Below are 72,089 nucleotides of genomic sequence, written 5' to 3'. Positions count from 1 at the left end.
TTAGACATGCCAGCACCTGATTGGATGCTTTCCCCAAATGTTCTTGTGCTTGGCAGTATCTCCTCCTCTTCCTTGAGTCTCTGTCCTACGTTTTCACCTTTCATAAGAGGCTGTCATCCAGTGCTCCAATGATTCCTCTAGACCTTAAGCAGTGTTCCACAAGCTTTTCTGATCAGAAGACTTAAGGACAGTGCTTGTTAAATACTGATCCATGAAATCCCAACACATTTGTCTGAAACTCTTCAGGGGAAAAAAGCAGAAATCACATTATGTTGAACTAGTCTTTGGCATATGCCAGGGCTTCCCTCATAGTTCAGTTGGTGAAGAATCCATCTGCAACGCAGGAGACCCTGGTTCGATTCCTGGGTTGGAAAGATCCACTGGAGAAGGGATAGGCTACCCACTCCAGTGTTCTTGGCTTCCCTTGTGGATCAGTTGGTAAAGAATCTGCCTGCAATGCGGGAAACCTGGGTTCAATCCCTGAGTTGGGAAGATCCCCTGGAGAAGGGAAAGGCTAACTACTCCAGTTTTCTGGCCTGAAGAATTCCATGGATTAGAGTCCACGGGGTCTCAAAGAGTCAGACATGACTGAGCAACTTTCACTTTCAGGTCCTACTCTTATGCTATAACACACACACACAGCTATATATGTTCTTTTTCAAATTCTTTTACCTTGTGGGTGATTATTGGTTATAGTTCCTGTGCTATATTGTAGATTATCTATTTTACGTAAAATAATGTGATACGTGAATCCCAAACTCCCTTTCCCCTTTGGTAACTATAAGCTTGTTTTCTATGTCTGTGGATCTATTTCTGTTTTGTAAAGAATTCCATTTGTATATTTCTTTTTAGATTTTACATATAAACAATGTCATCATATATTTATCTTTCTCTCTCTGGCTTACTTCACTTAGTATGATAACCGCTAGGTACATCAGTGTTGCTGCAAATGTCTTTATTTCATTCTTTTTCATGACTCAGTAATATTCCATTGTGTATATATACCACATCTTTATTTAGTCATCTGCTGATGGACACGTATGTTGCTTCCATGTATTGGCTATTGTAAATAATGCTACAATGAACATGCAAGTGCATGTATCTTTTTGAATTATGTTTTTTTATTTATTTATTTTTAATTGAAGGATAATTGCCTTACAGAGTTTTGTTGTTTTCTGTCAAACCTCCACATGAATCAGCCATAGGTATATATATATCCCCTCCCTTTTGAAACTCCCTCCCAACCCCACCCCTCTAGGTTGATTCAGAGCCCCTGTTTGGGTTTCTCAGCCATACAGCAAATTCCTGTTGGCTGTCTATTTTACACATGGTGATGTAAGTTTCCATGTTACTCTCTCCATACATCTCACCCTCTCCTCCCCTCTCCCCACATCCATAAGTCTGTCTCTATGTCTCTTTCTCCATTCCTGTCCTGCAAATAAATTCTTCAGTACCATTTTTCTAGATTCCTTATATATGTGTTAGTATGTGATATTTATCTTTCTCTTTCTGACTTACTTCACTCTATATAATAGGCTCTAGGTTCATCCACCTCATTAGAACTGACTCAAATGCATTCCTTTTTATGGCCTTTATATTCCATTGTGTATATGTACCACAGCTTCTCTATCTGTTCATCTGTCACTGGACATCTAGGTTGCTTCCGTGTTCTAGCTATTGTAAATAGTGCTGCAATGAACAGTGGGATACAGGTGTCTTTTTCAATTTTGGTTTCCTCAGGGTATATGCCTAGGAGTGGGATTGTTGGGTCATATGGTGGTTTTATTCCTAGTTTTTTAAGGAATCTGCATACCGTCTTCCATAGTGGCTGAATCAGTTTACATTCTCACCAACAGTGCAAGAGTGTTCCCTTTTCTCCACACCCTCTCTGGCACTTATTGTTTGTAGGTTTTTTGATGACGACCATTCTTACCGGTGTGAGGTGATATCGCATAGTAGTTTTGATTTGCATTTCTTTAATAAAGAGCCATGTTGAGCATCTATTCATGTGTTTGTTAGCCATCTGTATGTCTTCTTTGGAGAAATGTCTGTTTAGGTCTTTTTCCCACTTTTTGATTGGGTTGTTTTTCTGGTATTGAGTTATATGAGCTGCTTATATATTTTGGAAATTAATCCTTTGTCAGTTGCTTCATTTGCTATTATTTTCTCCCATTCTGAGGGTTGTCTTTTCACCTTGCTTATAGTTTCCTTTGCTGTGCAAAAGCTTTTAAGTTTAATCAGGTCCCACTTGTTTACTTTTGTTTTTATTTCCATTACTCTAGGAGGTGGGTCATAGAGGATCTTGCTTTGATTTATGTCATTGAGTGTTCTGCCTATGTTTTCCTCTAAGAGTTTTATAGTTTCAGGTCTTACATTTAGGTCTTTAATCCATTTTGATTTTATCTTTGTGTATGGTGTTAGGAAGTGTTCTAATTTCATTCTTTTACATGTAGCTGTCCAGTTTTCCCAGCACCACTTATTGAAGAGGCTGTCTTTGCCCCATTGTATATTCTTGCCTCCTTTGTAAAAAAAAAAAAAAATAAGGTACCCATAGGTGCATGGGTTTTGGGCTTTCTATCTTGTTCCATTGGTTTATATTTCTGTTTTTGTGCCAGTACCATACTGTCTTGATGACTGTAGCTTTGTAGTATAACCTGAAGTCAGGAAGGTTGATTCCTCCAGCTCCATTCTTCTTTCTCAAGACTGCTTTGGCTATTCGGGGTCTTTTGTGTTTCCATATGAATTGTGAAATTTTTTGTTCTAGTTCTATGAAAAATGCCATTGGTAATTTGATAGGGATCACACTGAATCTGTAGATTGTGTTTGGTAGTATAGTCATTTTCACAATACTGAGTCTTCCTACCCAGGAACATGGACTATCTCTCCATCTGTTTATGTCATCTTTGATTTCTTTCATCAGTATCTTATAATTTTCTGATACAGTTCTTTTGTCTCCTTAGGTAGGTTTATTCCTAGATATTTTATTATTTTTGTGGCAGTGGTGAATGGGATTGATTCCTTAATTTCTCTTTCTGATTTTTCATTGTTAGTGTACAGAAATGCAAATGAATTCTGTGTATTGTTTTTCTATCCTGCAACTTTGTGAATTATGTTTTTTTCTGGATATGTGTTTAGGAGTGCAATTGCAGGATCATATGGTGGCTCTATTTTTGGCTTTTTAAGGAACCTACATACTGTTCTCTCTAGTAGCTATACTGATTTACATTCCAAGCAACAGTGTAAAGTGTTCTTTTTCTCTATATCCTCTCCAGCATTTATTATTTATAGACTTTTTGATGATGTATGCTCCCGCTTTTCATTTTTTCCATGAAATTCCATGAAATAGCATGTGGTTTCAGCTTCCCTTGTGACTCAGATGATAAAGAGTCTGCCTGCAATGCCAGAGACCTGAATTAGATCCCGGGTCAGGAAGGTGCCCTGGAGAAGGGAATGGCTACTCAATTCAGTATTCTTGCCTGGAGATTTCCATGGATGGAGGAGCCTGGCAGGCCATTGTCCATGGGGTTGCAGAGAGTCAGGTACAACTAAGTGACTAACACTTTCCCTTTCATGTTAGTTTGTGGTTTAGGCCCATTTATGCTGCTATGTATACATTTAAGTCATTCTTGTAATCACTTCATGGTATTCCTTGGTGCACATTTCATTACCTAGTAGTAGATCCTGAGGCTACCTCCAACTCCCGACTAGTATAAATACTGCGGCGACAAACAACCTAATTCTCTTTCAAGGAGCTTAAATTATCTTTCTCATTTGGTGAGATTATTATTTATTTAGTAAAGGTTGAGTAAAGTAAACAAGTATAGATGAAAGAAGGGAAAAATCTCATGCTTTCCAAATAGCTGTTGGATACTAGACCTGAAGAAGGCCAGGAATCCCGTTATTTTCTAACCAAAGATACTAACACTACAAAACAATATTCATTTCCAAGGTACAAACTGTAGTAAAATTGATAGTCCCAACAAATCCAAGGTAATTTATAACAAAGCTTATAAAAAGGCTGAATGTTCTTAGCATTAAGCTTTCATTTATTTGGAGTTGGTTATGGGAACACCCTCGTTATACCCTTGAGACAACCCTTACTTGAAAGAAAGTTTTGCAAACAATAATGATCTCCCCAAAGCACTCCCGAAGACCCTCCAGCCTGAATAACAGTCAGGCCCAGTTTGGAGTCACCAAATGCACTCAATCAGAAGCCAGTTGCGCTGTAGTAGTGAAGATATTTTCAAAAGCTGAGCACAGCCAAGACCCCCGCCCCCACGTCAATTCTGGCTGGCCTCAGTTTGTTGCCTGGAGCTACACTGCAGAACCTCTGATGTATTGCCAGAGGGGTCACTGAAGGATTGTGTATTTGCTCAAAGATTCTCTAACCCTCTTGTCTTTACCCATAAGTCATAGCATTGAAATGCATGCATTGGCAGACGCTCCTGCAGCTGCCCGGGGCTTTTTATGACAAGCCCTTCAGATCTTCTGCCATCATATCTAACAATACATGGGAAAAGCAGAGGTACCTATATCTCTTGAAATAACAAGCGCCCCACCAAGCCTGGGCAATCTGAGGAAAATCCAAGAGATTAACAGGAAGTCATAGCAACAACTTAAGGCAACAGAGTTAAGTCATGTCGGACTCTTTTGCCACCTGATGGCCTGTAGCCCACCAGGCTCCTCTGTCCATGGGATTTCCCAGGCAAGAATACTGGAGTGGGTTGCCATTCCCTTTTCCAGGGGATCTTCCTGACTCAGGGATGGAACATACATCTCCTGCGTTGACAGTTGGGAGCTTTATGACTGAGCCACCAGGGAAGCCCACAGCTCTTGTTTACCTGGCTCAAAGAATTAGAAATACTTATTATTTTAAAAGTAAGGAGCAGAGAATAAGGAGCTGTGGTTTCCTCCTGTAGATTGTACCTCAGGAGAACAAATAGTGTCCAAATTCCACCATCCTCTCTGCTCAGCCCAGGGCTCTAGGGGAAGGGACACAGTTCCCTATTTAGTTCAACCAGAGGGACACCTTTTTCTAATTGGTCAGTCAGAAGAGGGCACATTTTTGCAAAGCCCCACCAGGAGGGATTTGGATGAGATGTCCATCTCCTCTGTTAAGAGGCACTTCATGTTCTAGGAAGAGCCCTGGGGGGAGAGACAATGTGCCTCTCATATTTTGTTGTTCAGTTGCTAAGTCATGTTTGACTCTTTGCAACCCCATAAACTGCAGCAGGCCAGGCTTCCCTTTCCTTCACTATCTCCCAGAGTTGCTCAAACTCATGTCCATTGAGTTGAGATGCCATTCAACCATCTTATCCTTGATAATCCCCTTCTCCTCCTGCCCTCAATTTTTCCCAGCATCAGGATCTTTTCCAATGAGTCAGCTCTTCACATCAGGTAGCCAAAGTACTGGAACTTCAGCATCAGTCCTTCCAGTGAAAATTCAGGGTTGATTTCCTTTGGGATTGACTGGTGTGATCCCATTGCAGTCCAAGGAACTCTTGAGTCTTCTCCATCACCACAGTTTGAAAGCATCAATTCTTTAGTGCTCAGCCTTCTTTATGACCAACTCTCACTTCTGTACATGACTACTGGAAAAACCATAGTGTTAACTGTAGGGACCAGTGAAAAGTACAGTAAGTAACATGGTGTTGGGCAATAAAATGCAAGATTGTTGAACTGAATGTTTGTCACATTGGGATGCATGGTTCTAAAATCCTGATACCTCCTCCAAGAGTACACTAACAATGAAGATGATAAACCCATTTTACCTGCCTCCCCAACTAAATGGGTGGTTTGCTTTTTTAGAGTGAGAATCATGTATCCACTTCTTTTATGATCCCCAAAGCAACATGTATAGTATTATGCCCAAAGTAGATATTCAATAAACACTGATGCGTGGCTCATCCAGATAAAATGGGGAATTTGTTTTAAAACCTGTGTCATAAGGTGTATGCAATTTCAGAACTACTGGAGCTGATTTGCCAAGATTCTCCTTTTTAATGTAACTTTTGACACAGTGCTTTGGAATATCTAAAGGTGAATCTTTATATAGGTGTTCAAAAGAGACTCCCCTGAAGGTATACAGGTGCTTCTTAATACAGGTGAGTCAAGCCTGGCAATGGGAACAACATGGTTTGTGGGTTTCTTAAAGATACAGCATTTCTCAATACAAGTGAAGAGGTAGAATTTTTCCTCTTCTCTTTCCTTATTTCCTAGTGTTCAACTAAAACATAGACTTATGGTATAAAATTATAGGGTCTAATTGATCTCTAATTCCATCTAACCTCCCTTAGAAAGAGTGAAACCAAGCATTCACAAGCAGAAACTGAAATGCCAGGCTAAATAACATGGTGACCCTGCAACTCACTTCCCAAAGGGAAATACTCACAGAAAAGGAAAGAAATGTTCTAAAAGTTTAATACTCTCTGTCTATGAATGAGGTGATACTTATATTGATTGTCTTTTTTTCTGCTTGTATAACATTTCTCCAAATAACATTTTAATGGGAAAAGTGAAAGTGAAAATCATTCGGTCATGCCCGACTCTTTACGACCCCATGGACTATACATTCCATGGAATTCTCCAGACCAGGATACTGGAGTGGGAAGCCTTTCCCTTCTCCAGGGGATCTTCCCAACCCAGGAATCACACCCAGGTCTGCGCATTACAGGCGGATTCTTTACCAACTGAGCTATAGGGAAGCCCTTTAATGGGAAAGTGCCTCCTTAAACAGTAAACACTGTATCCTGCTCTCCCTTGGCAAATGGGTGGGCATATGATCATCTGGGCTGCTTATGGTTCTTCCCAAGGATTTTTCCATTTGGAACTGGAGGAAAAGGGATCCTGTCTCTAGAGTAACATAGCTGGAAGAATGTGCAAGTGTAGCTGCTTGGAAAAATCTCCCCTGATGTATGGAGAAAGCCTGGTTCTGTTAGAAAGACTAACAGTCAAACATATACAAAGTGAGGAAATTCAGAATTCGGGGAGGCCACATCTGAATCTAATGTTCCTACAATATCTGTTCACTTTATTTTGATCATGTTAATTTTAAAAATATTTATTAAGCAGTTACTATGTGCTACAGGCCAGGAACTGTGATATATGTCTCAGTATGCAAGAATGAATAAGACATAGTTGCTGGGGTTTACATACTTATTTTAGGTACCTCTTTGTTGCTATGGAATAATAAGGTAATATACACACTTCGGTGAAGTAGCCTGTAGTCCTGCTGTAGCATTGTGCCTTTAAGACACTTGAAACTGGATTTCTGCTGTTGGCCAAAATGGAGAAAAAGAAATCATGTTTCCCTTCCACTTGAACAACCAAAAAACCATACAAAATATATGTAACTATGATTTTTCACTAGAGGTGGTCCTTGAGATCCAGAAAATAAAAAGGTGGGCCTTGTGCTTGCCTCCGTTTACTGATTTATGAGAAATTCCAGGTTGTGAGTCAGGAAGGGCAAACCTATGTGGAGCCTGGAAGACTGTGTTGAGGAGATGGAGTTGAGAGTCCAGATAGATCAAGATGGTTAGAGTTCAGAAGACAGAGAACCAGAGAAGAGAGAAAGGGGCAGAGAAAAAGACCAGAGATGGCATGAATGCATGGGAGGAAACCAATCAAATCTGGGAAAAGAATCAGCTGAAAAGATTAGAGGAAACAGTGCCTGGTGGTCCCCCAGATAATCCAGGGTAAGCTCCCCATCTCAAGGTCCTTAAGCTTAATCACATCAGCAAAGTCCTTTTTGCCATAGAAAGTAATATGTTTGTAGGTGCTGGGGATTGAGACATGGGCATCTTCGTGGGGTCTAACATCTAATAAAGACTTGTAACCAGAATATATAAATCACTGTCAAGATTTCACTCAATAGTGTCAATCTCACTCAATAGTAAGAAAACACAATCAGATTAAAAAGAGCAAAAGATTTGCACAGATTTGAAACAGATGCACTTAATATATAAGGTGAGTAAGTACATGAAATAATGTTCATCATTATTAGTCCCACACTGGTTAGAATGACAAGTCTGCCAGGCTATAGCCCATGGGGTCGCAATAGAATCAGTACAACTAAGCAACTAAAACAATAACAACAACAAAACCTAAGAGGTTTGACTGTATCGAGTACTGGCAGGGATTCAGAATAACTGAAACTCTCATACTCTGCTGATGGGAATGGAAAACTATACAACCACTTTGAAAAGCAGTTTAAAAATTAAGTAGACACCCATCAAATGATTTAGCTCTTCTACTTTCAGGTATTTATCCAAGAGGCATGAAAGCATACGTCCATTCTGAAATGAGTGGACATTCTCAATGAGAACGTCTGTCCACTTATACATGTTCATAGCAGTTTTATTTGTAGTAGCCAAAAACTGAGAAGACCACCATATCCATCAAAAGGGGAATGGATAATTTATGGTACAGTCATGCACTGGAGCACAACTCTGCAATAAAAAAGAATAAACTATTGGTATATGCAGCAAAATGAATTAAGCCTCCAAGCCCCTGCCCCCAAATAATATATACAGTATGTATATTCCATGTGTATAGAATTCTAATAGCTACAAACAAATCCATAGTGTCCCAAAGCAAACCAGTGGGTGTTTGGAGGCTAGGGGCGTATGGAGGAGGGAAGGAAGGAAGGAGGGACTAGCAACGGGGCAGTAAGAAACTTTTGATAGTGATGGATATGTTCATTAGTCTGATTGTGCTAATGGTTCCATAGATGTTTACATATATCAAAACATATCAAAATTTACACTTTAATAGATGCAGTTTGTATTTAAATTATACTTCAATAACACTGTTTAAAAAAATACAAGGCAGTAAAAAAAAATGAGGTCTATCTTATATACTATAGTTTTCACTGATATAGCAAGAGAAACTTGCTCCATTTCAGTTTCATTAACCTGTCCAGGGGCAAGGACTTCCAGAGGGATTGCTTTAATAATGAAGTTATATCTAGTTACCTATTCTAACATGATTATGATGACTTAATCTCTTTTGCTTAACAAGATAAATTTCATCCTGGGCAATCTCCCTTCTCCTCCACCTAGCTCTTTGTACAAGAAACAAAACTAAATTTCATCTCTGGTATATCATGTAGAAATGCTAAGGAGCAGCAAAAAGGGGAAAAAAATATTCCAAGTGGAAAGAGAAGAATCAAGGGACAAATGGATAATATAGCTTTGGATACCTAGGAGGTTTTCAGTCTGTTTTTGTGCCATGAGTCCAGTTCCTATATTTTCAGGAATGGTGTTAAAAAGATTCTAAGCATCCTATGAGGGACCAGCATCTTTTACTACTTTTGTGATGCCCACAAATCTAGCATGTATCAGGTAGGGGTAGAGTATGGTGATTAAACACAATAGTTTTCTTTGATTAGCCAATATAACTTGAACATGTTACTTAATTTCTCTGGCACCTAGTTTCATTATCTGTAAAATGGATATAATAAGTATTTACATAGGAAAGGGTGGGTTTTTAAAATTTTTTTTGGTAACAGTTACTAAATTTTTTTTAAAATTTCTTAAACACATTTTGGTAGTATACATTTTAAACAGAATTTTTCATTTCTGCTAAATTAAAAAATTCTTCCTATATTTGTATTAAGTCACCCTTTTAATTTTTTAAAATTGAGATATGGTTGATTTTATATTAGTCGTGTGCAATGTAGTAATTCAAAATTTTATGGATTATATTCCATTTAAAGTTATTATAAGATATTGGCTACATTCTTTGTGCTGTACAATATATCCTTGGAGTTTATTTATTTTATACATAGTAGCATATACCTCTTAATCATTTCTGTTCTGCCCACCCTTCCTTCTCCCCACTGGTAACCGCTAATCTGTTTCCTGTATCTGTTTTTGTTAATATACATTAATTTGTTTTATTTTTTGGATTCCACATAAAAGTGATAACATACAATATTTGTCTTTGTCTGCCTGACTTATTTCACTGAGCATAATCTTCCCAGGTCCATCCATGTTGTCACAAATAGCAAACTTCCATTCTTTTTTTATGGCTGCATAATCTTCCATTGCTTGTATATGTGTGTATGTATATATATCACAGATTCTTTATCTGTTCATCTGTTAATAGATACTACCTAGGTTCCTTCCTTATCTTGGCTGTTATGAATAATGGTGCTATGAACATTGGAGTGCATGTATCTTTTTTTTTAATTAATTAATTTTCAGTTCAGTTCAGTCTCTCAGTAGTATCTGACTCTTTGTGACCCCATGAACCACAGCACGCCAGGCCTCCCTGTCCATCACCAACTCCCGGAGTCCACCCAAACCCATGTCCATCAAGTCAATGATGCCATCCAACCATCTCATCCTCTGTCGTCCCCTTCTCCTCCTGCCCTCAATCCTTCCCAGCATCGGGGTCTTTTCCAGTGAGTCAGCTCCTCGCATGAGGTGGCCAAAGTATTGGAGTTTCAGCTTCAACATCAGTCCTTCCAATAAACACCCAGGACTGATCTCCATTAGGATGGGCTTGTTTGATCTCTGTTGGAGGCTAACTACTTTACAATATTGTAGTGCTTTTTGCCGTACATTGATATGAATCAGCCATGGGTGTACATGTGTTCCCTGTCCTGAACTCCCCCCTACCTCCCTCCCCATCCCATCCCTCAGGGTCATCCCAGTGCACCAGCCCTGAGCACCCTGTCTCATGCATTGAATCACATGTGTTAATGCTATTTTCTCAAGTCATTCCACCCTCGCCTTCTCCCACAGAGTCCAAAAGACTGTTCTTTACATCTGTGTCTCTTTTGCCGTATCACATATAGGGTCATCTTTAACATCTTTCTAAATTCCATATACATGTGTTAATATACTGTATTGATATTTTTCTTTCTGACTGACTTCACTCTGTATAATAGGCTCCAGTTTCACCTACCTCATTAGAACCGATTCAAATGCATTCTTTTTAATGGCTGAGTAATATTGCATTCTATATATTTACCACAGCTTTCGAAAATCCATTTGTCTGCTGATGGACATCTAGGTTGCTTCCATGTCCTGGCTATTGTAAACAGTGCTGCAGTGAACACTGGGGTACATGTGTCTCTTTCAGTTCTGGTTTCCTCGTTGTGTATGCCCAGCAGTGGGATTGCTGGGTTGTATGGCAGTTCTATTTCCAGTTTTTTAAGGAATCTCCACACTGTTCTCCATAGTGGCTGTACTAGTTTGCATTCCCACCAACAGTGTAAGAGTGTTCCCTTTGATCTGCACCCTCTCCAGCATTTATTGTTTGTAGACTTTTTGAAAGCAGCCATTCTGACTGGTGTGAGATCATACCTCAGTGTGGTTTTGATTTGCATTTCTTTGATAATGAGTGATGTTGAGCATCTTTTCATGTGTTCATTAGCCAGCTGTATGTCTTCTTGGGAGAAATGTCTGTTTAGTTCTTTGGCCTGTTTTTTGATTGGGTCATTTGTTTTCCTGAAATTGAGTTGCTGGAGCTGCTTGTATATTTTTTAGATTAATTCTTTGTCAGTTGCTTCATTTGCTATTATTTTCTCCCATCCTGAAGGCTGTCTTTTCACCGTGCTTATAGTTTCCTTCATTGTGCAAAAGCTTTTAAGTTTAGTTAGGCCCCATATGTTTATTTTTGCTTTTATTTCCATTACTCTGGGAGGTGGGTCATAGAGGATCCTGCTGTGGTTTATGTCAGAGAGTGTTTTGCCTATGTTTTCCTCTAGGAGTTTTATAGTTTCTGGTCTTACGTTTAGATCTTTAATCCATTTTGAGTTTATTTTTGTGTATGGTGTTAGAAAGTGTTCTAGTTTCATTCTTTTACAAGTGGTTGACCAGTTTTCCCAGCACCACTTGTTAAAGAGATTGTCTTTTCTCCATTGTATATTCTTGCCTCCTTGGTCAAAGATAAGGTGTCCATAGGTGTGTGGATTTATCTCTGGGCTTTCTATTTTGTTCCATTCGTCTATATTTCTGTCTTTGTGCCAGTACCATACTGTCTTGATGACTGTAGCTTTGTAGTATAGTCTGAAGTCAGACAGGTTGATTCCTCCAGTTCCATTCTTATTTCTCAAAACTGCTTTTTGCTATTCGAGGTTTTTTGTATTTCCATACAAATTTTGAAATTATTTGTTCTAGTTCTCTGAAAAATACCATTGGTAGCTTGATAGGGATTGCATTGAATCTATAGATTACTTTGATTAGTATACTCATTTTCACTATATTGATTCTTCCAATCCACGAACATGGTATATTTCTCCATCAAATATGTGTCCTCTTTGATTTCTTTCATCAGTGTTTTATAGTTTTCTATATTTAGGTCTTTGTTTCTTGAGGTAGATTTATTCCTAAGTATTTTATTCTTTTCGTTGCAATGGTGAATAGTATTGTTTCCTTAATTTCTGTTTCTGTTTTCTCATTGTTAGTGTATAGGAATGCAAGGGATTTCTGCATGTTAATTTTATATCCTGCAACTTTACTATATTCATTGATTAGCTCTAGTAATTTTCTGGTGGTATCTTTAGGGTTTTCTATGTAGAGATCATGTCATATGCAAACAGTGAGAGTTTTGCTTCTTTTCCAATCTGGATTCCTTTTATTTCTTTTTCTTCTCTGATTGCTGTGGCTAAAACTTCCAAAACTATGTTGAATAGTAGTGGTGAGAGTGGGCTCCCTTGTCTTGTTCCTGACTTTAGGGGAAATGCTTTCAATTTTTTACCATTGAGGATAATGTTTGCTTGTGGGTTTATCATATATGACTTTTATTATGTTGAGGTATGTTCCTTCTAATCCTGCTTTCTGGAGGGTTTTTATCATAAATGGATGTTGGATTTTGTCAAAGGCTTTCTCTGTATCTACTGAGATAATCATATGGTTTTTATCTTTCAATTTGTTAATGTGGTTTATCACATTGATTGATTTGTGGAGATTAAAGAATCCTTGCATCCCTGGGATAAAGCCCACTTAGTCATGATGTATGATCTTTTTAATATGTTGTTGGATTCTGTTTGCTAGAATTTCGTTAAGGATTTTTGCATCTATGTTCATCAGTGATATTGGCCTGTAGTTTTCTTTTTTTGTGGCATCTTGTCTGGTTTTGGTATTAGGGTGATGGTGGCCTCACAGAATGAGTTTGGAAGTTTACCTTCCTCTGCAATTTTCTGGAAGAGTTTGAGTAGGATAGATGTTAGCTCTTCTCTAAACTTTTGGTAGAATTCAGCTGTGAAGCTGTCTGGTCCTGGGCTTTTGTTTGCTGGAAGATTTCTGATTACAGTTTTTATTTCTGTGCTTGTGATGAGTCTGTTAAGATTTTCTATTTCTTCCTGGCTCAGTTTTGGAAAGTTATACTTTTCTAAGAATTTGTTCATTTCTTCCAAGTTGTCCATTTTATTGGCATACAGTTGCTGATAGTATCTCTTATGATCCTTTGTATTTAGGTGTTGTCTGTTATGATTTCTCCATTTTCATTTCTAATTTTGTTGATTTGATTCTTCTCCCTTTTTTCTTGATGAGTCTGGCTAATGGTTTGTCAATTTTATTTATCTTCTCAAAGAACCAGCTTTTAGCTTTGTTGATTTTTGGTATGGTCTCTTTTGTTTCTTTTGCATTTATTTCTTTCCTTCTACTAACCCTGGGGTTCTTCATTTCTTCCTTTTCTAGTTGCATTAGGTGTAGAGTTAGGTTATTTATTTGAATTTTTTCTTGTTTCTTGAGGTAAGCCTGTATTGTTATCAACCTTCCCCTTAGCACAGCTTTTACAGTGTCCCATAGGTTTTGGTTTGTTGTGTTTTCATTTTCATTCATTTCTATGCACATTTTGATTTCTTTTTTTTTATTTCTTCTGTGATTTGTTGGTTATTCAGAAGCATGTTGTTTAACCTCCATATGTTTGTATTTTTAATAATTTTTTTTCCTGTAGTTGACATCTAATCTTACCGCATTATGGTCAGAAAAGATGCTTAGAATTACTTCAATTTTTTGAATTTACCAAGGCTAGATTTATGGCCCAGGATGTGATCTATCCTGGAGAAGGTTCCATGTGCACTTGAGAAAAAGGTGAAATTCAAATTGTTTTGGGGTGAAATGTCCTATAGATATCAATTAGGTCTAACTGGTCCATTGTATCATTTAAAGTTTGTGTTTCCTTGCTAATTTTCTGTGTAGTTGATCTACCCATGGGTGTGAGTGGGGTATTAAAGTCTCCCACTATGATTGTGTTACTGTTAATTTCCCCTTTCATACTTGTTAGCATTTGCCTTACATATTGCAGTGCTCCTATGTTGGGTGCATACATATTTATAATTTTTATATCTTCTTCTTGGATTGAACCTTTGATCATTATGTAGTGTCCTTCTTTGTTTCTTTTCACAGCCTTTATGTCAAATTCTATTTTATCTGATATGAGTATTGCTACTCCTGCTTTCTTTTGGTCTCCATTTGCATGAAATATCTTTTTCCAGCCTTTCACTTTCAGTCTGTATGTGTCCCCTGTTTTAAGGTGGGTCTCTTGTAGACAGCATGTATAGGGGTCTTGTTTTTGTATCCATTCAGCCAGTCTTTGTCTTTTGGTTGGAGCATTCAGCCCATTTACATTTAAGATAATTATTGATAAGTATGGTCCCGTTGCCATTTACTTTGTTGTTTTGGGTTTGAGTTTATATACCTTTTCTGTATTTCCTATCTAGAGAAGATCCTTTAGTATTTGTTGAAGAGCTGGTTTGGTGGTGCTGAATTCTCTCAGCTTTTGCTTGTCTGTAAAGCTTTTGATTTCTCCTTCATATTTAAATAAGATTCTTGTTGGGTACAGTAATTGGGTTGTAGGCTTTTCTCTTTCATCACTTTAAGTATGTCCTGCCATTCCCTTCTGGCCTGAAGAGTTTCTCTATTGAAAGATCAGCTGTTATCCTTATGGGAATCCCCTTGTGTGTTATTTATTGTTTTTCCCTTGCTGCTTTTAATATTAGTTCTTTGTGTTTGAACTTCATTAATTTGATTAATATGTGTCTTGGGGTGTTTCATGTTGGGTTTATCCTTTGGGGACTCTCTGGGTTTCTTGGACTTGGGTGGCTATTTCCTTCCCCATTTTAGGGAAATTTTCAACTATTATCTCCTCAAGTATTTTCTCATGGCCTTTCTTTTTGTCCTCTTCTTCTGGGACTCCTATGATTCGAATGTTGGGGCGTTTGACATTGTCCCAGAGGTCTCTGAGGTTGTCCTCATTTCTTTTAATTCTTTTTTCCTCTCTGCTTCATTTATTTCCACCATCTTATCTTCCACCTCATTCATCCTATCTTCTACCTCAGTTATTCTACTGGTGGTTCCCTCCAGAATGTTTTTGATCTCAGTTATTGCATTATTCATTATTTTTTTATTTCATTATTTTATTCATTCATATTTATCTCTTTTAGGTCCTTGTTAAACATTTCTTGCATCTTCTCAATCCTTGTCTCCAGATTGTTTAACTCCATTTTGTTTTCAAGATTTTGGATCATTTTTACTATCGTTATTCTGAATTCTTTTTCAGGTAGACTCCCTATCTCCTCCTCTTTGGTTTGGTTTGGTGGGCATTTATCACATTCCTTTACCTGCTGAATATTTCTCTGCCTTTTCATCTTGTTTAGATTGCTGTGTTTGGGGTGGCCTTTCTGTATGCTAGAAGTTTGTGGTTCCTCTTTATTGTGGAGGTTCCTCCCTGTGGGTGGGGTTGGACAAGTGGCTTGTCAAGGTTTCCTGGTTAGGGAAGCTTGCATCAGCGTTCTGGTGGGTGGAGCTGGATCTCTTCTCTCTGGAGTGCAATGAAGTATCCAGTAGTGAGTTTTGAGGTGTCTATGGGTTTGGTGTGACTTTTGGCTGCCTGTATTTTAATGTTTAGGGTTATGTTCCTGCGTTGTTGGACAATTAGCTTGGTATGTCTTGCTCTGAAACTTGTTGGCTCTTGGGTAGAGCTTGGTTTCAGTGTAGGTATGGGGGCTTTTGGATGAGCTCTTGTCAATTAATGTTCCCTGGAGTCAGGAGTTTTCTGGTGTTCTCAACTTTTGAATTTAAGTCTCCTGCCTCTGGATTTCAGTCTTATTTTTACAGTAGCCTCAAGACTTCTCCATCCATACTGCACTGATGATAAAACATCTAGGTTAATGGAGAAAATATTCTCCACAGTGAGGGACACCCAGAGAGATTCGCAGAGTTATATGGAGAAGAGAAGGAGGGAGGAGGGAGATAGAGGTAACCAGGAGGAGAAGAGAGGGAATCAAAAGGGGAAGAGAGCAAGCTAGCCAGTAATCAATTCCCTATGTGCTCTCCACAGTCTGGAACACCCAGAGAGGATCACAGAGTTACATAGAGAAGAGAAGGAGGGAGGAAGGAGATAGAGGTGACCAGGAGGAGAAAAGGGGGAGTCAAAAGGAGAGAGACAGATCTAGCCAGTAATCAGTTCCCTAAGTGTTCTCCGCAGCCTGGAATACCCAAAGAGATTCACAGAGTTGGGTAGAGAAGAGAAGGGGGAGGGAGGAGATTGAGGTGACCTGGGGGAGAAAAAGGAGAGTCAAAAGGGGGAGAGGGCAATTGAGCCAGTAATCACACTCTTACGTAAAAATGGATACTGAAGATTGGATTCTTAAAGGTACAAAATTGATAACAAATACAAAAAAGCAAAGATTAAAAATCTAGAGTAGAGGTTAGATTCTAAAAAAAAAAAAAATCGCAAAAATTATAAAAAATATATATGAAATTTGCTTTAAAAATAAGGTCTTTTTTTTGCAAGGTAATAGTAGGTTATACAAATTAAAATTAAAGAAGTAATAAAGAACTTAAACATTAAAAATTTTAAAAATTAGAAAAATGATAATAGTAAAATATATCTAGGAATATCTCTGGAGCTGTTGAGGGCAGTGTGGGGTCAGTTCAGTTTCAGATAGTTCCTTGTTCCAGCTTATACTTCTTCTCAAGGTCTATAGGTCCCTTCCAGTGTAGCCAATGCTAACTATAGGGTTTTAATCTGTTGCACCTGTCACTTCCAAAGTGGTTCCCTCTTCTTTGTTTATTTTGGCTTCCTCTGTTTGCAAGTTTGTTTACTGTCTAATTTCTCCCTGACACAAGGGAGTGAAGGTGGTCACTTATTTAGGCTCACTTGTTCAGTTGTGCTGTGGGGAGGGAGGAGCACTGCAAACAAATATCACTGGCGTGTGTGGGGAGTGCTCGCAGTGTCTGGGCCACCCTGGGTTTTCCCCCGCTCATGGTGTGTGTGCATTCCCAGTCTGCACTGCTCAGGCTCCAGGTTGCTCTGCAGGCAAACTGTCTAAAGCAGGCCCTGGGTTGCTTGCACTTCCCAGGTCTAAGCCACTCAGGTTCAGGTTCTCGGGTACTCCACAAAGGCACAGACTTGGTTGGGCCTGAGTTTTGTGCCCTTCCCAGGTCCGGGCAGCTCAGGCGACCAGGTGCTTGGCAAGGGCACTCCCCCCAGGTGGGCAGTGCATCTTATCACCTCCCCAGTCCCAGCTGCTTAGTTTCCTGGGTGCACAGTGGGAACACCATCTCAGGTGTGCCGTGTGTCTCCTCTGGGGAGCTGATCTCTGGCTGCAACCCTCCTGGTGGATGTCAACTGTCCAGGAGCCCAGGAAGACTTGGTTAGCAACTGGGAGCCTGCTCACAGTTTGGTAGAGGATGCTGGCTCTGGCTCCGAGATTGCCCCTCGCCTTCTGGCTCTGGCTGCTCCCCGCCTGCCTCTCTGCCTCTGGTTGGGGATGGGCAGTCTGCAACTGGCTAGCTCTCCTCTGGTGTTCGCTCAGTCCTTTGTTCTGTGAGTGGCCTGGCAGTGCCTTAGGTTAGAGCTTTTTGCAGGAAAGCTCTCTCTCTCTCTCTTTTTTTCTCTCTCTGGCTATCCCACAGTTTGGGTTGCTATCTCACATTAGCTCCCTCAGATTGTCCTCAGGGCATTCAGGCCCAGTCCTTACCCTAAGCAATGCAGCCTGCGCCTCTCTGTTCAGCCCCTAATTGCTGGTGGCGGACATGAGCATCATGGCTACTTCTCTGCTGGGAGTTGCGGTTAGGTGTATAATCTGTGGGGTTTTTTTTTTTTTTTCTCCTCCTGGTTATGTTGCCCTCTGAGATTCCAAAACTCCCCACAGACCCGCCAGTGAGAGGGTTTCCTGGTATTTGGAAACTTATCCTCCTTCACAACTCCCTCCCTGGGATGGGTCTCTGTCCCTAACTCTTTTGTCTCTCTTGTTATCTTTTATATTTTGTCCTACCTCCTATTGAAGACAATGGGCTGCCTTTCTGGGTGCCTGGTGTCATCCACTAGTGTTCAGAAGTTGTTTTGTGGAATTTGCTCAGCCTTCAAATGATCTTTCGATAAATCTGTGGGGGAGAAAGTGGTCTCCCCATCCTATTCCTCCACCATCTTAGCACCACCCTGCATGATATCTTTTTAAGTTAGTGTTTTTGTTTACTTATATACCCAGGAATGGCATTGCTGGATCATACAGTAGTTCTATTTTTAGTTCTTTGAGGAACCTCTGTACTGTTTTTTTGTAGTGATTGTACCAATTTACATTTCCTCCAGCAGTGTACAAGCGTTCTGTTTTCTTTACCTCTTTGCCAACATTTCCTGTTTGTAGTCTTTTTGATGATAACCATTCTCATAGGTGTGAAATGATATCTCATTATGATTTTGATTTGCATGTTTCTGATGTTTAGCAGGGTTGGGCATTCTTTCCATGTGCCTTTGGCCATCTGTATGTCTTCTTTCGAAAAATGTCTATTCAGGTCTTTGGCCCATTTTTAATTGGGTTGTTTATTAGTTTGATTTGTATGGCTTGTATTTATATATTTTGAATATTAATAGTTTACCTGTCATATCATTTGCAAATATTTTCTCCTATTTAGTAGATATTCTTTTCATTTTGTTGATGGTTTCCTTTGATGTGAAAAATCTTTTAAATGTAACTAGGTCCGTTTTTTTTTTTTTTTTTTCTGCTTTTGTTTTTGACTTAGGAGACAGATCCAAAAACGTAATGGTACTATTTATGTCATAGAGTGTTCTGCCTATGTTCTCTTCTAGTATTTTTATGATTTCAGGTCTTACATTTAGGCCTCTAATCAGTTTTGAGTTTATTTTTGTATATGGTTTGAGGGTTTAGGGAAATGTTCTAATCTCATTGTTTTACATGTGGCTGTCCAATATTCACAGCACCACTGATTGAAGAGACTGTCTTTCCTCCGTGTATAATCTTGCCTTTGTCAGAGACTAATTGATCATAAGTGAATGAGTTTATTTCTGGATTCTCTATTCTATTCCATTCCATTAATCTATCTGTCAGCTTTTGTGCCAGTACCATACTGTTTGGATTACTGTGGCTTTGTAGGACAGTCTGATATATAGGAATGTGATATCTCCAGTTCTGTTCTTCTTTCTCAAGATTGCTTTGACCATTGGGGCCTTTTTTGTTTCCATACAAATTTTAGAATTATTTTCTTCTTGCTCTGTGAAAAATGCCATTGTGTTTTAATACAGATTGCATTGAATCTTTAGACTGCCTTCGATAGTATGATAGTCATTGTAACTATCAATTCTCCCAAATGATGAACATGGTATATTTTTCCATCTGTTTGTGTTGTCTTCACTTTCTTTCATCAGTGTCTTATATTTATCTGAGTACAGGTCTTTTACCTCCTTAGTTAGATTTATTCGTAGGTGTTTTTCTTCATTTTGATGCAGTGGGATTGTTTCCTTAGTATCTCTTTCTGATAGCTCATTGTTAGTGTATAGAAATACAACATATTTCTGTATATTCATTTTATATCCTGCAACTTTACTGAATTCATTGATGACCTCTAGTAGTTTTTTTGGTGTCATCTTGAGGATCTTCTATGTATACTATCATGTCATCTGCAAACAGTGACAGTTTTACTTCTTTTCCAATTTGGATGCTTTTTATTTATTTTTCTTGTCTGATTGCTATGGCTGGGACTTCCAATACTATATTGAGTAAAAATGGTGACAGTGAACATCTCTGTCTTATTCCTGACCTTAGAGGAAATGCTTTCAGCTTTTCACTATAGAGTGTGTTAGTTGTGGGCTTATATATGACCTTTATTATGTTAAAGTATATTCCCTCCATACCTGATTTGTGGAGAGTTTATCATAAATAGATGTTAAATTTTGTCAAAATTTTTCCTACATTTATGAGATGATTGTATAACTTTTATTCTTCAGTTTATTAATGTGCTATATCACATTGATATATGGATATCGAATGACCCTTTTTATCCCTAAGGTAAATTCCACTTGATCATAGTGTATGATTCTTTTAATATATTATTGGATTTGTTTTGCTAATATTCTGTTGAAGATTTTTTTTTTTTGTCTAAGTTAGTGATATTGGCATGTAATTTTCTTTTCTGTGGTATTTTTGTTTGATTTTAGTATCAGGAAAATGATGGTTTTCTAGAATGAGTTCAGAAGTATTCCTTCCACTGTAATTTTTGGGAATATTTTTTAAAAAGATAGATGTTAACTCTTCTAAATATTTGGTAGACTTCATCTTTGAAGCCATCTGGTCCTGGACTTTCATTTGTTGGAATTTTTTTTTAAATCACTGATTCAATTTTATTACAGATCTTTTCAAATTTTCTATTTCTTCCTGGTTTAATCTTGGGAGATTGATTGTTTCTAGGATTTTGCCCATTTCTTGTAGGTTGTCTATTTCTTGGTGTATTGTAATCTCCTAAAATTCTTTATATTTCTATGTTGGTTGTAACTTCTTTTTATTTCAGATTTTATTGATTTAGACCCCCTGTCATTTTTTCTTCATAAATCTGGCTAAAGGTTTATCAGTTTTGTTTATCTTTTCAAAGAATCCACTCTTAATTTCACTGATATTTTCTATTGTTTTTAACCTCCATTTCTGCTCTGATCTTTATGATTTATTTCCTTCTATTAACTTTGGGTTTTATTTTATTTATTCTTTTAGGTTTTTTAGGTGTCAGGTTAGGTTATTAATTTGAGAGTGTCCTTTTTTCCTGAGGTATGCTTGTGTTGCTATAACCTTCCCTTTTAGAACTGTTTCTGCTGCATCCCAAGAATTTTGGGTCACTGTATTTTTGTTTTAAGTTTTCTCTAGGTATTTTTCTATTTCTTCTTTGATCCATTGGTTGTTTAGTGTTATGTTATGTAGCCTCCACTTTTTTGTATATCTTGTAGCTTTTTCTTGTACTTGATTTCTAATCTCATAGCATTGTGGTAAGAATATATATGTGATATCATATCAGTTTTTAAAAATTACTGAAACTTGTTTTGTGACCTAGCATATGATTTATCCTGGAGAATGTTTCATATGTACTTGAATGTATTCTGCTGCTTTTGGACAAAATGTTCTATATATAATCTGTTAAGTCCATCTGATCCAATATGTCATTTAAGTCTAAAGTTTCCCTATTGATTTTTTGTCTGGATGATCTGTCCACTGATGGAATGTTAAATTGTATTGCTGTCAGGTTTTCCCTTTATGCCTGTTAATGTGTATGTGTTTAGGTGCTTCTATTTGAGTGCATATATATTTACTATTGTTATATCTTCTTCTTGAATTGATTCCTTGGCCATTATATAATCTATAGGAAGGCTTATTTAGAGGCTAAAATTAGCACCTTCTTAATGTAACTGATCTATAATACATTTTGAGTTCTAGATGCTTTGGGGTAATTCATCTTTATTAATATTCAGGACAACCTTGCAAAGTGGACATTATAGCTCTCATTTTACAAATTAAGAAACTGAAATTTAAAGGTTAAATAATTTATCAAGATAACAGGATAGGTGACAAGGTAGATTAATCTAACTCAAAAGGCCAGATATTTTAAACCATGCCCTATTATTCTTTTAGCATAGTTAATAAATATTTTCTGATTAATTTTTATTTAATATATGAGTTTCAAGGGCTTCCCAGGTGGTACTAGTGGTAAAGAACCTGCCTGCCAATGCAGGCGACATAAGAGATTGGGGTTTGATCCCTGAGTCGGGAAGATCCCCTGGAAAAGGAAATGGCTACCCATTCCATTATTCTTGCCTGGGAAATTCCACGGACAGAGGAGCCTGGCTGACTACAGTCCGTGGGGTTGTAAAGAGTTGGACACAACTAAAGCAATTTAGCACATATGTGCATGCGCACGCATGTGTGCACACACACACACACAAACTTAAAAGACACTACAGCAAAAGTATCTGAAATTTTAAGGGATTCTCTACACAACACATTTAATTATGATATCTATGTTCAGATTTTTTCAATAGAGATTTGTTTGGAGTCTGTAATTCATTCCTTTTTTAAAAAATTATTTATTTTGACTGTACCAGGTATTAGTTGCAGCATGTGGGATCTTTTGTTGCAACATGTGGGGTCTAGCTCCCTGACAAGGGATTGAACACAGGCCCCCTGCATTGGGAGTGCAGAGTCTTAGCCCTGGACTATGAAGGGAAGTACCTAGTTTATCCCTTTTTATGTGCTCAATGTGTTCAAATTTTAAAATGAATATGGTTGAGGAAAATAGCCACGTACAGTAAATACATGGGTGTCACTGACCTATATACTTATATTTAAGGTGAAAGTAAGATGATAATACTGCTTTTTTTGTAGTTTTAAAATATAATTTAAAAGAAGTCTTAAAAAATGCATCAATTAATGGTGGTAGAGAGTTCTGACAAAACGTGGTCCAATGGAGAAGGGAATGGCCAACCACTTTAGTATTCCTGCCTTGAGAACCCCATGAACAGTATGAAAAGGCAAAAAGATATGACACTGAAAGATGAACTCCCCAGGTCAGTAGGTGCCCAATATGCTACTGGAGAAGAGTAGAGAAATAACTTCAGAAAGAATGAAGAGATGGAGCCAAAGCAAAAACAACGCCCAGTTGTGGATGTGACTGGTGGTGGAAGTAAAGTCTGATGCTGTAAAGAACAATATTGCATAGGAACCTGGATGTTAGGTCCATGAATCAAAGTAAGTTAGAAGTGGTCAAACAGGAGATGGCAAGAGTGAACATCGACATTTTAGAAATCAGTAACTAAAATGGAGAATTTAACTGAGATGACCATTATATCTACTACTGTGGGCAAGAATATCTTAGAAGAAATGGAGTAGCCCTCATAGTCAACAAAAGAGTCCAAAATGCAATACTTGGATGTAATCTCAATAATGACAGAATGATCTCTGTTTGTTTCCATGGCAAACCATTCAATATCACAGTAATCCAAGTCTATGCCTCAACCAGTAATGTTGAAGAAGCTGAAGTTGAACAGTTCTATGAAGACCTACAAGACCTTCTAGAACTAGCACCCAAAAAAAGATGTCCTTTTCATTATTGGGTACTGGAATGCAAAAGTAGGAAGTCAAAAGTTACCTGGAGTAACAGGAAAATTTGGCCTTGGAGTACAAAATGAAGCAAGGCAAAGGCTAATAGAGTTTTGCCAATAGAATGCACTGGTCATAGCAACTACTCTCTTCCAACAACACAAGAGAAGATTCTACACATGAACATCACCAGATGGTCAATGCCAAAATCAGATTGATTATATTCTTTGCAGCCAAAGATGGAGAAGCTCTATACAATCAGCAAAAACAAAACCGGGAGCTGACTGTGGCTCAGATCATGAACTCCTTATTGTCAAATTCAGACTTAAATTGAAAGTAGAGAAACTGAAAGTAGGGAAAACCACCAGACCATTCAGATATGACCTAAATCAAATCCCTAACAATTATACAGTGGAAGTTGGAAATAGATTCAAGGGATTAGATCTCATAGACAGAGGGCCTGAAGAACTATGGGTGGAGGTTCATGGTATTGTACAAGAGATAGTGATCAAGACCATCCCCAAGAAAAAGCAATGCAAAAAGGCAAAATGGTTGTCTGAGGAGGCCTTACAAATAGCTGAGAAAACAAAGAGAAGTTAAAGGCAAAGAAGAAGAGGATAGATATACCCATTTGAATTCAGAGTTCCAAAGAATAGCAAGGAGAGATAAGAACACCTTCCTTAGTGATCAGTGCAAAGAGATAGAGGAAAACAATAGAATGGGAAAGACTAGAGATCTCTTCAAGAAAATTAGAGATACCAAGGGAACATTTGATGCAAATGGGCACAATAAAGGACAGAAATGGTATGGACCAAACAGAAGCAGAAGATATTAAGAAGAGGTGGCAAGAATACACAGAAGAACTATACAAAAAAGATCTTCACAACCCAGATAACCACAATGTTGTGATCACTCACCTAAAGCCAGACATCCTGGAATGCAAGGTCACGTGGGCCTTAGGAAGCATCACTGTGAACAAAGCTCATGGAGGTGATGGAGTTCCAGTTGAGCTATTCCAAATCCTAAAAGATGATGTTGTGAAAGTGCTGCACTCAATATGCCAGCAAATTTGGAAAACTCAGCAGTGGCCACAGGACTGGAAAAGGTCAGTTTTCATTCCAATCCCAAAGAAAGGCAATCCCAAAGAATGCTCGAACAACTGCACAATTGCACTCATCTCACACGCTAGTAAAGTAATGCTCAAAATTCTCCAAGCCAGGCTTCAGCAATACATGAACCATGAATTTACAGATGTTCAAGCTGGTTTTAGAAAAGGCAGAGGGACCAGAGATCAAATTGCCAACATCCGCTGGATCATTGAAAAAGCAAGAGAGTTCCAGAAAAACATCTATTTCTGCTTTATTGACTATGCCAAAACCTTTGACTGTGTGGATCATAATAAACTGTGGAAAATTCTGAAAGAGATGGGAATACCAGACCACCTGACCTGCCTCCTGAGAAATCTGTATGCAGATCAAGAAGCAACAGTTAGAACTGGACACAGAACAACAGACTGGTTCCAAATAGGGAAAGGAGTACGTCAAGGCTGTATATTGTCACCATGCTTATTTAGCTTCTATGCAGAGTACATCATGAGAAACGCTGGGCTGGAAGAAGCACAAGCTGGAATCAAGATTGCTGGGAGAAATAACAATAACCTCCGATATGCAGATGAAACCAACCTTATGGCAGAAAGCGAAGAACTAAAGAGCCTCTTGATGAAAGTGAAAGAGGAGAGTGAAAAAGCTGGCTTAAAGCTCAACATTAAGAAAACTAAGATCATGGCATCCGGTCCCATCACTTCATGGCAAATAGATGGGGAAACAATGGAAACAGTGAGAGACTATTTTTCTGGGCTCCAAAATCACTGCAGATGATGATTGCAGCCATGAAATTAAAGGATGCCTGCTCTTTAGAAGAAAACTATGACCAACCTAGACCACATATTAAAAAGCAGAGACACACTTTGCCGACAAAGGTCCATCTAGTGAAAGCTATGGTTTTTCCAGTAGTCATGTATGGATGTGAGTGTTGAACTATAAAGAAAGCTGAGTGTCAAAGAATTGATGCTTTTGAGCTGTGGTGTTGGAGAAGACTCTTGAGAGTCCCTTGGACTGCAAGGAGATCAAACCAGTCCATCCTAAAAGAAATCAGTCCAGAATATTCATTGGAAGGACTGATGCTGAAGTTGAAACTCCAATACTTTGGCCACCTGATGCAAAGAACTGATTCATTGGGAAAGACCCTGATGCTGGGAAAGATTGAAGGCAGGAGGAGAAGGGGATGACAGAGGATGAGATGGTTGGATGGCATCATCGACTCAATGGACATGAGTTTGAGCAAGCTCCAGGAGTTAATGATGGACAGGGAGGCCTGGTGTGCTGCAGTCCATGGGGTCACAAAGAGTTGGACATGACTGAGTAACTGAACTGAACTGAATGGTGGTACAACTGAAATAAATGTGGTCTTTTATGGTACCCACTTTAAAGTGGAAAACACTAATTTTAGTAACATTTGCGTCTTTGAAAAATACAGAACTCATTATATCACAGTCATAACTCATTTAGTGCTCATCCTACCCTATTTCAAGTTGTGAATCAAGTTTGCAAATCACTTAAGGTAGTTTTGCCTATATGAATATTATAGTTATGTGTATTGCTGAGCTATAAGCCAGTTAGTTGCCTTTGAATGCTAAATTGAAATGTTGATTTAAAATTCTGTTACTTGGACTTTCCTGATGGTCCAATGGTTGGGAGTCTTCTTGCTGGTTCAGGGGACACATGTCCAATTTCTGATCCGAGAAGATCCCACATGCTGCAGGGCAACTAAACCTATGCACCACAACTACTAAGCTTGAGCACTCTAGAGCCCATGGATCACGACTATTGAGTCCACGTGCAACAACTATTGAAGCCTTGCCCCAGAACCCGTGCTCTAGAACAAGAGAAAGGCCACCACAGTGAGAGATGCAAGCAATGCAAGAAGAGTAGCTCCAACGTGTAACAATGAAGACCCAACACAGCCAAAAATAGATAAATTTAAAAAAAAATGTTACATAGGTATCATGCAAGTCTTTAACATTGAAAAAGATGAAATAACTAGAATTACAGATAATTACAGACAATTGTAATAGAATCTAGAATTACAGACAATTGTAATAAATTAGATGCAGAAGTCATTCTATTAATTTATCTCTATGACCTACAGAATATAGAGGAACCAAGCTTTCCAAAGGGAAAGACCAATTGGTTAACTTCCAAAGTCATCCAGCACATTAATGTTAGTCATTTAAGATCACATAGCTACCTAGCATCATTGCTTATTCCCAAAACACACAACACAAATTATAATCTAGTTGCTGATGAACATTGCTATTGAAACTTTTGTCATAAACTGTTTTCCAAATGCCCTATGTAGGATTGACTTTATTTTTGCCAGTTGAGTAGTGTGGAACCAAACATAATGACCATCAGTAAGCAATGCCTATGTTTGATGTCTTTGGAAGGCAGCCACACACACATACACACACACACACACACACACACACACACACACACACACACACACACACGGAAAAATGATTAACTGAACATCTGTTATTTTCCTTCAAATTTGGGCTTGGCTAAAAGGACACAGAGTACACAGTAGTGGCCAGCTGCTGACAAGTAAATTTCCACAAATATTTTATGACTGTGCCAAAATGTTTACTGTCTCTTCCTCTGTAAAATTGAATTGTGAAAAACAGAATAACATGTAAAAGAAGGACTCTTAATTACAGAATATAATCTTAAGGTGGGCTAAATTTGTATGCTTCCATGAAAATTCATGCTACCAGAATCAAGTTTTACCTTGAAGGTAAGAATTCACCTTTGGGAATTTATTCTGATGCTAGTAACCTGGGCTTTTAAAATTTTGCATCTTGGCCTTCATAGGCCACTGCAGATGGGCCCCTGACTAAAACATTTTGTCAATCACCATCAACATCTAAGGTTTTATTAATACTTTGTCATTTTTATTACCTTTCAATATTTTCGATGCTTGGCTGAAAGTGTAAGAATTCACAAGTGTGTAGACTCTGAAAGATAAGAGCAAAACAATCAAGGTGCTTCTTGTCGCCATTCAGTATAAACTGCAGTCTGTTCACTTGTTTTTACAAATATTCACAGCACTTATCATGTGCCCAGCATAGGTTCTGTGAGCACATGATGCATCAAGACACATTCCTTTCTCCAAAGAAGTTACCATATAGCAAGTAATTAAGCAAGTACTTTAATCTCAAATAACCAAGTAGTAGAACTTTGTGCAAAAAGGGAAGAGTTTTACAGCTCCCTTTTCATTTATCAGTTTTGGGTGATTCCTAGAGATGTTAAGCATTTACTAGATACTAACCAGAGTTGGGAAACTCCATCTGTACAATTTCCGTAGGCAAATTATGCTAGCCGTTTGCAAGTGAAGATCCCCAAATGGCTGGAAGCTAACAGTGAGACTACTTCTAGTAGTATAGGCATATTTCTAAAGTACAGTAGAGTACAAACGTAGGAAATGCCATCAGCCTAATGGAAATGGAGTGATTATGGTAGTGAATAAAATGAGAAGAAAAACAATGATATAAAAACATCTTATTGTATTTAAAGGAAACATTTAGAGCCTTCAAAACATACTCAATGCCTGTTTCTAATCGTTTAATCATAGCTTTTGCTCAATTGTAGCAAACATTAGTTTTCACCAAGTTGAAATTAACTCAGTGATAAGTTTTTGTATTTTCCTAATTGATTAATTATGGCCTATACCCTTAGGACATAAAGCAGATAACTCTCTTCAACAATTGTTCCAACAATATTAGAGACTTCCACTTCTAAACACAATAGTATCATAAGGATTGGGTTTACTTCCCCATCTTAAACAAATATAAAACTGGACAAAATATATTTATAAAATATAATTACAGATTATAGAATTAGCAGAAAAGGACATCAAACCATCTATAAAAATACTGAATGTATTCAAGAAGATAGAGGAGATCATAAACAGAGGATATAAAAAAGACCCAAATGGAACTTTTAGAGATGAAATACGCAATACCTGAGGCAAAAAAACAGCATAGGTGGAGTGAACAACAGATTGGATACTTCAGAAGAAAATACAATAGTGAATTTGGAGACCTAGAAATAGAAACTATTGAAATAAAACAGAAAAGAGACGGGAATAAAGTGAATAGGGCACAGTAAGTTATAGAACAAGGTCAAGCAGCCCACTATATTTGTAAGTAAAGCCCCAGAAAAGGTTTGGTTGGGGAGGGGAACAGGAAAGTTATTTGAAAAAAATAATGGCCAAAATTTTTAAAATATGTTTTAAGTACAGACCTAAAGATCCAAGAAATTCAGTTAACTCTAAGCAGAAAACATGAAGGAGACCACATTAAGGCATAACATAGTCAGATTTCTGGAAACTACTAATAGAAACCAAAAATTACATATAGGAGAATTAGGATATATTTTTTAGTTCTCTCTGCCATAATAAAATGCCATAGGGTGGGTAACTCATATAGCAGAAATTTCTTTTCTCCCAGTTCTAGAAGCTGGAAGTTTGAGATCACATGCTGGCATGGTTGAATTCTGGTGAAGAATCTCTTCCTGACTAGTGGATGACCACTTCCTAGCTGTGTGCTTACATGGTCTTTCTCCTGAGCATGTACACAGGGAGGGGAAGAGAGAGAGAGAGAGAGGGATCTCCCTCTTCTTATAATGCCACCAATCCTATGGGATAAGGACTCCACCCTTGTGACCTCATTTAACCTTAAGTGCCTCCTAAATGCCCTATCTTCAAATAAAGTCACATTTGGCTTCAACATAGGAATTTGGAGGGTGGGGACCACACAATTCAGTCTATGGCTAAACTAATAATAGCTGTAGTCTTCTCATTAAAAAAAAGAAAGAACACATGGATTGACATTTTTAAAGTTTTCACAGGGAAAATTATAAGCTCAGCAAAAAGATCTTTCAAAAGACTTTCAGTTCAGTTCAGTCACTCAGTCATGTCTGACTCTTTGTGACCCCATGAATCGCAGCACACCAGGCCTCCCTGTCCATCACCAACTCCCGGAGTTCACCCAAACCCATGCCCATCAAGTCGGCGATGCCGTCTAGCCATCTCATCCTCTGTCGTCCCCTTCTCCTCCTCCCTCAATCCCTCCCAGCATCAGGGTCTTTTCCAGTGAATCAACTCTTCGCATGAGGTGGCCAAAGTACTAGGGTTTCAGCTTCAGCATCAGTCCTTCCAATGAACACCCAGGACTGATTTCCTTCAGGATGGACTTGTTGGATCTCCTTGCACTCCAAGGGACTCTCAAGAGTCTTCTCCAACACCATAGTTCAAAAGCATCAATTTTCGGTGCTCAGTTTTCCTCACAGTCCAACTCTCACATCCATACATGACCACTGGAAAAACCAGAGCCTTGACCAGCCGGACCTTTGTTGGCAAAGTAATGTCTCTGCTTTTTAATATGCTGTCTAGGTTGGTCATAACTTTCCTTCCAAGGAGTAAGTGTCTTTTAATTTCATGGCTGCAGTCACCATCTGCAGTGATTTTGGAGCCCCCAAAAATAAAGTCAGCCACTGTTTCCACTGTTTCCCCATCTATTTCCCATGAAGTGATAGGACCAGATGCCATGATCTTAGTTTTCTGAATGTTAAACTTTAAGATTTTACATATATCTAAAATCTGAATTTGTTATTAGCATATTGTCACTACAAGAAAAAAGAAAAGAAGTCCTTCAGGCAGAAGAAAAAAGTTATTCCAGATGGAAACGTGCATCTTACAAATGAATGAATGGAGAGCACCAGACGTGGCAAGTACATGAATAAGTATATTAGACTTTTTCCCCTAATTTTTAAATCTCTATAAAATATAATTGATTAATAAAAGTAGTAATGTGCTGTAGGTTTATAACATAAGTAAATGTGAAATGTATTACAATAGTAGTACAAAGATGGGGGTGTGGAATGAACATATACTGCTGTAAGGTTCTTATACTGAATATAAAAATGACATATTTGAAAGTAAATTATAATAAGTGAAAGATGTACACTGTAAATTACAGAAAAATCAGAAAAACCAAAAATCCCACAAAACCCAGGAAAAAAACCAAACCAAAAAACAAGCCAATAATAGAAAATGAAATCTTAAAAACATAATCCAATTGAAGGACAGAAAAGAAGGAAAAGGTAACAAAACGCAGAAAAAAAATAACAGGCACGTGGTTACTATAGATTGAATGTTTGTGCCCCTCCCCCAACCCATATGTTGAAAGTTAATACTCAACATAATATTTGGAGGTGAGACCTTTGGGAGGTGATCTACTAGTTTGAGGGTAGAGCCCTTATAAATGTGATTAGTGCCTTTATAAATATACCAGCAAATTTGGAAAACTCAACAGTGGCCACAGGACTGGAAAAGGTCAGTTTTCATTCCAATCCCAAAGAAAGGCAATGCCAAAGAATGCTCAAACTATTGCACAATTGCACTCATCTCACACGCTAGTAAAGTAATGCTCAAAATTCTCCAAGCCAGGCTTCAGCAATACGTGAACTGAGAACTTCCAGGTGTTCAAGCTGGTTTTAGAAAAGGCAGAGGGACCAGAGATCAAATTGCCAACATCCGCTGGATCATCAAAAAAGCAAGAGAGTTCCAGAAAAACATTATTTTTGCTTTATAGACGATGCCAAAGCCTTCGACTGTGTGGATCACAATAAACTGTGGAAAATTCTGAAGGAGATGGGAATACCAGACCATCTGACCTGCCTCTTGAGAAACCTGTATGCAGGTCAAGAAGCAACAGTTAGAACTGCACATGGAACAACAGACTGGTTCCAAATAGGAAAAGGAGTATGTCAAGGCTGTATATTGTCACCCTGCTTATTTAACTTCTATGCAGAGTACATCATGAGAAACGCTGGGCTGGAAGAAGCACAAGCTGGAATCAAGATTGCTGGGAGAAATATCAATAACCTCAGATATGCAGATGACACCAACCTTATGGCAGAAAGTGAAGAACTAAAGAGCTTCTTGATGAAAATGAAAGAGGAGAGTGAAAAAGTTGGCTTAAAGCTCAACATTCAGAAAACTAAGATCATGGCATCCGGTCCCATCACTTCATGGCAAATAGATGGGGAGACAGTGGAAACAGTGGCTGACTTTATTTTTTGGGGCTCCAAAATCACTGCAGACGGTGATTGCAGCCATGAAATTAAAAGACTCTTACTCCTTGAAAGGAAAGTTATGACCAATCTAGATAGCATATTAAAAAGCAGAGACATTACTTTGCCAACAAAAGTCTGTCTGGTCAAGGCTCTGGTTTTTCCAGTGGTCATGTATGGATGTGAGAGTTGGACTGTGAGGAAAACTGAGCACCGAAAATTGATGCTTTTGAACTATGGTGTTGGAGAAGACTCTTGAGAGTCCCTTGGAGTGCAAGGAGATCAAACCAGTCCATCCTGAAGGAGATCAGTCCTGGGTGTTCATTGAAAGGGCTGATGCTGAAGTTGAAACTCCAATACTTTGGCCACTTCATGCGAAGAGTTGACACATTGGAAAAGACCCTGATGCTGGGAGGGGCTGGGGGCAGGAGGAGAAGGGGACGACAGAGGATGAGATGTCTGGATGGCATCACCGACTCAATGGGCATGAGTTTGAGTAAACTCCGGGAGTTGATGATGGACAGGGAGGCCTGGTGTGTTGTGATTCATGGGGTTGCAAAGAGTCGGACATGACTGAGTGACTGAACTGAACTGCCCTTATAAAACGGGCCCAAGAGAGCTTACTTGCCCTCTTGCATCATGTAAGGACTCAGTGAAAAGTTAGTCTATGAATCAGAAAGTGGGTCCTCACCAGATACTTTAATTGTGGAGTTCCCATCCTCCAGAACTGAGAAGTAAATTCCTATAACTTGTAAGTCATCTAGTCTATCATATTTTGTTTAAAGCAGTCTGAATCAAGACAATGGTAGCTTTAAAACCAACTGTGTTGATAATTGCTTTAAGTGTAACTAGGCTAGCCACCCAATTTAGATGGCAAAGGTTATCAAAAGCAAGACCCAACTATACAGTGTCTACCAGAAACCCTCTTTAAATATAAAGATGTAAAGATGTAAATTTAAGTACAAAGATAGAAAAATATACACCATGCTGAAATATTTATAGTACCAGACAAATTAGATTTTAGGACAAAGAAGATCAGGGATCAAGAGTCATTTCATAAAGATAATCATTTCATCAATAGTTAAAAATTCTAAATATTTAATCTAATAATAGAGTTTTTAAGCACTTTAAATGAAACTTGATAGAATGAAAAAGAAAAATAACAGCTACATAATTTATAGTTGAGGATTTCAACATCCCTTTCTTAATAATTGATTATAATTAATTATTCTTTTTGTTTAACAAAAGTTAAATATATTTTGTTCCGGACACTGTTCCTTCTCTTCTGCTCAACCCTTTGTATAGGAAGCAAACTAAATTTTAGCTCTGCTATATCTATATAGAGATCCTAAAGAGCATCAGAAACAAGAGAAAAAGCCCAGTTGAAAGAGAAACTCAAGAGACAATTGGACAACAGCTTTGTGTACTTAGGAGGCTGTCGGTCTGTTTTTGTACTATAAACCCAGTTTCTTTATTTTTAGGAATGATGTTTTAAAGATTGTAAGGGGAAGGAGACCAGTGCCGCCTTCTGTGATGACCACAAAACCTAGCATGTATAGGTGCAATATAGTGAAATGATTAATCACAGCAGATTCAGGTCAGGAAAAATTGTTTGATTGATAGCTGTGGAACCTTGAAAGTCACTTAATTTCTCTGGCACTCAGTTTCATTATCTGTAAAATGAGGATAATAGTACTGTATTCATTTATTTGTTGTTGTTCAGTCACTAAGTTGTGTCCAACTCTTTGTGACCCCACGGACTGCTGCACGCCAGACTCCTCTGTCCTCCATTATCTTCTGGAGTTTGCTCAAATTCATATCCATTAGACATGATGCTATCTAACCAACTCACCCTCGGCTGCCCTCTTCTCCTTTTACATTCAATCTTTCCCAGCAGCAGGGTCTTTTCCAATGAGTCAGCTCTTTGCATCAGGTGGCCAAAGTATTGGAGCTTCACCTTCAGCATCAGTCCTTCAAATGAACATTCAGAGTTGATTTCCTCTAGGACTGACTGGTTTGATCTCCTTGTGGTCCAAGGGACTCTGAAGAGGCTTGTCCAACACCACAATGTGAAAGCATAGTCTTTGGCAAATGATCACAAACCAGGTGTGAAAGCATAGTCTTTGCCAAAATGATCACAAACCAGGTGGTTTAAAACAACAAAGATTTATTGTCTTATAGTTTCGTTGGAGGCCAGAAATCCAAAATTAAGGTATTGGCAGGTCCCTCTGAAGTCTCTAGCAGAGAATTCTTCCTTGCCTCTTCCAGTTTCTTATCATCCAGGGTGTTCCTTGACTTGTGGTTGTAAAATTCCATTCTCTGCCTTTGTCTTCTCTTCTTAGGACACTTGTCATTGGATTTAGGGTCCACTTAGATTGGGCAGGATAATATCATCTTGAGATCCTTAGTTTCATATTCAAAGACGCTTTCCCCAATTAAGATTACATTCAAAGGTGCCAGGTATTTAGATGTGGACACACTTTTTTGGGGCGAAGGGTACATCATCATTTAACTGACAAGCACTTACCTAAAAGTGTTGTTTTATGCCTTAAATAAGATGACTTCTCTAGAGTATCTATCCTATAATAATTTTTTACTTCTAGGAGCATTTTAATTAATTTTGTGCTAACCTTGCAAAATGGACATGACATATTCAATTTATAAATTAAGAAACAGGAACTTAAGAGTTAAATAATTTAACCAAGCCAATACTGATTTAAAAAAATAGTAATTGAAGTTAGAAACCATTTAAAATAGCTTAAAAATGTGGAATACTTAGGGATAAATTTAAGAAAAAATTTGTAAGATGCTGCACTAAAAGCTACAAAGCATTGCTGATAGAAATCTAAAAAGACTTCACTAAATAGAGATATATACAATGCTCATCAATCTAATGGCTCAATATTGTTACAAAGTCATTTCTCTCTAAATTGGTTTATAGTTTTGGTATCAAATCCCAAGTTTTTCAAGGGTAGAACTTGATGGGCTGACTGTATAGAAATTAGGATAGACAAAGCAATTTTGAAAGAAGAATAAAATCAGAGGATATACTATGAGAGTGTTATAGACATCTATAGTAATGAAAGCAATTTGGTTTAGCATAATGACAGACATAACCCAGTAAAACAGAAGAGTCCAGAAATAGACTTACAGGTGCATGGCCAATTGGTTTTCACCAAAGGTGACAGGGAAAGGGATAATCTTGAAACACTTGATGTTAGTAATTAAATATCCATGTGCAAAAGAAAAACATGCAGCCTTCTTATTTGACATCATATTAAAAAATTGTCAAAGTGGATCACAAACTATAGGTCAGAGCTAAAGTCTAATATTTCTAGAATAAAACATAGGAGAAAACTCTTGGTGACTTTGTGTTAGACAAAGATTTCTCAAATAGCACCAAACATAAAAGACAAATGCTAAATTGCACTTCTGCAAAATTAGAATGTTTTGCTCTTCAAAAGACATTTATGAAGATGAAAAGGTAAGTCAGATTATGAGAAAGTGTTTGTAAAATTTATGTCTGATAAAGCACTTGTAACCAGAATACATAAAAAAATTCTCATAGCTCAATAACCGATTTTTTTAAACAGGCAAAAAAAAAATGACTTTCTCAAAGAATATACATGGCAAATGAATGCGTGAAAAGATGTTCAACATTATTAGCCACTAGGGCATTGAAACTGCAGTGAAACACCTCTCCATACCCATCACCCTCATGAGAGAAACTATTTGTATTTTTAGCTGACAATACAAACTATTGCTGAGGATGTGGAACAGCTATAATTCTCAAATACTACTGGTGACATGCAGAATGGTACTGCAACTTTGGAAAATAATTCGGCATTTTTTCCTAAAGTGAAATATTCTTACACAAGAGAAATTAAAATATGTATTCATACAAAGCCTTGTATACAGATGTCTCATAGCAGCTTCATTAATTTTAGACAGAAACTGGCGGCAGCCCAAGTGGCCACCAACTAGTAATGAATAAACAAATTGTGGTACATCTTTATAATGGCATAGTACTCAACCAAAAAAAAAAAAAAAAAACAAAACCAAAAAACTGTGCTTGATACAGACAATAACATAGGTGAACCTTAAAAGCATTATATAAAGTGAAAGCAGTGAGGTAGGTAGATGCCCTCCAAAAGATGCCCGCACCCTAATCCCTGGACTCTATGAATATGTTGCATTAAATAATCTTAACATCTGCAGAATCCCTTTTGTTAAGGTTAAGGATTTAACATGTAAGGAGATTATCCTGGCTTATCCAAGTGGACCCGGTCTAATCACATCAGCCTTTAGAAGCACAGAACTTTCTCCAGCTGGAGTCATAGAGATACAGCCAGAAAGGGAAGAGTCCAAAAGATTTAAAGCTTGACAAGAATGTGATGTGCCTTTGCTGGTTCTGAGATATTGGAGGGCCATGTACAAGCACTAGAGAAAGAAGCTAAGGAGAACCCCAGCTGGCAGCCAGCAGGAAAACCTCAGTCCCACAGCTGCAAGGAACTGAGTTCTGCCAACAACCTGAGTGACCTTGGAAGCAGATTGTTTTCCAGAGTCTCCAGTTAGGAGCATAGCACTGCCTTATGATTTTGACCTTGTGAAATCTAAGCAGAAGACCCAGCTGAGCCACACCACACCTGGACCTGAGACCCAGAGAACTTGAGATAAAGAACTTGTGCTGTTTTAAGCTACTTTTTGTGGTAATTCATTACAACAGCAATAGCAAACCAACACAAGGGACTTGACACCATACTGTATGATTTCATTTATATAAAATTCTGCAAAAGGTAAAACTACAGTAGTAGAAATCAGATCAGTGGTTGGTTGCTAGGCATTCTGGGAAGGAGACTGACTACAAGGATTGTAAGAGAACTCTATGGGGTGATGCAATGTGATGATTACTTGTGGTAGTTACATGACTGTACATTTATAGAATTCATGTGTGTTTATGTGTGCTCAGTTGTGTCTGACTCACTGCAGCTCCATGGACTGTAGCCCGCCAGGCTCCTCTGTCCATGGAATTTTCCAGGCAAGAATACTGGGATGGGTAGCCATTTCCTACTCCAGGGGATTTTCCTGACCCAGGGATTGAATCTGTGTCTCTTAAGTCTCCTGCATTGGCAGGTGGATTCTTTACCACTAGTGCCATCCTAGGAAGCCTAATTCATCATATTGTACACCTAAAATTATTACATGTATTGCATGTAAATCGTGCTACAATAAAACTGATACACAAACCACAACATTAAAGCTCTCCTTGACTTTTGCATCAAAATTTAAAGTAATAGCACACCTGTCTCTCATATTCCTATATTCCTGAGATTAATATCAATACTTTTAACCATCTCAAAGACTGATAAAAATGTAAAAATTATTCTAATATACTGATACTAATGTTGTAATCAATGATCATGCTTTATTATGATATGCACAGAGACATTTTACAATCATACCTACATATATATATTCTTATACATCTAAAAAGATAGAAACTTTTCTTCACTACTCTTTAGATATTTTCCATTGCTAATGAAGTGCTCACATAGGAACATGGATTTGGTTTTTTGGAGACAGTAGGAATGCATTCAGGGTGACGCTTTATTTGTCAGTAAATGGCACCCAGGAACTCAAAAATCTGTAGTGTATAGCCGAATGAGGTTTAAGTGAAAGACCTTTTTATAACAGACAAAATCTATATGTTCAGTTTATATGGTTTGTCACATGATTAGGTCCAAACTTCTTGAGAACCACGTGGTAGAACCTAGAGACTAGAGGAAGGGAAACGTAGTAATAAATATCATTTATTGGTCACTTGCTCCAATGCATTTTTTTTGATGTTTTACTGCTCACAGCATTTAAGCCTTTCTGTCCCTTGTGCCCCACATCTGGGGGAAATAAAGACAGGCAGTGCTCCCTCCTTTGGCATCAGTGGGAGATTCAAACCAGAAAGGTCCTACCCTCAGCCTGCCCTACCTACTAACCACAATGAAACCTCCCCCCCCCACCCCAGCCTCCTTCACTTGCCCTCCCAAGGTATTTTTGGACCAGCTTGGGAGGCCTGCCATGCCCTCCCCCAAACCTCATCACAATAGACCTTTTAACACCCTGTTGGGATGTGTGTGGCATCATCAGCCTCAACATTTATATCATGTTTTGCCCACAGTTGGTCACACGCAACACAGACATTCTGCTCTGTATTTTACACGTGCTTCCCATTTTATAGTCAGGGAAACTGAGAAATATGAGAGCTGACTATGGGATTCCCTGGCAGGCAGTGGTTAGGACTCAGTACTTTCATTGCTGTGGCCCAGGTTCAATCCTTGGTTGGGGAACTAAATCCCCCAAGTCACCAGGCTTTCCACCCACCCCCGCCCCCCCAGCCTCCAAATAAAGAACTGGTTAAAGGTCACCCAGTATGCAGTAGGGCTGGGATGCACACCAGAACCCATGCTGGTTACAAAGACAGTATTCTGCTAATCAAACCATGATGGCAGTGGTGATCAGCAGTATCATGATGACAATTATATCTTCATTATTGAAAGTATATTATAAAAACACTGAAGAGGTTGCAAAAGGCTGCTTCAAAATAGTATAGCCTTGCCCTAGTTATCTGATAGTTTAGGTTCCTGTTAGGTTAGGCTAATAGTCTAATCAGTGAGTGTTAGGATTCAACTCTAGAAAGCTTCCCCTGATCAAGTTGGCACTAAAGAGAGTTGTGTCAGTAATGTGTCCTTGTGGCCCTCTCCCTGTATTATGTGGGCCCCGCAGTTGGCACATGGAATCTAGATAAAGAAATAGAAGACTCCTTTTCAATGTCTTTCTGAAAGAGGCGGATGACCCACAAAGTAAGGAATGTGTCATGTCTGCTCTTACAAGGTCGGTCTGCTCTTACGGAAGTTTCAAATGAGTAAAGGATCATCATGAAGACTTCCTGGAATTTTGGCTTCCATAAAAAAAAGAAAAAAAGGTAGACTATTGGGATCTTCTGGGATTAGAATCAAAAGAGTTAGAAATACATAAGCAGAGAATGGTCATGATTGAATCACCCAGGGAGGCATTTTATCAGGAGTTCCTTTAGAAGTAAACTCTGCTTTGCCTTGATCTTTTATAACAATACCATGACATACAAAACCAAAGTATGTATCATATCTATAGAGGAGTGATTAAGATTAGTTAAAAGTATTTTTTAAAAAATTGAAAAATGACAGAGGTAAAAGGGATAATAAGAATATCAAAACAACCATTTTTTGAGATCTTAACCATTTTTCAGGTTTGCAAAGCACTTTACATTTGTGGGCTTCCCTGGTGGCTCAGACGATAAAGAGTCTGCCTGCAAATGCGTGAGCCTAGAGTTCGATCCCTGGGTCTGGAAGATCCCCTGGAGAAGGGAATGGCAACCCACTCCAGTATTCTTGCCTGGAGAATCGCCTGGATAGAGGAGCCTGGTGGGCTACAGTCCATGGGGCTGCAAAAGAGTTGGACATGACTTCGTGACTAAACAACAAAAAATTATACCATAACTCTTAAATAGACCAGTGTTACATTGTTTTCCAAATATTTCTAAAACAGTGTTTAACACACTTCATTCATATGCTTTTATGATTTTTCTTATCCAGTTAATGTTTTCCTCTAAATTAACTGGTTTTTTTTTTTTTTTACTTCGACTTCTTTATAAATTGTAGTTTTCATGAAATCATAGGTTTGGTATGCTACTTATATTTTTCTGATAGATATTAAACCTATATAATTATTAAAATAAAATACAAATTTCCATCTGTTTCCACAGTGACTCACACTCCACCATCTCAGAAACACTTTCCTTGAGCTTGTCAGCAGCGAGAATTGTAATGCTTTCCCCAGAGCTGCTGCTGCTAAGTCGCTTCAGTCGTGTCCGACTCTGTGCGACCCCATAGACAGCAGCCCACCAGGCTCCCCCATCCCTGGGATTCTCCAGGCAAGAACACTGGAGTGGGTTGCCATTTCCTTCTCCAGTGCATGAAAGTGAAAAGTGAAAGTGAAGTTGCTCAGTCGGGTCCGACTCTTCGCGACCCCATGGACTGCAGCCCACTAGGCTCCTCTGCCCATTGGATTTTCCAGGCAAGAGGACTGGAGTGGGGTGCCATTGCCTTCTCCGCCCCAGAGCTGCACTTCTCATTAAAAATGCCATCCCCACTCCCTCAAAGTGGATTTTTCCTTTCAGCCTCACCTGACCAAATGGTGAGACATTTTCTCAGTTTCCAGGATCTGAAACCTTCTGCCCTCACTTGGTAAGATTTACCATCAAATGATCCAGAGTGCCAGGCCCTGAGACTTTCCCCTTATCCCTTTCTAACTTCTACCCACCCTTATTCAGGGTCCACACACTTAACCGTTGGCTTGCCATCTGCCACCTCTCCGCAAACGCAAGCAAGGTCCCTACTCAGGATAATATGAAGCCCCCATCTCATCTTCAAACTCTTCTTTCCCATTGAGCCATTTCACTAGGGAACATCGCAATTTGTTTTATCTTATCCATGCCAAGTGTGGAATTATTAAAGTAATGCACACTTCTTGCAGGTAAAATACTTGAACATTAATTGATCTTTCTGGAGGTCATAGTTTGGCTCTGAAGGTGGAATCCAGGTATTTTGACAGCCTGTGGTGAGGCAGTCCTTCAGATCATCACCTCAGTTTTGTGGCTACCAATTCCCTCTCTGTATGGTCCAGTCCTATCTCCTCCAGGTATTCTGAGGCCCTTGATGACATGGCTAAGCATGGAATTTCACCCTTGTGGTATCCCTGAGGGACTGGTTCGAATCTCTTTCTATTGTAAATGCTCCTGCTTTCATATAGTACTCTGTCCTGTCAACAGATCCAGAAGATAAATGAGTGATTTGTGAAAATTCATCATCGTGTTTTAAAATATACTTAATAAAGACATTTCCTCAATGTTACGTCATTGTCAATGTGTAAAAATATATGTGTAAGTCATAGCTAGGTTTCAATTAACGAAGCCAACTTTGCCTAACTTGGTTTTGGTGATTGAAGCACAGAAAGCTTTCGCTCCTGGGGCTCCTGTAGACCCAAGTTTTATGCTTCAAGATCGGAAGAAGAATAGAATGATTTCCTCTGTTAATCTGAAAGGCGAAACCAGGACCTGCTCTAGAAGAGCCATGTGAAGATCAATTTTATATTCTAAGAAAAAGCAATAAAAATACGAGGTATCGAATGCAGTTGGGGGAAGCACAATGCAGCACTGTGTCCTTGATCTTTAAATTTGCCTTTCTGCGTGCATTTGAGACTCAGCAGCTGCCTCCACACCTAACACAGGAACTGCTGGTATGTTCACTCCCTCTTCTTCCTGGAGGGCGCATCTCCTAGTTCACTTTTTTTTTTCCACATTGCTGCTAAAAGAACATCCACAAGAGGTAAGGAGGGCTGACCAAAAGGCGTTGGAACTGGCCCAAGACATTTGACTATTTCTTGGCATCTGAGAAAGAACGAAACGCTTTATTATGACGAACAGTAATGTTTTCACTGTTCCCGGAACATATGCTGTCTTGAGCAGCTGTGTGTCCTGGGAGCTCCTTTGTTACTGAGAGAACTCTCTAAATGTGTCCTGTCACCTTCTTCATCAAAGAACTCAGAAACATTCTATCAGATTTTCCCCTTCCTAGCTAAAAACAGACGTGTTGGGAATTGTATAACTTGCTCAGGCAGTTCTCTCACTAAATATAAAAAAGTGTCCCATTCCTCACAGCTATACAAGCTAATTTTCTTTCCTCAAATACCAGTTTGGGGAAATGTTGGTAAAATTTATGTCTTTATTCCTAGAGTCCTCTGTCTGAAAATTCCATGTGTGACTTAAATATGAATCACTGGCATCATTTAAAGCAAATGGGGATTTATGTCTGTGGCCACATTCTTCATAAATATAATTTAAAATAATGCCTACATATATATTTCCAAGCAACTCTTCACCTGTTAACATTTGAGTAAATATAGCTTTTCAGCATATTGGGACTAATCAAAGATAATCAAATTCTTATAGCTCTAGGAAGGGCAAAAAGGCAACTGATTTCTATCGATTTATACTACAAGGTGTGGTGTAATAAGTACTTCCCAACATGTGCTATTGAATGAGGGTCTTCCCAGATGTTACCTTGTCAGTAAGTGCTCCTTCCTTGTCTTCCACACCTCCATATGATATTGGTATTTTTAAATTTTTAATATAATTTTTTAACTCAGTGTATCTAAAATATTATCTTGTCAGCATACACTCAATTTAAAAATTGAGATAAGTTACGTATTTCTTCATGCCTTCATCATCTTCTTTGATGTGTTTTACGCCTACAGTATGCTTCAGTTTTAAGTGCTTGAGGGTCACAAGGGGTAGCGGCTGCTGCACTGAACGACACAGATCTCGGGAATGACTAAGGTTGCCTTTAACTCTCATCTCTGATACCTGTCTCATTATCATTTGGCGCATCATGCCTCAGTCTTTTAAATGTCTAAAGCATAAGTCTACATCATGATGAATTAAATATTCTTAAACTTTTTCTTTTTTTTTAAATTAGAAGTTGAAAAAGTCTAGCAAAGTCATTGTTCTCTATTTCCATAGGAGGAGGGTTACTGGATCTGAGATGGTACTGCTCATGGCACGACAGGCCAGCATATTGACAGACAAGTTGTTTGGGCAAGGAATAGCGACTTTATTTGGAAAACCAGCAAACAGAAGATGACAGACTTGTGTCCCAAAGAATCATCATGCCTGAGTTAGAAGTCCAGCTCCTTTTATACTCAAAGGGAAGAGAGTAAAGCCAAACAGTTCCTGGTTCCCATCAGCCTTTGGAGGGGGGATGTGTTCATTTCTTCCTTCCTGCAGACATTCACCGGTGGGCCTGGTCAGGATGTTTCTTGTGAGCTAAACAAAGGTATTTTTAGCTTAATGCTCATTACTTGGGAGGCAGGGTTCCCAGAGATGGGTCATTACATATAGTTTAAGCTTATAGACAACATCCCTTTAGTGATTAACTTGTAATAGAATACAAAGTTTCTTCCCTATTACAAGAGAAGATAGCAAGAATTACAATATTTAAACAAGATGTTATTTTTTGAGCTCATATTCTATGCCTGGTACTGTGTTGGGCAGTGGACATAAAGGAGTAAGCAAGACAGTTCATCCTCTCAAAAAGTTTCCTATCCCCGTAACATAGAAGTCAAGCGTCTGTGAAGCCAGTTTTTTGAATGACAGGTTCCGTAATGGAACTTGCAGGGTGGTAGGGATGAATGATGATAGCACAGGAACAGGATGTGGAAGTGAGATGCAAGCGTCCCCATCTTCTGGGAGGAAAGTCTAACAGTCCCCGGCTGCATTTCAGCAGGCCTGAATCAAGACAACACCGGAGGGTAAGCCATACCTAAGCCAAAGCTGTTCTTCAGTTTCTTTCTGCCACAGTTCAGTTCAGTCACTCAGTCATGTCTGACTCTTTGCGACCCCATGAATCGCAGCACACCAGGCCTCCCTGTCCATCACCAACTCCCGGAGTTCACCCAAACCCATGCCCATCAAGTCGGCGATGCCATCTAGCCATCTCATCCTCTGTCGTCCCTTTCTCCTCCTCCCTCAGTCCCTCCCAGCATCAGGGTCTTTTCCAGTGAATCAACTCTTCGCATGAGGTGGCCAAAGTACTAGGGTTTCAGCTTCAGCATCAGTCCTTCCAATGAACACCCAGGACTGATCTGCTTTAGGATGGACTTGTTGGATCTCCTTGCACTCCAAGGGACTCTCAAGAGTCTTCTCCAACACCATAGTTCAAAAGCATCAATTTTCGGTGCTCAGTTTTCCTCACAGTCCAACTCTCACATCCATACATGACCACTGGAAAAACCAGAGCCTTGACCAGACAGACTTTTGTTGGCAAAGTAATGTCTCTGCTTTTTAATATACTATCTAGGTTGGTCATAACTTTCCTTCGAAGGAGTGAGAGTCTTTTAATTTCATGGCTGCAGTCACCATCTGCAGTGATTTTGGAGCCCAAAACAATGAAGTCTGACACTGTTTCCACTGTCTCCCCATCTATCTCCCATGAGGTGATAGGACCAGATGCCATGATCTTAGTTTTCTGAATGTTAAGCTTTAAGCCAGCTTTTTCACTCTCCTCTTTCACTTTCATCAAGAGGCTTTTTAGTTCCTCTTCACTCTCTGCCATAAGGGTGGTGTCATCTGCATTTCTGAGGTTATTGATATTTCTCCCAGCAATCTCGATTCCAGCTTGTGCTTCTTCCAGCCCAGCGTTTCTCATGATGTCCTCTGCATAGAAGTTAAATAAGCAGGGTGACAATATACAGCCTTGACGTACTCCTTTTCCTATTTGGAACCAGTCTGTTGTTCCATGTGCAGTTCTAACTGTTGCTTCCTGACCTGCATACAGGTTTCTCAAGAGGCAGATCAGGTGGTCTGGTATTCCCATCTCTTTAGGAATTTTCCACAGTTTATTGTGATCCACACAGTCGAAGGCTTTCGCATAGTCAATAAAGCAGAAATAGATGTTTTTCTGGAACTCTCTTGCTTTTTCAGTGATCCAGCGGATATTGGTAATTTGATCTCTGGTCCCTCGGCCTTTTCTAAAACCAGTGAACATCTGGAACAGTGCCTAAAACCGAATGAAGCAAGAGGCATCTATTATTTAGATTGTTACCTATGCCTAACCTAAGTGTTGTAAGAAATATTAGAATATCTGTTTGGATTTTGCCTATCATCTCTCAGCTTCAAGCTAACCTTCTCATGTATCTCCCAGCACCTGGCTGTGCTGTGCTGTGCTTAGTCATGTCGGATTCTTTGTGACCCTATAGACTGTAGCCCGCCAGGCTCCTCTGTCCATGGGGTTTCCCAGGCAAGAATACTGGAGTGGGATGGCATTTCCTCTTCCAGGGGATCTTCCTGACCCAGGGATTGAACCCGAATCTCTTGTGTCTCCTGCATTGCAGGTAGATTCTTTACCACTGAGCCACCTGGGATTTGTGCCCTACTTGGAGGGAGGAGTAATTGAGTTTTTCTTTGATTCCACCGTGATTCCTTGGGGATGTTCCCAGCAGAGCTGGGACTGGAGAGAGCTTTTCTTTGGTAAAGTCTCAAGGGAGTGTCTGTATTTTGCCCTTGACCAGTGTTTCTCAGAGGATGTCACCTAGCATGAGTTTTTATAAAAAAATAAAGATTCCTGGATATACCCAAATTTGCTAATACAGAATCCCTAGAAATAGGACTTGAAATCAACAATCTTAATAGCCTTGGTACACTGAAGTCTAGGGAGAAGTCCACTAAAGAGCTGCCGGAAGAAACTGGTTTGGGTTCAAGAAACTCAGTGAATGCATTCCATATTTATAGGAGAATAAAGAGGCTTTGAGGGATGGCAAATTCCCATAACGTAGGAAGACCTGGTGGGTGATACTGATGAAATCCTTCCATTAGTCATACCATAGAGTCATATTCATTTGATTAAATAAGCTTAAGTCTTTTAGTATGTAACTTTCTTTGCTAGATTTCAGGAGGAAGCATCAGTCAATTACGTTTTGGTGTGAATTAATCTTATTAGCTTCATCTCTTTTAAAGAAAAAAATGGAATGGGGGAGGAGGAGAAAAAAACCAAAAAAATAAAAAAAACACCCTACCCTCAAAGTCTTGAGAACAGGAATTTTAGTCAACTTAGTGTGTCTCTCATAGTTCAGTTTCAAATGTGTATATATTCCTAAGACTGGGATAGTCAGTTTTATGTGACAATTTGATGAGGCTCCAGTATCTACTTATTTAATAAATGACTAATTCCAGTGTCATTGTGGAGGTATTTGTACACGTGGTTAAACCAGTTAACTTTAACTAAAGGAGATTACTTTTTAGGACCTGGGTGAGCCATACCCAATCAGTTGAAAGATCTTAAAAGCAAAACTGAAGTTTCACTGAGAGAGTAGAATTCTGCCCCAAGACTGCAGCATCACCTCCTGGCATGACAGAGACCTTCTGCTTTTCTGCCCTACAGTCTTCAGACTTGCCAGATCCTCCACAGTCCTGTAAACTGATTTCTTGAAATTAACCTCTCCTATAATATTCCTTTGTATTATGTATGATGTGTACCCTTATATCTGTTTCTCTGGAGAATCCTGAATGATACATCATCTTACAAATGTCTCCATTCCTATTTTAACAAAAGGGAGGTGGGAGAAGTGGGGAGGTGGTGGAGGGAATGATGCTAAAGAGGGAGAAGAATGCCACAGCCTTGGACCTCCCATTCCTGCCTTTGAGGAAGAGGGCTGGGGTGCATGAGAAAGTGAGCTCCCTGCTCTGGAAGAGCAACAAGAGTTCTCAGGTTGAAGGACAAATTTGTTGTTGTTCAGTTGCTAAGTCACTCTTTGCGACCCTGTGAACTCCAGCACCCCAGGCTTCCCTGTCCTTCACTATCTCCTGAAGTTTGCTCAAACTCGTGTCCATTGAGTCGGTGATGCCATGAAGCTATCTCATCCTCTATCACCCCCTGTTCTACCTGCCCTCAGTCTTTCCCAGCATCAGGGTCTTTTCCAATGAATCAACTCTTTGCCTTAAGTAGCCAACACATTGGAGCTTCAGCGTCAGTTTTTCCAATGAATATTCAGGGTTGATTTCCTTTGGGATTGACTGGTTTGATCTCCTTGCAGTCCAAGGGACTCTAAAGAATCTTCTCCAGCACCACAACTCAAAAACATCGATTTGTCATCACTCAGCCTTCTTTATGGACAAATAGCCTTTATTTCCTGCAAGCCTCCCAGAGATGCCATCTGACCCTAACTTGAGTGCCATTCTCGTGCTCTGTCCCAGCTTCTAAGCATCCTTCCCTGCATCCTTCATCTGTAGAATCATATGAGGGGGAATCTGTAGGACTGCAACTCATCAGTGGACCATTAGGTCACAGTGGTCACTGTCTGGGACACTGAAGTGTACACTCTGACTCCACTTCCCTAATAGTTCCAAAGATTAGTTGCTATTGTTGTTTTTAAAACAAAACTTCAGTTTTCCTGGTTAAAGGCCAAAAAAGATCTATTAAATTTCTTCCCTTTGAAAATCTTCCTTATAGCAGGTGAACTAACCTTCAGAGTTCTATTTCACTGGCTCAATAATATCAACCTTAGAATCCAGAAATAACTTATCATGTGTGATTTCTTAAACCTGCTCTCTACAACACAGCCCATTAAAAACTCATCTTATTGAAATGGATTTGGGTCAGAGATGTTGCCTTTGTTTGCTATACCTGTTAGGTGCCTGAAGGTGCTGACACTATAGAAATCTTAGAAAAAAGCATCATAGGTCAGTGATTATTTGCCCAGCCAAGGTAATTCATCTTATCAAAAACCAAGGTTAGTGTCTGCTCCACAATTCTTAACTACCTGCCTCGGTAGATGAGATCATTAAGTGCTTTGGTATGTAGTGAAAGTGAAAGTTGCTCAGTCGTGTCTGCCTCTTTGTGACCCCATGGACTATGCAGTCCATGGAATTCTCCAGGCCAGAATACTGAAATGGGTAACTATTCCCTTCTCCAGGGGATTGTCCCAATCCAGGGATCGAACCCAGGTCTCCCGCATTGCAGGTGAATTTTTTACCAGCTGAACCACCAGGGAGCCACTTGGCATGTAAGCGTTCAACAGTTGTAAGAATTGGCAACAATTAAAGGAAATAAAAGCTGATTTTCAAAAATCATCTTAGCTCCAGTGATTTCCTACTATAAAGAATCTCTTATTGTATCATACCAGCACCTTTAGATTTCATGTTGAGATATGTTTTGGGCCTTGATTTTTTCTACTTAATAATTTAATGCAAGGTTTCACATAAGAACTACTAAAGGATTTGGCACTGACATCTGGAGTTTATCCAGGACACAGCCTTTATTGTGTTCCACAGCAATTTATCTGTTTAACAAGTACCACAGCTAGTAAGTGGCAGAAACAGTTTTTTTAACCACCTTCTGTTCTGGTTCAAAGCCCATATGCATTCTTTTTAAAAAAGAAAAAACTTGACGCTTAGTTGATTTACAATATAATGGTAGTTTCAGGAATATAACATAGCAATTCAAAATTTTTCCACATGCGTTGTTTCATTCACCTGTTTGACAGGCGTTATTAATCATTCACTAAGTATCAGGCACTGAGTAATATAGGTCAAATAACCTGAAAAATAGATTGAGAAGGAATAGTGATGGTGCCTGCCCACATCTACCTTCCATCAACTGAAGGTGACAGAAACGGACTAAGCCAGCTCCGAGGCTACAAAAGTTAAATAAAAAGCTGCAACTACACCTGTGTGTGCTTCCTTGGTGGCTCAGACCGTAAAGAATCTGTCTGCAATGCAGGAGACCCAGGTTTAGTCCCTGTCAGGAAGATCCCCTGGAGAAGGCAATGGCTACCCACGCCTCCTCCTGTTTTCTTGCCTGGGAAATCCCATGGACAGAGGAGACTGGTGGGCTATAGTCCATGGGGTTGCAAAGAGTCAGACACGACTGAGCAACTAACGCACACATACACATCTATTAACAGATAAGAAATCTCTCTCAGAATGTTAATCTGTTTTTCTATCTTCACAATTTCACAGTCCGAGTCCACATCTACCTTTTGATTTTTTAAAATAGGTTTGGAAAGCTCCCTGCATTAGGGTGAAGTAGGTATCCTCATTGCATACTATTTAACTACACATGTGCCCTGAATGAGACATTTAATTTCTAGAAGTCTACTTTTGTAAAATAATCCAAAACATGGAGGATACTCCATGCATAAAAATCTTTACCACCATGTTGTTTATAATTAAAAATTGGAGGGACTCACCATAATTTATAATTTTTATATTATTTATAATTTTTAATTATAAAAATTGGTCTAGTGATTAAGACTGCGCTCTCAAGGCAGGGGGCCACACGTTCAGTTCCTGGTCCTGGAACTAAGGTCCTGCATGCTGCTTGTCATGATCTAAAGCCTGAGCAACAGCTTTAGTGATTAAGTCTAGTGATCTAGTGAGTAAGACTGCGCTCTCAAGGCAGGGGGCCACACGTTCAGTTCCTGGTCCTGGAACTAAGACCCTGCATGCTGCTTGTCATGATCTAAAGCCTGAGCAACAGCAACAAAAGAAATTAGAAAGGTTGGATAAATTATGGTATTCTGCAGTCATTACAAAAAGAATAACTTTATAGATTAGTAATCACTTGAAAATTGTTATGAAACAATATTAACGGGGGGAAAAAACCAACCTAAAGTACTATATGGGTATATTATGATTAAAACCACTTTTGGGAGGATGTACTCCCAAAAGACCAAAGTGTACCAAGACACTAACAGTGGTGGTTTTAAAATGGCAGAGTATGGGTTCAGCTGGTGTTAGGAGGATAGTTTTCCCTTATTTTTAAAACATTCTTTGTAGAGAACATAAAATGAAAAAAAGAAAAAAGAAAAAGCACGTCACACCTTGCTGGATGGTAGGACACTGCTTGCTAAATGAATCGATAGCAGTTGTGGTCCCAGTTTATGGGGAAAAGATACGGTGCTGGAGGCAAATGAAAAACCAGTAATGAAGAGGGAAATGTCTTCTATAGATGTGGTTACTCCGCTGTGTGCCATTGTTTCGTAGGCACAACACTTTAATTTTAACTGCAATTTACTTTCCTTGTGTAGTGCTTTCCGTTTTATCTTAACACAGTGATTGCAGAGACACCATTCCTTGCCAGAAGCAGTCTAGATCTTTTCAGACTCTCTGCTAATGGAATATCTTATCTGCCCCAAGCCAGAGAACTGGGCCAAATGGTTTCCTGGATTCTCTTTCTGCTCCGGGGTCTAAGCTGTGGTGATTTCAAAGTGTCACTGTGCTGGCTGCCTGGGAGCCCTGCTTTGACTTCATACCATTTTGAGGAAACAGCTGACTCATGAAAACAGCTGGCAATAATGCAAGAGCCCTGGAGATATTAGGGGGAAGCTGGGCACTGTTGAAGCAGGGTTGCTCCTGGATTGGAAGGCTGAAAGATGGGCAGAAGGAGCACTTCTCCCTAATGGATCCCTGGCCAGGCAATATGTCAATCCTAAGAGATCCCATTTAGAGAAAACTAAATGGATGAGAAACTCAGTTTGAGAAACACTGGCCAGAAGTTTAGATGTTGCTTTTATGTATGTCTCCTTAAGAGTTGTTTTCAGTTTTTATAATTGTTTTGTAGTTCAGTTAGGCAGTATGTAGCAAAGCCCTAAAAATGCTCATGCCCCTTGACCGAGAAATTCTATTAATAGGACCTAGGACTCCACCTAAGGGAGACAACCAGACAAATTGGGAAGAAATATATGTACTTCAGTAGTCCCCGATCTTTTTGGCACCAGGGACTGGTTTTGTGGAAGACAGGTTTTCCATGGACCAGGGGTGGGGAGGGATGGTTTGGAGATGATTCAAGCACATTACATTTATTGTGTACTTTATTTCTATTATGATTACATCAGCTCCACATCAGATCATCAGGCATTAGCTCCCGGGGGTTGGGGACCCCTGATATACTAGACAATTTACCTGTTTAGTACAGCAAATGCCTACAGCATCAGCCACAACTCAGAGCTTCTCCAGAAGATATATACAAATCTTTCTCCAGAGGATATATCTATGTATCTCATATATATAAAAATATAAGATGTATGTATATATATGATATATATAAATGTACATATCGTCAATATATATATAATGTACATATGTATGTATTATGAGGAATTGGCTGAGGATTACAGAGGCTGAAAAGTCTCACAATCTGCCCTTTGAAATTGTCGACCCAGGAAAGCTGGTGGTATAATTTAGTCAGAAGCTGAAGGCCTGAGAACCAAAGGAGCTGATGGTGTAACTCCCAGTCCAAGAGCCAGAGAAGATGAGATGAGATGAAATAAAATGAGATGTCTCAGCTCCAGCAGGCAGACAGAGACAGGAACAAATTGCTCCACCATCTGCCCTCAATAGATTAAGAAATATCCACCCACATTGGGGAGGGCAGTCTACCTTACTCAGTCAGCTAATATCCTCTGGAAACACACTTATAGACACACCCAGATCTAGGCAGCCCTTGGCTCAGTCAAGCTGACACATAAAATTAACCTTAACAGCAAATGGAAGCACTCCAAGTACCCAACAATAGAGGATTAGTTCAATTATGGCATATCCATACAATGGAATATTTATGGGCATTCAGAATGATATTGTGCCCCTAACTGATACTGATGAACTTTCATATCATATTAAATATACAAATATAAGAGAATGTGGTTTATAATCTAATTTTGAAAGATATACATGTTTGCTTGGGTAAAATCTAAAAGGATATACACGAAAATATTAATAGTGACTTTTTTCCCCTTGGGAGTGTTGGATTTTTGCTTGGGTTTATTTCATCATATATTTTTCATTTTGCTCATTTGTATGTCTAATATTTCTACATTCCCTTTGCAATGCTAAAAGGAAATATACTTAAAAACCTGTCTTTTTCAGTGTTTCAAAATTGTAAAGAAAATTTTTTAAAATCTTGAAATACCTAGTGTACCTAGTGTATTCTACTTCTGTAAGTGAACTGCTAATACCTTGAGAGTCCTAAAGGCCATGTAAGGAAGTGTGGACTTTATCCTAAGAGCCAAGGGGAATCATACAAAAGCTTAGATGTATAGAAAAAAATGGGAACAGGGGAGAGAGATTTGTGGGAGGTCAAGTGAGTGAGGAGGGTGGCTGGTGCTGGAGGAGGGGGGACAAGAAAAAACAATAGAAAAACAAATAGGTGATCTGGAGGTCTGGGAAGAAAAATGTCATAGCCAAACTTTGGTGGACTTTGCCTTGAAGATTATAGAAAGGTAGGTGCCACATATTTGGATAAGTAGGCAGAGTCCAGAATATCTGTGAAGGCTTATAAGACGGTGCTTAGGGAGGTTTGATTACCAAGACTATCCATGGTAGGCTGGTAGGCAAGTTAAGTCCAAGACTAGGCAGTCAGTCAATAGGGAACAGGGAGCAAGATACTAACAGGTCTTAGTTCAAGTGTGATGAGCAAAGGCATGGGGAAATTAAAAACAAAACCCAACTCCTCAATCAATGAATTGAAAAGTAGCTTTTCCAAAACCATGTAGCTAATAAAGCTAAGATTTGAACCCAGGGCTGTGACACTTCTCTTCCATTGGTTCCTTCTTGAATGTAGATCAAGGAGCAAACAGTTGGGTGGAAAGCAAGCAGGCCCTGGATTAAGGTCTGGGGACATAACTCTGCTCAGAGCTGATCTTATTTCTGGGCTCCTTAAATATTTATTGAATGAGTTTGTTATTGCTATTATTATTATTTCTGCATCTGTCCCTTGACCAGGTCTTCAGCTACATCTGCTGTCCTTTCTCCTTCAATGGCTATGCTTTAGCCATGCTGACCTTTCAGCCACTCTGATGTGGGGTTGAAATGCTACAGGAGCCAGTCAGGTAAACAAGGGAAGCAGGCCCAGTGGGGTGGGCTGATGAACTGGGAAAGCTCATGTCAGGTCTGAAGAGGGTAGCAGCTCTCCTTTCTTCCTGCTGTCTGTTGCATTAGACCCTAAGCTCCTTGAGGGCAGAGTTCCAGTGTGCTTTTATTCACCAGTGTACCCTGAACAGGGTACCCGACACACAATAAATACTCAAGAAATATTGGGGAGGCCTTCCCTGGGGGTCTGGCGGTGGGAAATCTGCCTGCCAGTGCAAGAGACATGAGTTTGATCCCTGGTCCAGGAAGAATCCACATGCCATGGGGCACCTGGGCCCATGCGGCACAACTCCTGAAGTCTGCGCACTCGAGAGCCCATGCTCCACAAGAGGAGAGGAGCCCAAGGGCAGCAGCAAAGACCCAGCACAGCCACAAATAACAAATAAATAAAAATAAGTAAATAAATAAATGTGATGGTGATTTAGTTGCTAAGTCATGTCTGACTCTTGGTAATTCCATGGACTATAGCCCGCCAGCCTCCCCTGTCCTTGGGACTTCCCAGGCAAGAATACTGGATTGGGTTGCCATTCCCTTCTTCAGGGGATCTTCCCATCCCAGGGATCGAACTGGTGTCTCCTACATTACAGGCGGATTTTTTTTTTTTTTTTTACCACTGAGGCACCAGGGAACCTGAAATAAATTAATTAGTAATAATAAAAGAAATGCTTGGGGATAGATGAATGGCTGGATACCAGATTTGTAGAACTGAATCATGGCAGAAGACGTGTTCCAAAGAATTGTAGAGTGAGAAGCTTTTAGCAGGTGAACAAAGGCCTTCGTAATTGTATGTAGGATGAGTGAAAATATTATTATTCCCAAATCTCAGTGGCTGACTACAACAAAAGCTTCTGTCTAGCTTAGGCAAAAGTTCAACATGGGTGTGTCTGGTCCACTGGGCCTCCTCCAAGTGGTGGTTGTGAGTGATAAGAAGCCAAGCTCCTTCTATCTGGTGATTCAATCATTCTCTTGGACAGGGGTCAGCTATTTCTAGAACAGGGTCTGTTGTAGAAAACCAGCTAGTGAATATTCTAGGCTTTGTAGGCTATGGAGTGTTTGTCACAGCTACTCAACTCTGGAATGAAGGCAGCCATAGGCTGTAGGAACACAGGTTTCAGGGCATTGAAACCTACCTCAGATCTCAGCTTCTGGCCAATACAGAGAGAGTGTGGGTGCTCGTCTGGTAGATTGTCATGAGCCGGACCTGTAAGTGGCAATTTCACTGGCCATGACTCCATTTACCTGATGCCAACGAACTTTGAAGTGAAGAGAGCTGGGGAATGCAGTTTAGCTGTACTGGAAGAAAAGCTGTGACAAACCTAGACAGTGTAATAGAAAGCAGAGACACCGCTTTGGTGACAAAGTCCGTATGGTCAAAGCTATGGTTTTTCCAGTAGTCTTGTCCAAGTGTGAGAGTTGGACGATAAGGAAGGCTGAGAGTTGAAGAATCAATGCTTTCAAACTGTGGTGCTGGAGAAGACTCTATGAATCCCTTGGACTGCAAGGAGATCAAACCAGTCAACCCCAAAGGTAATCAATCCCAAATATTCTTTGGAAGGATTGATGCTGAAACTGAAGCTCCAATACTCTGACCCCCTGATATGAAGAGCTGACTCTTAGAAAAGACCCTGATGCTGGGAAAGATTGAGGGCAGGGGAAGAAGGGGACGACAGAGGATGAGATGGCTGGATGGCATCACCGACTCAGTGGACTTGAGTTTGAGCAAGCTCTGGGAGTTGGTGAAGGACGGGGAAGCCTGGCATGCCGTAGTCCATGGGGTCACAAAGATTTGGACTCGACTTAGTGACTGAACAGCCAGCGCCAGGAGGAAAAGCCAGCTAGATCTGGTGAGCACCTAGCGCCATCTTTGCCCCAGTTTCCCTCCTCCTCACAGGGACCCGTTAACCTCCTGCCGTATACAGAGCACACTCTGCCTTCTCCCAGGGAAGCAGTCTAAAACCCTAGCCAGGTTTCGCATCCAGCTCAAGGTCCAGGCCCTCCTGGTGATGCAGGCCTTCTGTACCACATCCAGATGTGGTTGCTCATGGTTGTGCCTCTCCCCTCCCTAAGGAACGACTCTGAGACTGGGGTGGTCCCTCCACAGACGAGCAGACACAACCCTTCTGTCTGGGAAGGGGCGGGAGCAGAAAGCACAGGGCAGGCACTGGGCCACCATTTATCAAAGCGCACTGTCCAGACTGTGTAAGCTCTCCCCTCTGTGTGACGAGGTCCTGGCTCATCCCTCTGTTGAAAGGTCCTCCCTGACCTCTATCACTGCGCTCTCAGAGGTCCCATCTCGTCCACCATCTTTTTGGGCCACATCTGCAGTGGTCTCCTTAGGGTCTTCACAGCTCTGTGGGTTGTTTCCTGTTGGATTGACTTGTGAGCTCAACAGAGTTTTACATTTCAAAGGCATTCAAAAGATGGTCCTAATATCTTTAGAATAAATTTCCTCTTAAAACTTAATAAGCTTGTAGCCAGTTTCTTACACCATTAAAACACCTCAAATTCTACCTACATGTAAACTCTCTTGCTTTCTTTGTTTCTTCCTCTTAAGCCATTCTCCTGCAATTTAATGGTCTCTACTTTATGTCCAACTGAAAGAATACCTGGTAAGGCCCCATTCCTAATCTGATCTTTGCCCCAGCTAAGTCTTTTGTTTAACTGAGGAAATTGAGGGCGGGAGGAGAACGGGCTGACAGAGGATGAGATGGTTGGATGGCATCACAGACTCAGTGGACATGAGTTTGAGCAAGCTCCAGGAGAGAGTGAAGAACAGGGAAGCCTGGCGTGCTGCAGTCCATGGGGGTCACAAAGAGTCGGAGACGACTTACTGACTGAACAACAGCTACTTTCCTTTAATACTGAAAGCCTTATCTACTAATACTTGGGAATCTAAAAGCATCAGTTATGCTAACATTTCAATACCCCAGATTCCTTGACCCTTTATTCTTTTTCATTTCAGCTTGCAAACCAGTTAGTTTTTCCTGAACTCATTTTTCCCCCTATGAAACAAAGACAGCTGATGGTGCCCAACACACACTAGCACTCAAATTACTTCCAGCCACTTCCCCACGTGCACATGGTCGTCCTTCAAGTTTCTGCAGGCCACCATTTTTCAAAGTGTCTTGCCACTTTAGAGCATAGTATCCATCATTCCAGCTGCTACCATCGGTTTTCTTAACCTTCACCATCTCACATATTTTAGGTTTATGCTGTGGCAGCATCCCACTTCAAGTTACCAGTTTCTGGATTGAATAGAAGTACCAACATTCCAGTGGTTTTTTTTTTTTTTTAAACATCTTGGTTAGACTTTCTCTTATTTTTTTTTAATTGATTTGTTTTTGGCTGTACAGGTCTTCATTGCTGTGTAAGTGCTTTCTCCAGTTGTGGTGAGCTTGGGGCTGCTCTCTTGCCGTGGAGTGCAGACTCCAGGGCACATAGGCTCCGTAGCTGTGGCACACAGGCTTTGTTGCTCCATGGCATATGGAATCTTCCCTGACTAGCTATCAAAACCTGTGTCCCCTCCATTGGCAGGTAGATTCTTAACCACTGGACCACCAGAGAAGTCCCATTGAAGTGGCTTAAACTAGTAAGATATTTTTTGACCTGAAACAGTCCAGTGCAGGTGTCTGTGGTTGGATGGATCTTCTAGGTCGCTTTCTTGCTCACAGCAACTCAGGAATCCAGGCAGCTTCCAGACTAGAGCCTCACCGTCCTCCAGGGTCTTGGAGTTCATCGGGTCTCTACGTCTGGAGATTGGATTTATGATTGACCCATGTTCCACTGGCCAGAACACTGTTAAATGGCTACAGCTAAGTTTCCTGAAAAATACTGCCTCGCTGAGTGCCCAGGAGGAAAAAGCTGATGGTGGTGAACAGAGAACATTCTCTCTGAGCTACGGTCTATGTGGTATAATTGTTCTGACGGTAGGAAGTCATGGGATCACCAGACCTAGAGGAAAGTGATCCCTCTCTCCTCCTCTCTCAGCTTCCATGTTTGTTCTTGAAAGAAAAGAAAGGAGCTGAGGGTGCAGAGAAACTCAGAAGCTTCAAGAAACAGACCCAGTGAGGGAGAGGGAGCAAACAGGGAGAGCCTGTGAATGAAAGGCCTCTCGGCTGACAGCTGAAGCCTCCGACAGCTGTAAAAAGGCAACCCCTGTGTTAAATGGCTTCAATCTGTGAACACGGTCCAGGGATCTTAACACCACGAGTTGAAAAATAGTTGAAACTTTTTTCTCTGGATAAAGCAAGCTGGAGAACCAGATTTAGCTGTGAGTTATTAGAGTTCAATATGAGAAGGGTAGTTATTTATAGCTAGACATGTATATATCTTTGGATAATAGACTTTATTGTATGCTCTTATTTCTCAATTTTGCATTTTAGAATTCGTTATCTGTTTAGTTTTGGAAATCATCATTGTGGATCAGGAGACTTTTTTATTCTTTTTACTTTGGCTGCATTCATGAATTTAATTCATCCACTCATTCAGTGAATATTTATTTAAGTCCTGTTAAGGGCTGGGCACTGTGTGTGTGCCTGCTCAATTATGTCCGACTCTGCAACCCTATGGACTATAGCCTGCCAGGCTCCTTTGTCCATGGAATTTCCCAGGCCAGAATACTGGAGTGGGTAGCCATTTCCTCCTCCAGGGGATCCTCCCAACCCAGGGATGGAACTCCATATCCTGCACTGGCAGGTGCATTCTTAACCACTGAGATACCAGGTAGCCTGCTAGGCACTGTGCTAGGTTAATTTTCACAGGTAAACTGGTCCATGCCCTTGTGAAACTTACAGTCTAGTGGTAAGACAGACATTGCACAAATACTCTTGGATCAAGCATTGTTTGCTTTAGGATTCTATGATTATGAAGTACAAGGTTAAGGCTATACTAGTATCTGGATATGAAAGAGAGGTACAAAAAGTTCTCAGTGTATTACACGGTAGGATCCTTATTGAGGGGCCAAAGGTTTCCTTGGTAAAATCACGTTTTAAAAATTTTGTAAATAAAATATACATACAAATATTTAAAGTTACAAAAGGACATAGTAGTGAAAAGTGTTTTTCTACCTGCCACCTCTGTCCCAGCCTCCAAGCTTCTCTGCCTGGAAGTTACTGCTCTTCCTAATTCTTTGTTTTAAAACATCCTCACAACAGCTGTCAATATTGTGTGTACTGTTCTATTTCTTGTTTTTTTATTTGGTATATATTCCAGAGGTTGTTCCATGATGTAGAATTTCCTCATTGCTCTGTAAAGGCAGCAAGGAAAAGTGGTATTCCATTGTATGGATTATACATAATTTATTTAATCAGCCCTGGTATTCATTTCCTTTTGCTACGGTAACAAGTTGTTACAGATTTCATGACTTAAAACAGCACAGGTTTATTATAGTGCAGTTCTTGAAGTCAAAAGGCTGAGATGGGTCTCCAGGGCTAAAATCAAGGTTTTACAAGGACTTTGTTCATTTCCAGAGGTTCTAGGAGGGAAATCAGTTTTCTCACCTTCTCTGCCTTCTAGAAGCTGCCTTTATCACCAAAAGTAAGTTTGCTTTAATGACAGTTCGTTGATTGACCTTTAGAAAACTGGCCTGAAGTCACTCTGACTAATGGCGAAATTAGCATATTTCTTCTCTCTTCTTCCTTATCTCCTACTGTTAAATAAAAAATGATGACACTTGCTAGAGACAGTAAAGCCAAGTTTATCCAGAACTACTGCAGTAGGTTTTACAGTAGGGGAGAGAGATCGGGCTTGATTCCAAGGGCAACAAGGAAAAGTGAGAATTTACAGCCGAGGAGCAGCGTGGGAGGTCAGGGCATGGAAGATTACCACCAGAAAACATCAGGGCTGAGGGGATTCAGGCTGGGCCAACATGGTTCTTGCTGAAGGCAGGTTAGTTGATAAGATACCAAACACAGGGAATGAGGAATTTGATTAGATACAAAGAGTGGAAGTTTTCCTAACACTGAACCAGCAGGATTCTTGATGGAACTGGAATAAAAGGGCTATAGACAGGGTCCAAAGTCAGGGATTAATCAGAGGACTCAGAAGAGCCTGACATAAGTTTAGTCAAAGGGGAGATAATTTGCCACTACCCACATTTCCTGTTTTAGTTGATTATATTAATTTCCTTAGTGTTTATTGTTATACCTTGAAGTAAAATTATTTTGCTATTACTTTGCCAACAAAGGTCAGTCTAGTCAAGGCTATGGTTTTTCCAGTAGTCATGTATGGATGTGAGAGTTGAACCATAAAGAAAGCTGAAGAATTGAAGTGAAGTCGCTCAGTCGTGTCTGACTCTTTGCAACCCTGTGGGCTACAGCCTACCCTCCATCCGTGGGATTTTCCAAGCAAGAGTACTGGAGTGGGTTGACATTTCCTTTTTCAGGGGATCTTCCCAACCCAGGGATCAAACCCAGGTCTCCCACATTATAGGCAGATGCTTTACCATCTGAGACACTAGGAAATTCCTAGACAAGTCCTAGGAAAGCTGAGCACCAAAGAACTGATGCTTTTGAACTGTGGTATTAGAGAAGACTCTTGAGAGTCCTTTGGACTGCAAGGAGATCCAGCCGGTCAATTCTAAAGGAAATCAGTCCAGAATATTCGTTGGAAGGACTGATGTTGAAGCTGAAACTCCAGTACTTTGGCCACTTGATGCGAAGAGCTGACTCATTTGAAAAGACCCTGATGCTGGGAAAGATTGAGGGCAGGAGGAGAAGGGGACGACAGAGGATGAGATGGTTGGATGGCATCACCGACTCAATGGACATGGGTTTGGGTGGACTCTGGGAATTGGTGATGGACAGGAAGGCCTGGCGTGCTGCGGTTCATGGGGTCGCAAAGAGTCAGACACAACTAAGCGACTGAAAGGAACTGACTTAATCTTTTTACCCCTGGTCATAATAGATGGGAAAATCTGCGGTTTTGTCTTACATCTTAGCTCTTTTTTCCCTCCAACTTGTTTGGTTATTTCATTTATGTTTGTCATGATTTATATATAACATTGACAGTCTCTTCTGGACCATTTTCTTCACAGTTTGCTTTAGTTTTATCAATTAAGTGAATTGAATGAATCTTTTGACTACTGTAGAGTGTTCACTTATCGTTTGATTGGCTGAAGTTTGACCTTTTCAAGGAGATAATGGGATCTTTATTCCTTGAGTTTTTATATGTTCAAAAATATTTGTCTGTTGCCTTTATACCTATAAGATAGTTTGGGAATAAAAATTGGGGATAACAGTTTTTTTCTTAAATATTTGGTAAGCACTATTCCACTTCCTTCTAGTATTGAATGTTGATACAGAGAAGTTTGAAGTCACCTGTTGGTTTCTCCTTATAAATTTTGATTGAATACTCAGACTCTTTACTTTTTTTCAAATGTTAATTTTTGCTTACCCCACCATCTCAAGTTCCATTACCCTGAGGCAGCAATTTTCAACTTTCTCAGATATTTCTTCTGGTAGGTATCTCTGTATTAATAAATGATGCTATTTCACAATTTTCAAGACATAGATATTATGTGTTGATTTCCTACAATGGAGGGTTAGCTTGCCTACAACCCAACCCCAATTCACACCATCTGTATACACACAGGTACATACAACTGTACATTTCCTTTCCTTTCCTCTTCCTCACCATTTGGAGTTAAATCCATAGCCAGTGGTCATATTATGACCATATAACTATTACTCACATCCCAGCTATGTGGTATACAATGATTACATTTCAATTTTTGCTTGCTGATTTTTTTTCTTCTGTTAAGTTAAAAATTGTCTGCTTTTTGTGTAATTTTTCAGGTAGCAGTTCCAAACCCTTACCAGAACTGAAAACATCCTTTAAATATAGTCAAATGTATAAAGTGTTCAATACACTTCTGGTTCTTCTTGAAAATCTCTCCCTTGTATTCCCGTGCCCTGCTCCAGCCTGGACTGGTGCATCCCCAGCTGTGGTCAGTTCTCAACCTAGGATTTCCCTTCACCATCACCTGGGAATTCCTTTCCTGCCTGGAGCCCTCCTGAACTACAGGGTTTCTTTATTCTTGGTTATGTCCTCATTTTGTCAGGTCACAAACTCGTTTTGGCCTTCTGGGAAATTGTGCTTGGAAGGACAATTCTTGAGACCTTGCATTCTCAAATGACCTCTGTTTTACCCTCATGTTTTATCCTTGGACAGGATATGGGAGTCTAAGTGGGAGATAATTACATAAATTTTTTTAAAGGAATTGTTTCATTGTCTTCTAGTGCTAGTGTTAAGTTCTTTGCCAGTCTGATTCTCAAACATTTATGTGTATGTTCTCTCTGGACTTTTAGAAACTCTTCCTTATCCCTGATTCTCTGGAAACTTGTAGCCATTTATCTCAGGGGAAGTCATGTTTCTATTTAGTGTGCTGGGCCCTTTCAATCTGAAAATTCATGTACTTGAATAATAAGAAAGTTTTTTCTGTTGCTTATTTAATAATTTTCTCCCTTTCATGTTCTTTTTTATTTTTTGAAAATCCAAATATTTGCCTGTGAATTCCTAATAATTTATTAATTTTCTATCCATATTTCATTTCTCCCCTACCCATATACCTAGGAATTTTTTCTTTATTCTTTTATTTCTTCTTTTGGAAATGTTAGTTTGTGCACTCTGATGATTAATTTGAAGGAATTCCTTTTTGCACTTTGAACGTTTCACATATAAATATCTATGTATATATTCTTGTTTCAAGAATATGATGTATTCTCTTATTTCTCTTAATTATTAATTTTTAAAAAGTTTTTACTGAAGTCTTCTACTCTTTTCATTTTTTACTTCTGCAGTTGGTTCATTTGCTTTCTTCTCTGTATTAGAAACTTTCTTCCAATGTGTAAGATTCTTTGTTGTCAGTTCATATTTAAGAGTGAAGCATTTAACATATACACACTACTATATATAAGATAGGTAGCCAGCAAGGACTTACTGTGTAGCGCAAGGAAATTATACTCAATACTTTGTAATAATCTATAAGGAAAAGGAGGCTGAAAAAGAATATATATATATATATATATATATATAACTGAATCACTATTCTGTACATCTAGAACTAACATGATGTTGTAAATCAACTGTACTTTAATTAAAAATGAATAAAATAAATTTTAAAAAATTAAAAAATAATGAAGCACTAAAAAGTGGATTGGGACTCTACTGCATAATGGGGCTTAGAAACTGGTGAGCCTCAGTGGGGAGTAATTAGAAGAGTCTTTTCTCTTATAACCAGTGATTTTCATCTGAAAGAAATTCCCCAGCTGCAAATAGGGATGGGACCAGGGTTAAGCATGATATAGTAATCTGGGACTTGAGAAAAAAATGTCGGCCAGTGGCTGTCACCTCTCAGTAAGTAGATTTGTGTCATCCCCACCTTTAAGGTATTCCTGACATCCTCAAGTCCAGAATCAGTCTGTCTGGTTTGGGTTCTCAAGCCTTCTGCCGAGGCTCCTTAGAAGAGATCTCATGGCCTTTGGGGATCCTAAAGAGATGGCTGAGGTGGGGTTTAGCTTCTCTTTTTAAACAGTTATTATGATTTTTCCTATTTTCAGTGCCCCCTGAACATCTGTCTTCAGAAGTATCTGTTGCTTTCAACATCTGAGTTTGCATGAGAGCAGTCCTTCTATTTCTGTGAGCTTTATACACACAAGGGCCCACATTTCAGTTTTCTTTGCTCTGCTAGGTCAGTTACCACTTGCTTTCCAGTTTTAAAATGTTGTTGGCATAAATCATCCTCTCCTCCCATTCTTTTTGTCTTTATGGAGTTTTGCCTTTTTACTTATCTACCATCCTTTCAATGAAGTTTGGGGAGGACATGGAGATAAATACGAAATTTCATCTGTGGTGACCATGAAAATGCACTACTCAGCTGCCCTACTGCAGGGAGTATAATTGACTAAAGGCACAGCTGTTATGCTCTGAAATCCAATACCAAGCGAGGAGGCCAAGTTTCTTCACTAGCTGCTCCTACTCAGTGATGAAGGGTGGCAGGGATGCTGAGGCAGGCTCATCCTGCGAGACGTGAGGCACCTCTAATGGATGAAGGTCAGATGCTCATCAGCCTTGCCAAAATTTTCTTAGAAGTGCATTACAGTCTAAGGCCTGACTACTGAGTTCCTGCCTGCCTGCCTTCCCTCTCTCCTTCACAGGGGTCACAACTGCATTATGGTCTGAGGGCTCACCCAGCCTCCTTATTCTCTCTCACCGGTATTTCCCCACCTCCATGACCCACCCCTAAAATCTTGTCTTGATGCCTGCTTTTTGGAAAACCTGAGTTGATATACCATGCAACACTTTAATCTTGAAATTAAGAATTCTTTTTCTAGACTTGAAACCTAGAGACTTTGCTTAAGATATCATTGCCCTTGGTCATTTTTGTCAATTTTTTTCCCAAGGCACATTATGCCTTTTGATTCTTATTGTATTTCTGGGAACTGTTCTTAAATTATGTTTATGTTCAATTATTTGTTTCTTTCCTTCAAGGATACCAGCTATGCACGTTGAATTTTAACTTGTATCTCCCCACCTATCATCTTTTGTTAATCAGTTTCATTTTATCAATCCTCTCCTCTCTCATACTTGTAGTTGTGACTTTTCTCCTTTATTCTAATGTGACCCTTCCTCCTAGTAACATCATACTTTTGTCTTTCCCTCAGCTTTCATTTTTTTCTGTCTTCTCAGCACTTATTTCCCCAAATTCTTGTAGATCTACTTTTGAGTTCTCATTTTAAATAGGCATTTCCTTCATTAAATGTTTTCAATCCATGGCAATGTATTTGGTAATAATTCTCATCTGGTTCATAGCAAAATTCTTCTAGGGTATATTCTTTATCTGCTGTTTGTTCTTCCTGTTCCTTCAACATTTTTTAAAAGTAGCATTCCACAGATTTGGTGTGGTTCCTTTGTGGCTCTTATCGTTGAATGAAGGAAAATTCTTCATGAACTGGGTATTTGCAGGCTGCTCACAGCACTGAGGCGGTATAGTATAGCTCTAATTTCAAATTATAGTTCTGTTCCATAATAGCTGCTTGATTTTATTTCTTCAGAAAAACAGGTAATCATAATAATAACAGTTTTTATCTCATTGAATGCTTTGAGAGCTAATACATGAATTAATACATGAAAAAGCATGTTGACCAGGCACTGTAGGAATGTGATAAGGAATACCTTTTAAAAGGTCATCTCTCAGTATCTTTTTGCACTTCCGTTCTTATTTTCCTTTATCTGGTATGCTTTCCTCACTTTAGAGGTTAACTATAGTTTGGAGAAGGGAATGGCAACCCACTCCAGTATTCTTGCTTGGAGAATCCCATCACAGAGGAGCCTGGTGGGCTGCAGTCCATAGGGTCACACAGAGTCGGGCAGGACTGAAGTGACTTAGCACACACATGTCTTAGAGTTACCTCTATCTATTAGATTTGTGTAAGATGAAGTTCATATTTCTGGGACTTTTTCTCTCCTTGTTCTTGAATGACTTCTTTTGTGGGAGGGGGCATCCTGTCCTTACTTCACCACTTCTAAGCCTCTAACAGGTCTTGACATTTAAATTAAGATATGAAGGGCAAGCAGAAATAGATGGATAAAGCACCTAAAAGTAGGGGCAGGTGGAGGAACATTCTAGAAAAGGAAAGTGCATGTGCCTTCTCTGAGATGGGAAGAAACCGTGAAGTTTGAAGAACTGAAATGACTGTGAGGCTATAATAAAAGGAAGGAGTGCAGTGAAATGGGGCTGCAAGCAGGAAGGCTTCCACACAGCTTTAAGCAACACCTTCCCCTAAAAGCACTACCGCTTTAAGACAGTCAGTCTGTGCTCCTTCACTTTTGGTGGACTAGGAAGGACTCGTAGGAGAGGAAATCTGAAAGAACTTGAGTCTTCTTTGAGGCTGGACTTGAAGGCCAGACTCAATGCTATCAAGCGTCTTTCCTTTAAAAAAAAAGAAAAAAGAAAGATTGATCCCTGACACTTTATTGGATGACAATCTAGATGATGTTGGACAGTGTTTTTATTGCAGACATGTCTGTGTCCATTTATAGAAGAAAACATCCCCAGGCCTTTTGACTCCAGTTTAAAAAAATAAAACTATAAATATATTTTGCTTTTTTCATTTTTTTTCTTCTAAAAAATCATACTGCTATTAATGGAATTCTAAATGAAAGAAAAAGTCAACCACAACCTTACTTACACCAGCAAATCAAACTGTTCCCATTAATCCATGTTCCCTGGTGAATATATTTTAGCAGTAATTTCAGAACATTAAATATTTGGAAAAAAGGTAAAACATTTATTTGGATTCAGAAAAGTTACTGTAGAAGTGTTTGTTTCTATCCTGCTATCCTCAACTCATTTATGTGATTTGGTAAAGAATCTGCCTGCTATGCTGGAGACCTGAGTTATATCCCTGGGTTGGGAAGTTCCCCTGGAGAAGGGAATGGCTACCTACTCCAGTAATCTGGCCTGGAGAATCCCATGGACAGAGGAGCCTGTCAGGCTACAGTCCATGGGGTCACAAAGAGTCGGAAATGACTGAGTGACTTTCACTTTCATGGAAAATTGAATCAAGATATCCTGATAAAAATGATTATCAGATGTACTAACATTTAATCCACTTTGATTTGTGAAATAGCATCTTAGGTACTATTGTCTATACACTTGATTACCACTTTTTTTTAAGTGCTGAAAAAAAAGAACCACCAACCCAGAATTTTTTATCCAGCAAGATGTAATTCAAGAATAAAGAGAAATGTTAACCAACACAACCTTGTAAACCAATTATCCTCCAATTTAAAAAAAAAAAGGAGTAAAGGGAAAATCTTTCCACTGTAGCTCGTGGGAAGATACAGTCTTTCCAAATCTGTGTGATTTCCAGGAATCATCCCACCTGCTCCTTCCTGGCAGTTCTGTCCCTGCCGTGAAGTTTCCTCAGCACAGACACTTACCAGTGCTCGGGGAAAGACTCAAGGAAAACCCTTGGTGAGTTCTGAGCTCTTTCTGAAAGTTTCCCTTCCCTGTGGCTCTGTCTCATGAATTAAGTACCTTGATCTCCATGAACTGAGAACTTGGACCTCTCTTCCCACAGAGGCTGCCAGACTCTGTCTGTGTACATCCTCGCCATCCTGAAGCTGAGACTCCCCGGGAAGTGAGCTAGGACATCACAAGGCTTAGCTTCTTTGTTTTCCTTTTCTCGGAAGTCACTCTTCTGGGCTGCTTGTTTGCCGGTTCCCAGAAGCTCCCATTTCATAGGTTCCCTTCAGTCCTTTTCTTCTTTAGCGTAGGAGGATAAATCTAGGGCCTCTTATTCCATGTGGGCTAGGAACAGAAGTCTCAAAGTTCTTTTCTTTTTTTTCTTCAAAATTCTTGAAGTTTTTCTTAAGAAATAGTAGTTACGTTAGCGAGGAAACATTTACCCAAAACTTCTCAATTCCTTCAGTTTCATTTTTATATTATCTGTGGATTTCAAGGAAAAATAACTTAATATTTTAAATTTTAATATAGATATAATAAGAATTATATTTAGATCTTTCTTTCCACATGTTAATATAAGAGATGTCTAAAATAAAGGACACAGGTTAATGATAATGATTCCATGTAGTAGGATTTTGGGTGACTTTTTACTTTCTTTTTCTGATTGGATATTTGTATGTGTCGCTTTTTACAAAAATTTTAAAGACATTTTGTGAATTTTTTTAGGGTAAATAGAAGAATAGGGGAAATATGGGAGTAATTTTCTGAAGGATACTGGAAACTTGGGGGAAGCCAGCTTCAGAGGAGGAGGAAGAATACCATTTTTTTTTCTGAGATAAAACGATAAAAAGGTAATTGTGGAAAGTGAAAAATCCATGTTAAAGGATAGTCAGCGTTCACACCAGATGTTCAGACAAGTTCTATCATTTTAGAAAAGTAGGAGATGAGGTCATTTCCAGTGAAACCATTTTTTTTTTAACATAAGAATCATATCATGAAAAATGCAGACTCTGGGTTTTGAAGCAATTGAACTTTCTGATCTGAGGATGAATTGGGTGTGTCAGTTTTCTGACTTCATTATTCCCGGTCTAGATTATAATGTAGTTGAATAAAGGCAAAGGATGAACATATAAATAGGTGGGTCAGGACGTGGTGAGGTTAATAATAACAACAGCCGCAGCTGCAGAAGCTACTGTTTATTGACTGCACGCTGTGTACCACACAGAATGGCAACAACTTTCTTCGCCTCGTCTGGTCCTCTTCACAGCTGAGTTTCAGAGAGGTAAGAAATCTCCCCACAGTCACACAGCTCGCCAGCGGCAGAATTGGAATCTGAACCCAGTCTGTCTAACCAAGATAAATCTCTGGTTTCTAAATAAGAATTTTGAGCTATCTTTTCTCCTTGTGCTGGCTTCTCAAGTAAAGACCTACCTTTTCATAGTTTTAATGGCCTTATTGGGATTTTTGCTCCCTTAGATATAAAGAACACATTCAAATGACCTCCAAGTGTGCATAACTCTGCATGATGAAAGCCGAGTTTCCTCTATCTTATTTCTTGCCTCTTACGTTACTTTCATTTTTGCAAACTCAATTTTTTCCCAAATCATTGAAATGACACCTTCAGGCTCAGCCTGGATAGAATATCCATCTTTATCTCCTCTTGTTTGGTAATGTGACACCTGGATGTGGATCCAGGATTTTAATTTCTCTGCCACACATTCTCTCTTTGACCCTTGCCAGTCCTCTTCCTTCCTTGTCCTTACATGTAGAAAGACAACAGTGAGCACTGCATTTTCAGATACTTGAGGCCCAGATAATCTTGAAGTGTTGGAAATGTCCTTGACAAAACATTAATTAACAATCTGATTATTAATTAATGAAGTGAGACATTAATTAATATTTTACTGCTTCCAAATGTAAAGTTTGCTGATATATTAATCTAAATTCCAATGAATAATTCACTAGTATATAGAATTCCCACCAGTCCAAATTAAAAGGACAAAGCAATTATGCTCGCTGACACAGTTTGACCTGGATTATGGCTAAAGGCGGTAAAATGCAGCATCTCAAGAGTACTGGTCTTGTTAATTTTGTTGTCCTTTAGTCGCTGAGTTGTGTCCGACTCTTTGCAACCCCATGGACTGCAGCACGCCAGGCTTCCCTGTCCTTCACCATCTCCCAGAGTTTGCTCAAACTCATGTCCATTGAGTTGGTGATGCCATCCAACCATCTCATCCTCTGTTGTCCTCTTCTCCTGCCTTCAGTGTTTCCCAGCATCAGGGTCTTTGTTAATATATTTTTTCAACTGCTGCCTCAATTCATTTCAATTTGGACCAATTTTTTTTTATAGGTCCTGGACTGGAATCTAGGGCGGCCATTTCAGTTTATCCACAGTCAGGTAAACTTAAATGATGTTAGAAACTCCAATCTTTCTTTAGATTTTTGGGCAACATTTAAGGAAAAAGACCATATAAATATAATTATTTGAGCCCATCCTGTGGTCATGGCTAATGGATCTGAAACTTGGAGACTGAGAAGATCAATCTAGTTTATTGGGAGAGAAAATAAAATTTTAGTATTCTGGTCTGATAACTGAGGACTTTTGTGAAATCAGAGCACTTCATGTATTTTGACCTCTGATCTTAAGTTTGTTTACAAAGAATGACACAAGTTAGGTGGGTTTTATAAGATAATAAAAGACACTTACTCCTTAGAAGGAAAGTTATGATCAACCTAGGCAGCGTATTAAAAAACAGAGACATTACTTTGCCAACAAAGGTCCGTCTTGTCAAGGCTATGGTTTTTCCAGTGGTCATGTATGGATGTGAGAGTTGGACTATAAAGAAAGCTGAGTGCCGAAGAATTGATGCTTTTGAACTGTGGTGTTGGAGAAGACTCTTGAGAGTCCCTTGGACTGCAAGGAGATCCAACCAGTCCATCCTAAAGGAGATCAGTCCTGGGTGTTCATTGGAAGGACTGATGCTGAAGCTGAAACTCCAATACTTTGGCCACCTGATGCAAGGAGCTGACTCATTTGAAAAGACCCTGATGCTGGGAAAGATTGACGGCAGGAGGAGAAGGGGACGACAGAGGATGAGATGGTTGGATGGCATCACCGACTCAATGGACATGGGTTTGGGTGGACTCTGGGAGTTGGTGGTGGGCAGGGAGGCCTGGCGTGCTGCGGTTCATGGGGTCGCAAAGAGTCAGAAATGACTGAGTGACTGAACTGAAGTGATAAGATATGTAAGGAGGATTTAACTCTTCCAGGTCTTACTGTCATAAAATACAGAGTCTGCATAGAGGTGTATGATAATAACCTAGTTATTCCCTCTCTTCCAATTCAGGAAAAGCTTCTACCTGTCTTTTGTTATGAGAGGATACACTTTGGACTATCTTCTGATGTTCTTTGGGCTTATAGTTGATGTTTGAAGAATTTCACTTAAAGCTGGACCAGAAAGTTCACTTGAGAAATTGGCAAAATGATGGAAGCACTGTTGTCTGTTTTTTGGCTCCCTTGGGGATTGTGGTGCGTGGCAAGGATGCTAGAGCAGAATTGGAACTACTGTGCTCCTAAATTGGACCACATGCCGGCCCTATGACCTCAAACCTGTCCATCCTCAACCTCAATATCCAATGTTCATAAAATGGAAAAATTCTCAAAGATATTGTTTCCACTCTCTGGTCTTTACTCAGTTGGTATATTCCCCGCGAAGGTCACTTTCTCTAAATCGTCCCTGATTGAGAACCACTGATTTATGGGAACTCAGCATGGGGAGGGGCTGCCTGAAAGACTGTAGATTTAAATAGAGGAAGGCACTCATTGGGGAGTAAATACTAACCATTTCTTTTCTTTCACCCTCTGATCTCTTATTCATGTCTCCCATAGGCAAAACCCCACTGGACGTTGGAGAATAAGGGAGCCAGGTGAGGCAGACTATGGAAATCAGACTCCTAGGGTACAGAGCAGTGGTGAGAAAGATGGAAAGTGGATTTGGAGGATAAATGAGGATTATCCAACGCAGCATGTTAGGAGCTTGGAGTTCATGCTGTAGTCCGTACAGAATCTTGTGTGCAGAATCTTTTTGAGTCTTCTCGAACGCCATAACTCAAAAGCATCAATTCTTCAGGGCTTAACATTTATTTATGGCCCAACTCTCACAGCCCATATATGACTACTGGAAAATCCATAGCTTTGACCATACAGACCTTTGTTGGCAAAGTGATGTCCCTGTTTTATAATACACTGTCTAGGTTTGTCATAGCTTTACTTCCAAGGAGCAGGTGTCTTTTAATTTCATGGCTGCAGTCACTGTCCACAGTGATTTGGGAACCCAAAAATAAAGTCTGTCACTGTTTCCATTGTTTTCCCATCTATTTGCCATGAAGTAATGGAAACAGATGCCATGATCTTTGTTTTTGGAATGTTGAGTTTTAAGCCAGCTTTTTCACTCTCCTCTTTTACCTTCATCAAGGGGCTCTTTAGTTCCTCTTTGCTTTCTGCAAAGAGGGATAAGGGTGGTATCATCTGCATATCTGAGGTGATTGATATTTCTCCTAGAAATCTTGATTCAAGCTTGTGCTTCATCCAGCCTGACATTTCACATGATGTACTCTACATATAAGTTAAATAAGCAGGGTGACAATATACAGCCTTGACGTACTCCTTTCCCAATTTGGAACCATTCCATTGTTCCATGTCCAGTTCTAACTGTTGCTTCTTGACCTGCATATAGGTTTCTCAGGAGGCAGGTTAGGTGGTCTGGTATTCCCATCTCTTTAAGAATTTTCCACAGTTTGTTGTGATACACATAGTCAAAGGCTTTGGCGTAGGCAGTAAAGCAGAAGTAGATGTTTTTCTGGAATTTCTTTGCTTTTTCTGTGATCCTGTGGATGTTGGCAATTTAATCTCTGGTCTCTCTGCCTACCTTGAATGCAGGCAGCAGGAGACAGTGTGCAAATGGAAAAGAGCCCCTGGACTGGGTGTCAGAGACAGTGTCTTTCTCTCTTGACCCAAGGGTTATGCTTACACTCCTAGTTGGCTCTGTGAGATGGGTATCATTTGCATATGTTCTGAGCTTAGTTTGCACACTTGTGAAATGGCCACCAAAGACTCTTCACTAACAAATATGGAACTTCTGCAAAGGGTGGAAGGTTTCTAGGTTTTTGGTTTTCTTCTGTCTTCCTAGAATCTGCTATCCTGCAAAGTCCTGGGGCATCGGCATGAAGCAGATTTACTAATGGGCTAGACTTAGTTTCCACCTTTGCAAAAGGATTGATACATTTCCTAGGAGCCCCAGAGAATTTCAAATTGTACAAAATCACATCAAACCAAAGACCCCAGAAAGTAGATACTTGACAAACAAGGCAAAATTGAATGTATCTGATGGAGCTCATGCAAGCCTAGTGCTCTTTAAGTACTCTGAAACTGAGTTTAAAGTCTTTTTCGTTGTCTTCATTTTGGCAAATGAAGATAGTTAGCATCTTGGAAAATGTTACAATAGTACACATTACTGTGGTATGACAGTGAAATGTTACAAATGGATTTTTAACTTTCTTAGCTATAACTGTTAGAAATCTTAGAGTCCTAGACTATTAGAATTCCCATATCTCCTTTCTTCCCCTTATCCCCCATTATGAGTTGTTGATATTTTGTTGAGAATTTTTGCATCTAACTTTTGAGAGATATTGGTCTCTAGTTTTCCTTCTTGTACTGTCTTTGTCTGGTTTGGCATTATCCTAGAATGAATTAGGAAGCTTTTCCTTTATTTCTGTCTTTTGGAAGTGATTGTGGAGAACTAACGTGAGTTCTTCCTTAAATGTTAGGCAGACTTCACCAGTGAAATTATCTGGGGCTGGTGCTTCCTTTTTCAAGGTTGTTAGTTTCAGTTTCTCCAGCAATTATAGACTGTGGTAGTTAATTTTACAGTCACCTTGGCTGGGTGATGGGGTGCCCAGATATTTGGTCAAACATTATTCTTGGTGTTTCTGAGTGAGCTTAACATTTAAATCTGTGGACTTTGAGTAAAGTAGATGGTCATTTATAGTGTGAATGTGACTTATCCAATCTGTGGAAGACCTGAATAGGGCAAAAAGACTAGCCTATCTGTGTGCAAGAGAAAATTCTCCAGGAGACCTTCAGACCTTATCTGCAACACTGGGCCTTTCTGCAGGTCTTTCCTGATGGCAGACAGCCTTAGGACTGGGAGTGGCACATCAGCTCTCCTGGGTCTCCAGCCTGGTGACCCACCCTGCAGATTTAAACTTGCCAGCCTTGATAATCATGTTAGCTAACGCCTTATAAAAAATCACATAAATGTATAAATCATATATATCTCCTTCTGGGGAGATATATTTAATTTATAGGGTTCTATAAAACCCTAACATGTGAGCTTATTCAGATAATCTGTTTCTCCTTGTGTTGATTTTGGCAGTTGGTATTTTTAAAATGGTCTTTCCTGGTGGCTCAGTGGTAAAGGACCAACCTGCCAATGCAGGATACGCAGGTTTGATCCCTGTGTGGGGAAAGTCCCCTGGAAAAGGAACTGGCAATCTACTCCAGTATTCTGGCCTGGGAAATCCCATTGACAGAGAAGCCTGGAGGGCTATACTGCATGGAGTTGTTGCAAAAGAGTCCGATACTACTTATAAAAATAAACAGTCTTTATCAGAGTAAACAATGATAACAGTCTTTAAAATAGATAGCTAGTGGGAACCTGCTGCTAAGCACAGGAAACTCAGCTCAGATGACCAAGATGGGTGGCATGGAAGGGGGAATAGGAAGGAGGTACAAAGAGGGAGGGGATATGTGTATACATTTAGCTGATCCCCTTTGTTGTACAGAAACTAACTCAATATTGTAAAGCAGCTATTCTCAAATAAAAAAGAGAATTTTTCAGCTAAGTGATCAAATTGGTGGGCAGATTGTTAATAATATTCTTGAGTTATCCTTTTAATGGGACCACGAAGTAATGACCCCTCTTTCGTTTCTGATGTTATTAATGTGTGTCTTTTTTCTTATTGATTAGTCTTAGTTGAAGTTTATAAAGTTTACCTTTTCAAAGAGTTCTCTGTTGGTTTCCTGTT

This window comes from Cervus elaphus, chromosome 5 (genome assembly GCF_910594005.1).
Source record: "Cervus elaphus chromosome 5, mCerEla1.1, whole genome shotgun sequence".
Classification (NCBI taxonomy): domain Eukaryota; kingdom Metazoa; phylum Chordata; class Mammalia; order Artiodactyla; family Cervidae; genus Cervus; species Cervus elaphus.
This window is presented reverse-complemented; position numbering follows the sequence as displayed.